The sequence below is a fragment of the Pongo pygmaeus genome, chromosome 14, assembly GCF_028885625.2.
Source record: "Pongo pygmaeus isolate AG05252 chromosome 14, NHGRI_mPonPyg2-v2.0_pri, whole genome shotgun sequence".
NCBI lineage: Eukaryota > Metazoa > Chordata > Mammalia > Primates > Hominidae > Pongo > Pongo pygmaeus.
In genome coordinates this window covers 69,808,398-69,880,486 of record NC_072387.2, presented here as the reverse complement: position 1 = coordinate 69,880,486, position 72,089 = coordinate 69,808,398, and the positions used below count along the sequence as shown (strand labels likewise).

The 72,089-nt window shown below is 36.3% G+C and overlaps 1 long non-coding RNA gene across 1 annotated transcript; it reads right to left on the bottom strand.

The window, feature by feature from the left end:
* Window positions 1–25,356: 25,356 nt before the first annotated feature.
* LOC129011288 (uncharacterized) lies at window positions 25,357–54,601 on the bottom strand. The gene is made up of 3 exons (XR_008493307.1): window positions 54,118–54,601; window positions 30,540–30,883; window positions 25,357–25,919 (listed from the first exon to the last, which is right to left on the bottom strand). It is a non-coding gene; the product is annotated as an uncharacterized LOC129011288 (long non-coding RNA).
* Window positions 54,602–72,089: the final 17,488 nt, after the last annotated feature.

Sequence of the window (72,089 nt, the reverse complement as noted above, 5' to 3'; positions counted from 1 at the left end):
AAGCAAATCTTAAACATCAACAAGAAAAAAAAATGCCTGTAATCTACTACTATCCAACATTCCACTGTCCTTCCTAGCCATGGCAGGAAGATAAGGAAAAAAAGTGAGAAATAAACATTGGAAATAAAGAATCAAATATTTCACTGTTTGCATGTGTTATGATTGTTTTGCTGTGAAATCCAAGACAATCATCTGAAAAACTATTACAACTGTTAGAATATTAGCAAGACACAAAAATGACAGGAAACCTTTAATAGTTTTCTGTACACACACACACAAAATGCATGTAATGAGAAAAAAAATTCACAACAGCAATAAAAACCCACAAATAATGAAAAATAATATTTTCAAGAAAAGAGAAAATAGTAATACAGATTTGAGTCCTTTTTGCCTAGAAGAAAAATATATCATAAAAGTCCGGTAAATAAAGGAGGATTGTGTTAGCTCAGAATGAATAAATAGATAAATGAAATAAAATAGAGATTCTAGAATAAATCATGTATATAGGAGAATATGTTAGCGGCGGCAAATCCAAACAGGTCTGCGGCAACCTCAATTCTTGCCTCCTCAGAGGAAAAAAATCGACTGAGGGGCATAAGGCAGAAGGAAAGACCAAGGGAAGTTTTAGAGCAAGTTTATTAAAAAGCTTTAGAGCAGTAATGAAAGGAAGAAAAATAAAAATACACTTGGAAGAGGGCCAAGCAGGCAACTTCAGAGATCAAGTACACAGTGTGACCTTTTGACTTGGGGTTTCATACAGTGGCATACTTCTGGGGTCTTGCATCACTTCTCCCAACTCCTGAGATCTTATTGGGGAGCTGCTGAACACCAGTTTCAGTTTTTTCCAATGTGTTTATTAGAAGACTGCCTTTTGCTGGCGCTGGCTGTGACCAGTTACTTTAGAGACAGTTAACAACCACCTGACCATCACTTGATGGTTGCTGGACTCTCCTGGTGTGTGGGTGGGGGGAAGGAGCTCTCTCCTGCCCTGCTTATACCTGAGTAGCTACCTACTGTAACAAATATAGTATACAACAAAGGTGAGATTTCAAGTCAATATGAGAAAATGGAGTTTTTAATAAACAGTGTTGGATCATTTGGAAATCCATATGGGAAAAATTAAATTAGAGCTTTACCTCACATCATGCACTCATGTAAATCATAGCTGAATCAAAATTTCCAATGTAAAATTATACAAAATACTGGAAAACTTATGGAAAAATATTTGTATAACATTATAGAAGGAAAGATATGAAGCCTAAGAATAACCAAACAATTGGACAGATTCTACTCCAAATTTTAAACAACTGTATAATAAAATGGACCATTAATAAAGTTAAAAGACAAGTAATATTCTAGATCAGGTTGAAAATGGTGGCCCATAGACTGGCTGCTAGTTTTTGTGAATAAAGTTTTATTGGTGCAGACTCATACCCAATCATTTACATATTGTCTGTGGTTGCTTTTATACCCTGGGGAAGGCTGGACTATTGTGACAGACTCCATATGGCCAGCAAACTCTGAAATATTTGCTAACCCCTGCTCTAGGAGAAAATATTTGCGACTTACATAACAGATAAAAGATTAATCTTCAAAATGGTCTCCAGAATAAGATGTCGATCATGCCCAATTGAGTTTACCACTCACAACACCAAAAGAAAATACTGCTTCAAAAGAGTCTCAGTAATGTCTCAGAAGTTGGTAGTGAAGAGTGGATATTAACAGCGTTTTGAAGACTGGGTTCTAGTGCTTAAAGGCAAGTCTTTCAAAAATGAAATCTGGTTGAAATTTTAAAAATATACTACTAATAAAAATGTTATTAAAGTATAACTGTCACAAGATAAACTACATATATTTAAATGTATAATTTGATGTTTAGACGTATATATAAAACCCATGAAACTGTCCTCACAATCAAATAATGAACATGTCAATCACCCCCAGAAGATTACTGATGGCCCTCCCTGCAACAGTCCTTCCTCAGTCAACTACAATGGATGTTGCTATATTAATTCAGATCTACTGTATTTTCTCATAGCAATGTTTTATAGTTTTCCATGTACATGTCTTGCACATCTTTTGTCAGATTTATCTCAAAGTACTTTGTAACTTTGATGTTGTGGGAAAACATATTATTTATTTAATTATAATTTCCAATTGTTCATTAGTAGTATATGGAAATATAATTAACTTTTCTACATTGATCTTGTACTCTAAAATCTTGCTAAAATTATGTATTAGCTCTAGCAGCTTTTCTTGTAAATTTCCTTAGGTTTTTTGATACATGTGATCATGTCATCAGTAAATAAAGACCATATAATTTCTTCCTTTTCAAGGTGAATGTTTTTCTTTTTCTTGCCTATTCACTGCCTAGAAACTCCAGTGTAATGTCGAATACAAGTGATATAAGTGGATATCCTTATTTTATTCCCGATCTTATGGGAAAAGTATTCAGTCTTTCATCATTAGATATGATGTCAGTTGTAGATCTTTCATAGATGCCCTTTATCACATTAGAAACACCCTTCTATTCTTAATTGGCTTAGAGTTTTTCATCAGGAATAGATGTTGGCTTTTATCAAATTCATTTTCCAGTGTCTATTCAGATGATCAAATGCTATATATAATACTTAAAAGAGCAATCCTGTTTTTCAGAAAGTCACTCTATTGACAATGATTTTTACAGAAGTGATAAAATGTAGATTTTTATATGTCTCAGTAACCAAAGCTCTATATTAAGTTCATACAGCTTAACTATGTCCTATTTTTGTTCAAAGTCTAAAACACAGGAAGCATACACTATAAATTATTTTCACTCTTCATCTTACTTGAATCATTCCTTTCAAGTAACATTTCTAAACATGTTGAAGAGAGAGGGAAAGAGAATGAGAGAGAGGAGAAGAGAGACAGGTAGGTAAAGTGGGAGAGGGAGAGAAAAAGGGAGACGAGTTAGATTAAAAACAATCTAATGAAATATAAGCAATGCACAGAAAAAAATATAATGTCTAATTAACATATGAAAATGGACCTTATATGATTAAAATTTACCTTTCAGAATATTACTTTTCATTAGTATTTACCTGTGGAACCTGTATATAAATTTTGTATTATGTCCTATTAATCTATTTGGTCTCAGGCCAACATTGTAGTACTGTATTTGTTTTATCTTTAAAAAAAGTTTATGTTAATACAAAATAAAATAAATCCTTGGCCAGGCTTGGTGGCTTACGCCTGTAATCCCAGCACTTTGGGAGGCCGAGGTGGGCGGATCACCTGAGGTCAGGAGTTCAAGACCAGCCTGGCCAACATGGTGAAACCCTGTCTCTACAAAAAATACAAAAATTAGCTGGGCATGGTGGCGGGCGCCTGTAATCCCAGCTACTCGGGAGGCTGCAGTGAGAGAATCACTTGAACCCGGAAGACAGAGGTTGCAGTGAGCCAAGATTGCACCATTGCACTCCAGCCTGGGCAACAAGAATGAAACTCCATCTCAAAACAATAATAAAATAAAATAAATCCCCTTTCATTATTCCTCCTTTAGGAAAGTCTTGTATTTTTGCTCATTTATTTTTCTAAAAAAGCTTTTAAATGTTTAACTAATTATGCGTTTTGCTATATTTTAATTTTGAAAATTTCACAAAGTTTGTGATGTCCAATCACACGTTTATTATTCCTGCCAGTGTGGGAATTAAGTACCTATTGTTGGTGAATTAGATATCTAATCCCATTAGTCACTGTTTGTTATTCAATAAGTACTTCCCTGGTTTCTAGCTTAATTTTAAAATGTTGAAAATGTTCAATGATTTCTATTGGTACTGATTTTTAGCTTGAGCAGAAGAGATAAAGAAATCCGTTGAGCAAGCAAAACAGCACACCTGCAACCTAAACAAAAATTCATTTTGGCAAGAGAATTCAGGAAAATATTCACTTGTGAGAAATGCATAAAACAAAACCCAAGTTAATTATACAAGTCATTCATAACTTACACATCTAATATATCTTAAATGTTAAATAAATGCAAAATGAAAAAATTAACATGGAAACTTACATGAAGACTCTTTGAACATTTGAACGAGTTTTGGAGATGCATGTAATCACAGGCCTATACATTTTCAATGATTTCACATTCTCTTGCCCTTGGAGGCCTCTATAACCAACTGTGTTTCAGTTTTATATATATTAATTAAATGACTTCTGAATCTACATATCTTTTATCTTATATTTCCTTGTATCTGTGGACCATAGTCTGCATTTGTATATGCATAGTGTGCATTGTCTGAATGCAGGAAATTTAGCATTACCCTGATACCAAAACGAGACAGTTACACAACACCAACAAAAAAGAGATTATAGGCCAATCTTCGTGATAAACATCAATGCAAAATTGCTCAACAAAATACTAACAAATCAAAGTTAACAACAAATTAAAAAGATTGTTTACCATATTCAAGTGGAATTCATACCAGAGATGAAAATATGTTTCAACATTATCAAATCAAGAAATGTGATATATCACCTTAACAGGATCAAGGACCAAAAAAAAAGGATCACGTCAATAGGCACAGAAAAAACATTTGATAAATTTCAACATGCCTTCATGATAACAACTCTCAACAAACTAGGTATAGAAGAAACATACATCAACACAGTAAAGGTCATATATGATAAACCCACAGCTAACATCATATTGAATGGCAAACAGTTGAAAGCTTTTCTCTAAGAACTGGAATGAGACAAGGATTTCCACACTTACAACTTCTATTCAACATGGTACTAGAAGTCTTTGCCAGAGCAATTAAACAAGAGAAAGAAATAAAGGACATCCAAATAGGAAAAGGAGAAGTCAAATTATCCCTCTTTGCAGAAAATATGATCTTATAGCTAGAAAACTCTAAAGACTCTACCAAAAGAATTGTTAGAACTAATAAACAAATTCAATAAAGGTGTAGGGTACAAAATCAACATACAAAAATTAGTAGTGTTTCTTTACACCAATAGTGAACAATCTAAAAAAGAAATTAAGAAATGAACCCCATTTACAATAGCTACAAAAATTAAGAGTCCTAGGAATAAATTTAAGCAAGGAAATAAAAGATATCTGCAATGAAAACTATAAAATGTTAATGAAAGAAATTGAAGACACACACAAAAATGGAAAGATATCCAGTGTTCATGAATTGGAGGAATTAACATTCTTAAAATGTTCCTACTACCCAAAGCAATCTACAGGTTAATTGTAACCCTTATTAAAATACCAGTGACTTTCTTCACAGAAATAGAAAAAATAATTCTAAATGCATAAGAAACAAAAAATATCCCAAAGAGCCAACATATTACCTGACTTCAAAATAAACTACAAAGATAGGGTAACCAAAATAGCACAATACTGTCATAAAAACAGACACATAGACCAATAGAACAGAATAGAGAACCCAGAAAAAAGTCCATGCACTTACATTCAACTGATTTCTGACAAAGGTGATAAGAACACAAATTAAGGAAAAGACAGCCTCTTTAATACATGGTACTGAGACAACTAGATACACACAGGCAGAAAATTCAAGCTATACCCTTATCTCTTACTATACAAAAATCAACCAAAAATGGATTAAAGACTTACATGTAACACTTGAAAGGATAAAACTAGTAGAAGAAAACATAAGGGCAATGTTTCCTGGCATTGGTATGGGCAAGGATTTTTTTGATATGACCTCAAAAGTACAGGCAAAAAAAGCAAAAACAGATAAATGGGGCTACCTCAAACTACAAAGCTCAGCACAACAAAGGACACAATCAATATAGTGAAGAAACAACCTACAGAATGGAAGAAAGGATTTGTAAACTATGCATCTGATACAGGTTTATTATTCAGAACACATAAAGAACTCAAACAACTTAATAGCAAATCATCATCATCATCAACTGATTTAAAATGGGCAAAAGACCTTAATAGACATTTCTCAAAAGGAGACATACCAATGGCCAACAGGTATATGGAAAAATGCTCAACATCACTAACCGTCAGGGAAATGCAAATTGAAACCACAATGAGATATCACCTCACATTTGTTAGGATGCTGATTATCAAAAAGACAGAGATAGTAAGTACTAGTGAGAGTGTGGAGAAAAAGGGAACTTTGTATTTCATTGATGGGAGGACACATTGGTACAGCTGTCATGGAAAACAGTAGGAGATTCCTCAAAAAATTTTAAAAATAAAACTATCATATGATCCAGTAATCCCACTACTGGGTATATATGCAAAGGATATAAAATCAGTATGTCAAAGAGATATCTGTACTCCCACATTTATTGCAGCTGTATTCATAATAACCAAGATATGAATCTACCTAAGTGTCCATCAACAGATGAACAAATACAGAAAATGTAGCCTGTATTGACAATGGAGTACTATTCAGTCTTTAAAAAAGAATGCAATCCTGTCACTTATAACAACATGCATGAGCCTGGAGGACATTATGTTAAGTAAAATGAGCCAGGCACAGAAAGATAATGATCTCACTCAAATGTGGAATCTAAAAGAGTTGATTTCACAGTAGATAGTAGAATAGTAGTTACCAGAGAAGGGGAGGGAAGGAAGGAAAGGTGATAGGGAGAGATTAGTAAATGAGTACAAAGTTACAGTTAGGAAGAAAAAATGCTGGTTTTCTATTGCAGAACAGGGTCACTATGATTAACGATCCTATATTATCTATTTTAAAATAGCTAGAAAATAGATTGTATTAGTTCGTTCTCACACTGCTAATAAAGACATACCCAAGACTAGGTAATTTATTAAGGAAAGAGCTTTAATTGACTCACAGTTTAGCAGGGCTGGGGAGGCCTCAGGAAACTTACAGTCATGGTGGAAGGGGAAGCAAACATGTCCTTCTTCACATAGTGGCAGGAGACAGAATGAGAACTGAACAAAGTGGGGAGCCCCTTATAAAACCATCAGATTTCATGAGAACTTACCATCATGAGAACAACATGGGGAAAACCACCCCCATGATTCAATTACCTCCCACCAGGTCCCTCCCATGATACATGGGGATTATGGGAACAACAATTCAAGATGAGATTTGGGTGGGGACATAGCCAACCCATATCAGAGGTTTTGAATGTTATCACTACAAAGAGATATTAAATGCATAAGGTGATGGATATGCTAAATATCCTGATTTGATCTTTACACAACGTATACATATATGGAAATATCACACTGTACCACATAAACATGTACAATTATTATGTGTCAATTCTAAAAACTCTCACTACTATATGCTTTTCATAGAATATTTATGATGAGCATTTTAAGCCTTGATGTCTTGACGTTTTTCATGAAGACTTGACTTTGACATGTTGATAGTCTCTTCTAGATCTGAAATTGTGAATTTTACTACGGGTGATTTTAGAAGTCATGAACTTCTTGCTAACTGATGTTTCAAATTTTTAATTTGCTTTATATAGGAAAAAGTCTCTAGTTGATTGCAATAGCTTCAGATACATCAAGGAACCCTTGTTAAAAATTATACAAATCATTTAAAACTCAGAGACTTAATGTATTTTAAATATTAAATAAATGCAAAATGGATAAATTAGCACAGTAACTTGAATAGAGACTCTTGGAACACTTGAAAGAGATTTTAAGATGTCCTAACATAATGGAGGACCAATTCATTCCCTATCCCTCAATGATTTCACCATACATATTCTTGCCCTTGGAGCTTCTAGGACCAACTATGTTTCATTTCATATATTAATTAAATGATTTCTGAATCTATATATCTCCCATATCATATGTCCTGGTATCTACAAACCATAGTCTATGAAACTTAAACCATTGTTTTATCATCAAAACCTTTGTTTTCACTTGCCCAATATGCTTACTGTTACAGGGTTACTCCATTTACACAGGATGACACATGTGTCATACATATTTTTTGGCCACTTTCCCTCTTCATTACCTTTTCAAATCTTTATGTTTTCTATCATTTTGGAAGCTACAAAAGTGAATCATAAGCTGACCTGCTTTTTAATCATAAAATAGCTATGATTTGGATAGGATCAAACTGTTTCAAATTCCAACCTCACCCTAAAAAGTACACATTATCTTCTATTTAATGAAGATACTAAAACACATAGAATTTGTCGCCCCTTCTCACGGGCCCCCTTCCCAAATTCTCTAGCTATTAAGTGGCTTAGCTGGGATTTGGACCAAGGTCTGTCCAACTCCACAGTCCCTGACGTATCCAAAAGAACTGCCATCTATACATAAATACAACAATAACAAAAGTCATTTTCTCTAAGTGCTCTTGATATGATCATTCCCTGTCACAGTAATTCATTTTACTTTCAATCATCATTTACCTATGTTTTACTCTCCCCAAGTTACACTACTCTTACTTGTGTTTATATAGTTTTGTAGTCTTTACTAGTATCAAGTAAACCTGTGTCATTAATTTATTTAACAATGAGTATTAATTTATGTGCTGAGTTCATCCATTACTATTCTTGGTTTCTTTTATTCACAACTTAATTAAAGTTTTTATTTACCCTTTTATGAAACTTTTCTTAACATATTCTAACAAGCTTCAAGTTCATCTATTCTAAACACTCAAAAACCATTTGGATTCAGGAACATAATCTCTGTACAGTTGCAATTGTTGTATACATGTTTGTTCACTTCTATTAATTCTTCCTCCCTTGTTCTCCAGTATTGCTATGGGCATGGAATTTTCCAGAGAACTTGGTGGAGTGGCCCATCAATGAATGCATATGCTTGACTCTTGCTATATGCTCTGAACATGGTAAAAATCAGGTGTACTAGTCAGGGTTCTCTAGAGGGACAGAACTAATAGGATATATGTATATATGAAGAGGAGTTTATTAAGGAGAATTGCCTCACATAAATACAAGGTAAAGTCCCATGATGGGCTGTCTGCAAATTGAGGAGCAAGGAAGCCAGTAGTGAATCGGTCCAAGTCCCCAAACCTCAAAAGTACAGAAGTCGAGAGTGCAACTTTCAGTCTGTGGCCGAAGGCCTGAGAGTCCCTGGCAAACCACTGGTATAAGTCCAAGAGCCCGAAGACGAAGTACTCAGAGTCTGATGTTCAACAGCAGGAAGCATCCATCACAGGACAAAGTTGAAGGCTGGAAGACTCAGCAAGTCTGCTGATGCCACCTTCTTCTGTCTGCTTTTTCTAGCCCTAGCCCTAGCAGCAGAGTGGATGGTGCCCACCCAGATTAAGGGTGGGTCTGCCTCTTTTAGTCTACTGACTCAAATGTTAATCTCCTTTTGCAACATCCTCACAGACACACCCAGGAACAATGCTTTGCATCCTTCAATCCAATCAGGTTGACACTTACTATTAACCATAACATCAGGGAAGCCATAAATGCAGAGGATGGTTAAGCAAAGAAAAAAAATGGTTTATCTTCAAACCTTAATTACCTGTCTGAAGTGAGAAGGTAATATATCAGAATACAAAAAGATAGGGTCTCAAACAATTACAGTCTACCTTCCAGTAAGTCGCAGATTGCACTGCACCCTTGAGGTGGGGTTGAAGGATTACAATACTAAAATTTAATTTCCTGTAGTAATATCCTATAGTACACATGAGACAAACAAGATTGGCACAGAATTAAAATATGACAAAGTTGGCTAACTCTTGGGAGGCTTTCAAAAAATGTTTATTTATTGAAAAAATGCCTAAAACATTGTTACTTTTTTAGTTTTAATGCTGTTATTCTATTTATACAGAAGTGAGATGGAGTAAAGGTGAAGGGAATTTTGTTCTCTGTAAACCATCCATCCATTTTATCACAAAGTTGTACTATGTAAATAAGTCAGAAATCCAAACTTAACAATTTGGTCATAAAAAACACCAAAAAAATTTTTAATGTCATTGTTTTAGTTCATTTGGGCTGCTATAACCAAATACCTTAGACTGGGTAGCTTATAAGCAACATAAATTTATTTCTCACTCTTCTGGAAGTTGGGAAGTCCAAAATTCAGGCACTGGCAGGTTCAGTACCTTGTGAGGTCCTAATTCTAGCTGTGTCTTGACAAGGTGAAAGGAAAAAGGCAGCTCTCTGGGGCCTCTTTTACAGAGCATGGATCCCACTAATGAGGGTTCCACTCTCATGATCTAATTGCCTCCCAATATTCCACCACTAACACTATCACGTCGGCGATCAGGTTTCAACATACCAATTTTGGAAGGACACATTCAGACCATGGCAGTCATGTAATAAAATAGCATATTCTATATATCTTCTTTATTAACATTGTATTTATTTACAAGGCAAATATAATATTCTGGTTTTATTAAATACTAGTGAATTCACCAAAATATCAATAAATTATATAATTGAAAGTAATAACCGATTTCCTCAATTTTATTGATAAGCATTGAAAATAAATATATTAATGCAATTTAAATATTAAAACTTCAGTAACTGTGTGGTGTTTTGCCCAACCTGCAACAAATCTTTTCGTTATGTTACTTTTAAGCAAAGATTACAATTTCCAAAGACAAAAATCTTGTTACATATTGTTAAACCTGTTTCCTCCCCAAATTACCAAAAAATAAAAATAAATTAAAACAATTTTAATGTGCAAAACTGAAAAGTAGCTACTTGTGCCGTTATTACAAAACTTTATGTCAAATGAAAGTTTTATCCTTTTCTATTGCTAAAACTGATTATGTGCTTCTTAATTTATTTTCCTTAGTGCACTCTTTAAAACTCAGCATAATATCTTTAACACAGTAATCATTTTTCTTTACAGTGACAAAGCTAAAAGCTGCTCAAATGTAGGGCTAATTCTTTTATTTTTCTCTTTGGTGAATAATTAGTGAGCACCAGGCCCTGAGCTAGGCAAAATGGTTACAAAATTCACAGTCACCAAAGGATTCCATTTCTTAAATAAATGTTCTTGATTACAAACTGTCCTCTGATTGCAAACACTGACTTTTCTGAAATTTTATTACATTTAGTCAAAATAGTTTCAGATCAGAATCTATAAAGTTCAAACAAGAATCATTCAAAATTATCTTTAATGGGCATATCAGCTTGGATGGTTATAGATTCATCTATTCTTATTCTGTTGGCAAGTTGTATTAATAATTCTCTTAAAAATTGGTAATGATGACTGAGACCCTAAAATATGACCCATCCAGTAGCCCTAATAATGCATTTCTTTAGACAGGACCTGCCTGTACCATGAGTGTATGGTCGAAAACAGGGATGCACCAGTAACCACAGTGGGAAAACTGGTAAAGGAATAATTAAAGGACCTCGTTAATCACAACTGGAGTAATTTATCATACCAGTAGACAGTTTAGGAAGTACAGTCCAGGACAACAACCTTGCACACAGCAATTGGAAGTAGAATAGCATAAAGGAACTCAGAATATTTTGGTGAAGAAAAATGTGTAAAAGAAAATGTCTTAAGTGTTGACTTAAGTCATAATGACTGTGAATATATATATATGAGATACCGAGGTCTAAACAAGGATGAGCCTGCATTGACTTTGCCTTAGATGATCAAGTGTTCTTAACCACTGTTTTTAGACTTAGGAAAAATTAGAAATTCTAGTATTATAAAAAAGTCCACCTCTTTAACTATGACACTTTTTTTGCTTGCTTATTGACTGATTAAAATGTAGTGCATTCACATGCCTCAAAATTCCAAAAGTGCAGAGAATAGAATAATAAGTTTTCTTTAACTCCTATCTTGCCTCCTAGTTCTCCTCCTCAGAGGCAACTAATAACAATATCATATACAATGCTCAATGCATATATGAGCAAATATATTCATATAGTTGTTCCTTCCTTTTACACAAATAATATTCTACTTACCTGGGAGCTTATTTTTTTTCCACTAAACTATACCTTGGAACTTATCCCCTAACAGCAATAAATTTACTTTCTCTTTTCAGTAGATGGTATTCTATTGAATGGATTTATCATAATTTATTTGACCAGCTCTATGTTGATAGACATTTAGTTCGTTTTCAGTGTTTTGCTATTTCAAATAATGCTGCAATGACTTGTATTATACATGTCATTTTGTACATAGGTAAGTAATCTCTAAGATAAATTCCCAGAGGTAGAGTTATTAATTTTAAGAGTATGTGTGTTTGTAACTTTGATAAATGTTGCTAAATTACCCTACATAGATTTTTTTTAAATGCCTCTTTCACACACACTCACTAATGCTCAGTGTTACCAAGCTTTGTGATCTTTTCCAATTTAATGGGTCAATCATGATATTTCTATGTAACTTTCATTTGTATTTCTCATTATGAATGAGATTTATACCTTTCCATATACATTTTAGAGCCATTTATATTTCCTTTCATGTAAACTGGTCACAATCTTTGCTCATTTATCTGGTCTATCTAGAGTTTTTTATATAAGATTCTTCATATTTAAAAATCTTATATATCTGTTCTTTATAGATACATAAAAGTTGGCACATTGTGATATGAATTGCAAGTATTTTCCTAGTATTTTCAGAGTTAATGAACATTAAAAATTATTTACTGCTTTTATATTTGAATAAAAATTTGGATAAGATACTTGGGTCATACTTTCTTTTCTTGAAAATTTTAGAGACATTTCTCCACTGTCCTCTAGAATTAAATACTACTGTCGAGAAGTCTGATGTCAGCCTGTTTTGTTTTTACTCTCTAGAGATGAATCATTGCTTTTGCCTGATTGTCCAAAGGATTCTTTCTTTATCTTCAAATCTCAGCAGTTGTATTAGGATATCTTCAAATTTCAGCAGTTGTATTAGGATATGTCTCCGTGTTGATCATAACATGTTAATTTTTCCTAAGACCTGACATGCCATTTCAAAGTTAATATTTTCTTCAATCATATTTCAAGTATTTATTCTCATCTATTATATAGGAATTTCCAATAAGTGTATGTTAGATCTCCTTTGTCTGTCTCCTTAGATATCATTTTATCTCTAATCATTTTAAGTTATATTTATTTTCATTCATTTTGATTGCTTTTCTCATATTTAATCTCCATATTCCTTTTTGCATTCTCATCATGATGAATCTTTTTAAATTGCCATAAGCACTCTCTTATCTATCTCTACACTCTGAATTATTTTTCAAATATAGGACAAATCCAGGAAAATTTCAGCAAAAAGAGAGAGAATGATGTAATGGTTTTTAATTCATGGAATAAAATAAGAATCTGCAAGTCCATAGAGATTTAAATAGACAGAAAGATACTTATTTACAGTAAAATGCTAACTAATAAACATAGAAGGATTGCAGAAATAAGAAAATCGCCTATGGCTTTCAAAGTTAATAGGTAAAAGTTTGGTGAGGAAGTGTATATTTACATGATCTCAAAATAATTTTGGCTTAAAATCTCCTGGCAAAGAGTTCTGGCTAAATGAAATGATGTACCCATTTTTTCTAAGGAAATTAGACCTAAGTGCCTTGACACCAAAGTAGAATGAGGTTTTCTTTGTTATTTCACATTTTTTCCTTCCTATCTCTTTCCCTACCATCATCCTTTCCCTGCTTAAACCAATAGTCTTGATGGGATGAGAAAGTCAACTTGCTCCTTTTGCATTGTAGTAGAATAAAAAACTAATTCTTAAATACATTAACAAAGAAGACATAGAGCTTTGAGAGTGTCCAAAGCAATGAATATGGAATGGGGGTTCTTTGTCTATAGCTGGAAACTTTTGAAGGGGTGTGTAATACAAAAAAGTTACGAGTATCAATTTCCAGAGTATCAAGCGTCTTTTGTATTTTTTTTTCGAACACTTGATAAACCAAAGAACTTATGATGCTGGTTCTCCTGTCCCAGTTGCCCTTCTCCCACTTGACAAAAAAAAAAAAAAAAAAAAAAAAGACACACATTTCCTACATCCAGAAACTTGTTGTGGTGAATTGCCCCAAGCTCTGAAAACCACCAAAGCAGCAAAGGGTAATTTCAATAGAGGATGCTGAAAAGGCAAAAGGCATTAGTAACTGGGAAACAAATCTATTTCCAAGACAGGTAATTACCAATTATTTGCTTAAGACAAAATTGAAAAACAAAAATGGCCTAAAGCTATTCACCGGTAGAGATCAAACATAATTTTTGATGACAGTTCAGTCTGTGATTTTTAACAAATAAGGTAGGAGTTCAAAGTAACTTATTTATTTGTATCTATTTCTATGTGTTTTTCAGCACTTAATAAAAAAGAAAAATAGCATAAAACTAGTGCTGAATTATCTCATTCTCACATCAATACATCAATTAATTTTTAAAATCATATAAATAAAAATTTTGATTATTTAATTATCAAAAATTTTAGGTTTCTGTTCTTATGGTCATTTTGAACTGATAATAATTATAATGACAACTCAATGAAGATGTTAACCACTTAGAACATTATTGATCACAAGAAATAACATTTTAATTTATATACATAGTTTTGTTGAATAAAATATATTACTCTGATCTATCAAGCAAAAATATATTTTACATTAATGTAAAATTCTGTTGAGTAAGAGGAATAAATATAAGATCACAGGGAAAAATGAAGTAAAAATTTTTAACTGTTGAAGAATATTCATGTGTTTTTTGCAACAGCTGATGATGAGTATCAAATTGCTCTGGCATTTATTTCCATTGAAAACTTTTTAAAAGGTAATTTGATGGTTTTGTTTTAAAACATAAATGTATGCAACATGATAAAAGTTACATCTTAAATGAAAGTTTAATATTGTATGTGCGAATATACAGTTTGTCAACATCTTACAAGAGTTGCACAAAGAAAGTTTGAGAATAATTGACTCAAAAAGTATTAAGTTGAAATTTGGAGAAACAGATTTTCCATTTAAAAATATGTGATAACTGTTGCCTAGAGCTCATCTAAAGAAACACTTGTGGAATTAACTATGAGAGTTTGCAAGTATTTGTGCTCACTTCTCACGTCAATATTAAGACTGCATAGCATTTTGAAGTCTGGCATGACTTTTCAAGAGTTTAATAAAGACAGCATTACAGCATTACAAAAAGTAGGATGGAAAAATCTTAATATGTACAAAATTTAGGAAAATTGTTAAAGACTTACAAAGATGAGGAAGCAACTTGCCAGTAATCAATATAGACCAATTTGATATCTGTTGTACTATCTGCACAGTAGAAACAATGTCTTTACATCTTTATTCATCATTGTGATCACTGATTCTACAACCTTTCAATGGATTTATTAGAATTCCTGCTTTAAAAAAAAAAAAAGGAGGAGGGTGGAGGAGTGTCTAAATAATTTCACAGTACTTTACTTTTCTGATCATCTTTACAAAAACAAGAGATAGGATATCTAGCTTTCCAGTCCCTTTAAGTGGAGAAGAGGTAAAAGCAAATCTCTTAATACTCTACTAGAACATTTTACAAAATATGTGAATAAAATGTACACATCATGAAGTCACAGAACTGAAGAGATATTTGCTCCAATTTTAAACTTTATATTCATGTAATTTCATTTTCTCAACTGCATGTATGATCAAACTCTAGCAAATTAACACTGAGTTGCAAATTAAATTGAAGAGTGAAATGGACTCTTTCCACCTGGTCTAAAATATTTATCTTATGATGTTCCAGTAGGCTATTTAAGAGTATTTTCCCTTGGCTTAACTTGTATCTTTTATTTCACACTAGTAGGTTGAGAGTATACATTTTTTTCTTTTAGTTTAGTGATCCAGAGAAATAATCCATATGGAAATAATGTTTTGAGCTCAAAGTTACTAATGTACTTTGTAAAAAGTACATTACGAAAATTCAACTTCCTTAAATTATTGTTAGCTATTAAGTTCGCTACTAGAACAAGAACTGATGAATGCTGTGAAACCACCTTCACAGGTGCCATAGGGTTTAAGGACCAAAATTAACCCTTTTTTTTTTTTTTTTTTTTTGAGACGGAGTTTTGCTCTTGTTGCCCAGGCTGGAGTGCAATGGCACGACCTCGGCTCACTGCAACCTACGCCTCCTGAGTTCAAGCGATTCTCCTGCCTCAGGCTGCTGAGTAGCTGGAATTACAGGCGCCCACCGCCATGCCTGGCTAATTTTTATATTTTTAGTAGAGACGGGGTTTCACCACGTTGGTCAGGCTGGTCTCGAACTCCTGACCTTAGGTAATCCACCCACCTGGGCCTCCCAAAGTGCTGGAATTACAGGCTTAAGCCACCGCACCCAGCCCAAAATTAACCTTTCTGAGAGAGAGAGAGAGAGGGAGGAAGAAAGAGAGATGTAGTTTACATTGACAACAAGATAAGTATTAACAGAAAAAAAATTATCATGCATTTCAGGGAGATCAGAAGTTCAGCTTCTGATATTAATGTATTAATGAGGTTATTCTATCTTTGCCTTTATCAAAATTGTTTTGCTGGAAAACTAAATGGGGAAAATGTATAAACCCTTGGAAAATGAAGCATTTAGTTCTTAAAACTCAATTCTTTTTTAATAATACGTCAGTAACCTCAGCCAGTAAGTTGAGGAATTTTTGTATTTACTTTTCCATACAATCCCTTTTTAATCCTTCTCTTGGAGAAATTTAATACTGTCAGAGGTGATGTGCTTCAAAGGCTAAAAGGATCTCTTCAGGCGGCAGAAGGTATTTTAAAAGGCAAGCTCTTAACTGGACTGTCTTTCCTAAACTAGGGATTCTTTTTCTCCTTTTAAAAACAAAAAAGTTAATAAATTATTGACCAATATTATTAAGATATAAAAATATATATAATAGAAATATTTTTAAAGAGAGAGAAACACTCTCTTAGAAATATACTTTATTGCAATAAAAGGTTAAAAGCTGTTAACAATTCATCAGGCAATGTAGAAATAGAGCTATAATGCCCTTAATTTGAACCATGTTTTGATTTCTTGCCCAAATTCAAGTGGATCTTTTCAAGCTTCGCAAGGACTCTTCCTTCCTCAGGAAGGAGCCTATTGGCTAATCTACTATATTTTTAGTAACTTTTTTTTTTCACTGCTCTTTCTATCAGTACTAACTTTCATTTATTTCTACTAAATAAGATTGAGAAGAGTTCTTTCCACTATAGACCCAAATAAATATTTTGACAAAAGTTATGTGAAAATGAATGGAAACCTGCAAAGTTCTAATTTTAGTCAACAGATTTAAGCAGTTATCATTATGCCTTTATCTATTTCTTGAGAACTATAGTTAGAAGAGTTACACACCAATAATTTGTTCCTGGGTTATAGACCAGCAATGAAAGCTTCCATGAACATTGATTTGCTCTAACCTAAAGGTAATGACATTTATTTTGCTTATCAGCAGAACCTTGAACTCTACTTCATGATTCTTCACTTGAAAATAGTAACCCACTTGTTCTACTTTGTGGATTCTCATCTTAACTCTATCTGAAATAGTTCTTTTCTGTATTGAATCTCAGACTCACCATTAAAATCACGTTTGGAGACATTTTGGTCATTCAGTGTCCTAGCTCATTTTCTATTGCTGTAAGTGAATACCACAGACTGGATAATTTATTAATATAAGGAATAGAGGTTTATTTAGCTCACTGTTCTAGAGGCTGAGAAGTCCAAGAGCATGGGACCAGCATCTGGTGAGAGCCTTACCTGATCTTAATTATCTCTTAAAGGCCTCATCTCCAATCAACATATGAATTTTAGGATTCGATTTCTAACACATGAAATTTGGAGGACACATTCAAACCATAGCACTCAGTATTCCAGAAAAGGCAAAAAGGTTTCAGCCATATTCTTATATAAACTGGTATTCAGATTGAGGTCACCTTTATGGGAGATTATTCCTTGTAAGTGAGCAAGCAATATGCAATGAATTTAAGAGGTATATTTAAAAAAACAGCTCTGGAAATGATTAACTTTACTGCTTTCAATCAGGTGTGTCAATCAGTATGACAGAAAATTGAATTGGTAGCCAATTCTTAAGAATTGGATGAAAGGCGCAGACAAAACCTGGAGAATCTGAGAACAGCAAGTTGGTATAGGAAAACCTCCCCAAAAATGAGAACCAATTAGTAACTCAGAACAGTTTCCGGAAAAAAAAAGGAAATAATCAGAGTACTTGGTTATATTTAAGAGTGAAAACCCAATGCAGAAACCTAAACTTTTGAGTATGCCAATATAAGTTGTATTAGCAAAATGTTTGGCTGCAAAGCACATATATTCCAACTAATAGAGGCTTAAACAAATAAGAGTTTCTTTTCCTCATACAAAAAGTCTAGAGACAGGCAGTTGCTGGAAATACTTTATCTGTTCATGGAAACTACTCTGCTCACTGCAGCCTCCGCCTCCTGAGTTCAAGCAATTCTCCTGCCTCAGCCTCTCAAGTAGCTGGAATTATAGGTGCATGTAACCACACCCAGCTTATAGCATATGCATATATATATATAATTTTTTTTTTCTAGTAGAGATCCCCATCTCTACTAAACATCTTCACCATGTTGGCCAGGCTGGTCTTGAACTCCTGATGATTCATTTCCCTCCCAATGAAACTACTCCTAACCTATTGTGTTATCATTCTGTTCTGCCATCTTATATTGGCTCCCATTCACACGGGTGTTACCCAATGGTTGCAAGATGGCACTACATCTCCAGACAACATGTCTGTGTTCAAAGTCAGATTAGTGGTATGGGTGGTTGTATCAGCTCATATGTCCCTTTGGAATGTAAAAACTTAGCCAAGAAATCCAGGAGAAATCAATTTACATATCAATGGACAGAACTGTCATATAGCCACTTCTTAGCTATAAGATAATCTAGAAATTCAGTACATTCTGATTTGCTATGTGTGTTTCTTTTTTTCTTTTTGATTTAGTTTTTAAGAAGTGACTATATGGGTCTCTGTTACATAAATTAGCTAATACATGATTGATAAATAAGACTCCCACACATTAATAATGGGAGACTTTAACACCCCACTGTCAACATTAGACAGATCAATGAAACAGAAAATCAACAAGGATACCCAGGAATTGAACTCAGCTCTGCACCAAGCAGACCTAATAGACATCTACAGAACTCTCCACCCCAAATCAACAGAATATACATTTTTTTCAGCACCACACCACACCTATTCCAAAATTGACCATATCCTTGGAAGTAAAGCTCTCCTCAATAAATGTAAAAGAACAGAAATTGTAACAAACTGTCTCTCAGATCACAGTGCAATCAAGCTAGAACTCAGGATTAAGAATCTCACTCAAAACCGCTCAACTACATGGAAACTGAACAACCTGCTCCTGAATGACTACTGGGTACATAATGAAATGAAGGCAGAAATAAAGATGTTCTTTGAAACCAACGAGAACCAAGACACAACATACCAGAATCTCTGGGATGCATTCAAAGCAGTGTGTAGAGGGAAATTTATAGCACTAAATGCCCACAAGAGAAAGCAGGAAAGATCCAAAATTGACACCCTAACATCACAATTAAAAGAACTAGAAAAGCAAGAGCAAACACATTCAAAAGCTAGCAGAAGGCAAGAAATAACTAAAATCAGAGCAGAACTGAAGGAAATAGAGACACAAAAAACCCTTCAAAAAATAAATGAATCCAGGAGCTGGTTTTTTGAAAGGATCAACAAAATTGATAGACCGCTAGCAAGATTAATAAAGAAAAAAAGAGAGAAGAATCAAATAGATGCAATAAAAAATGATAAAGGAGATATCACCACCGATCCCACAGAAATACAAACTACCATCAGAGAATATTACAAACACCTCTATGCAAATAAACTAGAAAATCTAGAAGAAATGGATAAATTCCTCAACACATACACCCTCCCAAGACTAAACCAAGAAGAAGTTCAATCTCTGAATAGACCAATAACAGGAGCTGAAATTATGGCAATAATCAATAGCTTACCAACCAAAAAAAGTCCAGGACCAGATGGGTTCACAGCCGAATTCTACCAGAGGTACAAGGAGGAGCTGGTACCATTCCTTCTGAAACTATTCCAATCAATAGAAAAAGAGGGAATCCTCCCTAACTCATTTTATGAGGCCAGCATCATCCTGATACCAAAGCCTGGCAGAGACACAACCAAAAAAGAGAATTTTAGACCAATATCCTTGATGAACATTGATGCAAAAATCCTCAATAAAATACTGGCAAACAGAATCCAGCAGCACATCAAAAAGCTTATCCACCATGATCAAGTGGGCTTCATCCCTGGGATGCAAGGCTGGTTCAATATACGCAAATCAATAAATGTAATCCAGCATATAAACAGAACCAAAGACAAAAACCACATGATTATCTCAATAGATGCAGAAAAGGCCTTTGACAAAATTCAACAACCCTTCATGCTAAAAACTCTCAATAAATTAGGAATTGATGGGACGTATCTCAAAATAATAAGAGCTATTTATGACAAACCCACAGCCAATATCATACTGAGTGGGCAAAAACTGAAAGCATTCCCTTTGAAAACTGGCACAAGACAGGGATGCCCTCTCTCGCCACTTCTATTCAACATAGTGTTGGAAGTTCTGGCCAGGGCAATTAGGCAGGAGAAGGAAATCAAGGGTATTCAATTAGGAAAAGAGGAAGTCAAATTGTCCCTGTTTGCAGATGACATGATAGTATATCTAGAAAACCCCATTGTCTCAGCCCAAAATCTCCTTAAGCTGATAAGCAACTTCAGCAAAGTCTCAGGATACAAAATCAATGTGCAAAAATCACAAGCATTCTTATACATCAATAACAGACAAACAGAGAGCCAAATCATGAGTGAACTCCCATTCACAATTGCTTCAAAGAGAATAAAATACCTAGGAATCCAACTTACAAGGATGTGAAAGACCTCTTCAAGGAGAACTACAAACCACTGCTCAAGGAAATAAAAGAGGATACAAACAAATGGAAGAACATTCCATGCTCATGGGTAGGAAGAATCAATATCATGAAAATGGCCATACTGCCCAAGGTAATTTACAGATTCAATGCCATCCCCATCAAGCTACCAATGACTTTCTTCACAGAATTGGAAAAAACTACTTTAAAGTTCATATGGAACCAAAAAAGAGCCCGCATCGCCAAGTCAATCCTAAGCCAAAAGAACAAAGCTGGAGGCATCACGCTACCTGACTTCAAACTATACTACAAGGCTACAGTAACCAAAACAGCATGGTACTGGTACCAAAACAGAGATATAGATCAATGGAACAGAACAGAGCCATCAGAAATAATGCCACATATCTACAACCATCTGATCTTTGACAAACCTGACAAAAACAAGAAATGGGGAAAGGATTCCCTATTTAATAAATGGTGCTGGGAAAACTGGCTAGCCATATGTAGAAAGCTGAAACTGGATCCCTTCCTTACACCTTATACAAAAATTAATTCAAGATGGATTAAAGACTTAAATGTTAGACCTAAAACCATAAAAACCCTAGAAGAAAACCTAGGCAATACCATTCAGGACATAGGCATGGGCAAGGACTTCATGTCTAAAACACCAAAAGCAATGGCAACAAAAGCCAAAATTGACAAATGGGATCTAATTAAACTAAAGAGCTTCTGCACAGCAAAGGAAACTACCATCAGAGTGAACAGGCAACCTACAAAATGGGAGAAAATTTTCGCAACCTACTCATCTGACAAAGGGCTAATATCCAGAATCTACAATGAACTCCAACAAATTTACAAGAAAAAAACAAACAACCCCATCAAAAAGTGGGCGAAGGACATGAACAGACACTTCTCAAAAGAAGACATTTATGCAGCCAAAAGACACATGAAAAAATGCTCACCATCACTGGCCATCAGAGAAATGCAAATCAAAACCACAATGAGATACCATCTCACACCAGTTAGAATGGCGATCATTAAAAAGTCAGGAAACAACAGGTGCTGGAGAGGATGTGGAGAAATAGGAACACTTTTACACTGTTGGTGGGACTGTAAACTAGTTCAACCCTTGTGGAAGTCAGTGTGGCGATTCCTCAGGGATCTAGAACTAGAAATTCCATTCGACCCAGCCATCCCATTACTGGGTATATACCCAAAGGACTATAAATCATGCTGCTATAAAGACACATGCACACGTATGTTTATTGCCGCATTATTCACAATAGCAAAGACTTGGAACCAACCCAAATGTCCAACAATGATAGACTGGATTAAGAAAATGTGGCACATCTACACCATGGAATACTATGCAGCCATAAGAAATGATGAGTTCATGTCCTTTGTAGGGACATGGATGAAATTGGAAATCATCATTCTCAGTAAACTATCGCAAGAACAAAAAACCAAACACCGCATATTCTCACTCATAGGTGGGAATTGAACAATGAGAACACATGGACACAGGAAGGGGAACATCACACTTCAGGGACTGTTGTGGGTTGGGGGGAGGGGGGAGGGATAACATTGGGAGATATACCTAATGCTAGATGACGAGTTGGTGGGTGCAGTGCACCAGCATGGCACATGTATACATATGTAACTTACTGCACATTGGGCACATGTACCATAAAACCTAAAGTATAATAATAATAATAATAATAATAATTACAATAAAAGAAAAAAAAAAAAAAAAGAAGTGACTATATGGGTCTCTGTTACATAAATTAGCTAATACATGATTGATAAATAAGGCAAAAATGCCATTATAAAACAATTAATATGTTATTTCCTGTGTAACTCTCATATGCAAAAGGACCCAGAATATAAGAAGTAAATTCATGTTATATTAATTTTAAAATGTACATTTTTTCACATTTTAACGTTTTTGAAACCAATGGAGTTTATAATTGTTGTGGGCCAGATGTAAGTCATTATAAATTGCCATTGCCTGTGCATGCATATGCAAACTTGGTCATAGCAGTATTCATCGTCATGAATTCAAATGAATTATGCACTGTTTGGTACTGCATGCCAAGCAATGCACCTGAAGGCAAGAGAAAGTGAAAAATTCCTCAAAGTCAATGAAAGAAATTTCACGACAAGAGGCTGACTGATATATCTATTAATCATGTAAAACTATCATTAAGACAGAAAATATCAGTTTGTCAGAAATTTAATGCTGATTTTGAACAGAAGCTGTTTAATATTCAGTGATGCATGATTCCGTAAGGTTAAATGAAGCTATAAATTAGTCAAATATAAAAACAGCAGCTTCAAAATTCATAAGTTAGTAACTTGGAAGAAAAGTTCAAAATGCTTTTAAGAAATGCTATAATGCTCTTAATGGCATAGGTTATAATATCATGTGCAAAAGTATGGATGACTTTGCTGAGTTGAAAAGTAATATGAAAGAGTTAGACTCCAAATGTAAAGAAGTTTTAAAAATATTTAACCAATTCTCTTTATATGTAATTGTTAGTTTTAGGTATACACAAGAGTGATTTTTTTTTAATACCATGAGCAAATTGGTCTAAAAAAACACTTTCAATGAGTATACGACATAATTATAGCTTTGAAAATAAAACACTGTGTCATTGTTTAATTAGCATGTATCACTCTTTCTTATTAGCTGATAAATTGAGTGTTTTGTCCTACAATCAAGGCATCTTAATGAATTTGATATAATCAGCAAGAAAGGCAGGGGGAAGTCTTCACATTAGCTACTGTACTGGAATCAAGAACCCTCTCTGAATATTTTTTAAAAAGATAAAAGTGAGGTCTTCATGAGTTGATCCCTCTCCAGAGACACTCACCAAGCCTTGAATGACTCATGTTTGGCTCCACTACCCTCCCTCCTTGGTTTTGAAAATGGCAGCCCCACTAACCCAGAACTCTATTTTCATCTCCATTGACTCAGTACCTACTATTTTTGTTTTAGTTGATGTTTTGCCATTATTTCCTGTTTTGTCTTTTGTTTTTGGGGGTGTTTTGGGGGTAAATTTTAATATACCCAGTGGTAGCCTCTGTTTGCATCTCACATTCAAATATGCAATTGATCACTAATCATCAGGGAAATACAAATCAAAACCACAATAAGATATCATCTCACCCCAATTAGAATAGCTCTAATCAGAAGAACAAAAATAACAAATGATGGTGAGGATGTGGAGAATGGGAAACATTCAGGCACAGCTGATAGGAATGTAAAGTAGTATAGCCATTATGGAAAACAGCATGGAGTTTCCTCAGAACACTAAAAATAGAACTACCAGATGATCCGGCAATGGACTGTATAGTATATAGCCAATACTAGCTTTTCTTTGTAGTTTCTTGACCTTTATGGATTTGGATATATTTGACTTCCTTTTATGGTATATATATATATATTTTTTGGATTGTGTAAGGCTGGTCTCTCCTGGCTTTCTGCTAACATCACTGACTACACCTTTTCTGTCTCCTTGGCTGAGTCTCAATTCACTTCTAATTGACTTCTAAATGTCAGTGCCCTATTCACAATCACAAAGATATGGAATCAAGCTAAGTGTTCAAGTGTCCATCAATGGATGATTGAATAAACAAAATGTGGCATGTTTATATACCATGAAATACTACTTGGCAATAAAAAAGAATGAACTCGTGTCTTTTGCAGCTACTTGGATGGAACTAGGAGCTATTACCCTAGGTGAAATAACTCAGAAAGTTAAATATGCATATTTTCACTAATAAGTGGGAGCTAAATAGTGTAAACACACAGACATCAAGTATGGAATAACAGACATCAGAGACTTAGGAGGGTGGGTGGATGGGAGGGGGATGAGTAATGAGAAATTACCTAAAGAGTGCAATGTACATACACATTTGAGTGACAAATACACTGAAAGCCCAGGCTTCACCACCATGCAATAGATACATGTAACACAACTGCACTTGTCCTCAAATTTGTACAAATGAGGAAAAAAGAAATCTATATATTTATATATAAATAAAGACCAGTCAGGCAACCTGATTGGAAACCTTTGGTTTCAAGAAAATAAATGAATGAATGAATGAATGAATGTTGGTTCCCGATACTCTTTCCTAGACCCATTATTTCTGTTTTCTTTTTTAGTCTCATGGTTTGGAACTCCATCTTGATCCTAATGAGTCTCACATTTTTCTCTCCTATAATTCCATACTTATTTTATTCTAAATTAGATATGTAATAGGCATGTCTCAGAAGCAAAATCTTGATTTCTTACCATCTGTGTCCACCAAGCTTATTTCCCCCTCAACTTTTCCATTTGAGTAATTAATGCCAAAAGTCTCCCAAGTGTTCAAGCAAGATGTCCAGAAATTATCTTTGTTCATCTCTTGACTCTATCCTTCCCAAAGTGTATGTATTCTCACATATGCACGGACATACACACACACAAACACACACACACACACACACGCCATGTAATACATGGACAAATGTTATCAATTCAGCCTCAAACGCATATCCACAGCCTATATATATACTCCACATTTCCCATAAACATCATTGTTCAGGCTGTTATTACCTATAGGGCGAACCATTAAAAGACCTCCCAGCTGGTTTCTATGTTTCCCTGCTTACTTTCCTATAATCCACCCACCAAAGAAGCAGAGTTATTTTTAAAATAAAATAACATAATTCAAATTAATATCATTATTCTATTTAAAACACTCTAAGACATTCCCATTGCACCTGAATAAAATCCCAATTTCTTAATCTGGTTGGTAAGCCCTATACAACCCTGCTCCCTGCCTACCAGTCTGTCTCATCTTGCTCATGCTTCTCTCTCACCCACTGTGCTCCATCTTCTTGCTGTTTCTTGGACACGGCCAGTTTATTCCTGTTTTAGTGCCTTGCACTAGCTGCTCCCTGTGCCTGGAATGACTTGATTCAAGGTCTTTGTGTGGCTGGTTCCAACTCTTCTTTTAGATCTTGATTTATGTCACCTATTCTGAGAAGGGTGATAACCTAATTCAGCCATGAGGTCACTTTATCAGATTGATTAATCATAATTCTGTGAAAAAACATTTAACACCTACTTTTTTATTATATGCTTGTTTGCCTCTTCTAGAATGTAAGCATTTGAGAACAAAGATATCGCCCATCTTTGTTCACTGTTTTATCCCCAGAATCTAGAAAAGTGCCTCTCACAAGATACGAACTTAATAAATGAATTTTTAAACATGTATCCCCAAAACAAAATATAGAAAACATTAAGATTATTCCCTAAAGTAGCTCAGAGAAACAAAACACAGTGACATTGGAGGTGGCCTTCCTTAATAAAATACCCTGCTTACTTCCTTTTCCATCTGGCAGTAGTTGTTTTGGGGACGGGACTCAACAGGCCCAGTGAGAAGGCACAGCAGCTTTTGCTTAGTCCATTCTGTTAATTCCAGAATGATTTGAAGGCTTAGAGAAGAAATCACAAAACCAAAACATATGACCTCTGACACAATCATCTTGTAGTAACCATATTTCTGAACAAAAACTGCCACAGGCAATTTAAGAGAAGACCCTGAACTAAGAGGTGGGCTCACTCCTCATCAGGAAATATCAAGAAGTGCCCCTTGCCTTCTCCTTCAATTCTTTTAAATCAGATAAGTAAGAACATTTAAGCTATCTTTGTGCAATCAGTTGAAAATGGCTTAGCCAGGGAAATTATTTTTTTTTCCCCTTTCTGAAATCCTTTTGGTTTTGCTCTGATTTCACTTTTTCTCTCATTCTCTGATGACACTGTTCGATGACTGATTTTATTTCTCTAAAAGGTTAAAGCTAGTGCTTGGACAGGGCAATTTGGGGGCATGAGGAGCATCTAGACCAGATACCAGGTGACTTCCGCCCTGAGTTGGCTAGGCAGTGAAAGTGCCATGACACCAGGTTTGACCCTAATGCACAGAGCAGCAGGTGGGGCTTAGAGGACCTCTCTAAACTGCCTTTGCCCAAAATGCCCAGGGTGAACTGGCCACTTGCAGTGCGGGGCGGTGGGAAGAGGAGAGGCCTGACCACTGTGACCATTAAAGGTTTGCATTTCCCTTCCTTTGAAATGGAAGTTTCAAGAAAACGTAGAAGTGAATAAAGGTTAAGAGTCAACTTAAAATATTGATTGTACAAACTTTTATTCTACATTTTAGATCCAATCAAGTAAATTAGGACTAAGCAAAAGCTGCTGTGCATTCTCACTGGGCCTGTTGAGTCCCGTCCCCAAAACAACTACTGCCAGATGGAAAAGGAAGTAAGCAGAGTATTTTATTAAGGAAGGCCACTGTGTTTGGGTGAGGAAGAATGCCTTAAGGTTTTTCAACAGAAGGAATAATAGAGCTATTATGACAATTACAATTATGCTCCGATGATTTTGAGTCCAGAAAATCTTTGATTAAACTGAATCTTCTCCGCTGGCAGCAGGAATCTAAAGAATCGTTCATACATGAAGGTATAACCAATTCTTTACTCACAGAACTTAAGAACTAAAATTATTGACTGCTCTGGGAAGTCCATTATGCATCTTGTTAAAATTCTGCCCTTGTTAAAATTCTCCCCTCTGTTAGCCTGTTTTTGCATTGCTATAATGAAATACCTTATAACATAAGTTATAAAGAAAAGTGGTTTATTTGGCTCGTGGTTCTATAGGCCGTACAGGAAGCATGGCCCTGGCATCTGCTCCTGGTGGGGGCCTCAGGAAGCTTCCAATCATGGAAGAATGTGAAGGGGGAGCAGGCCTGTCACTCAGTGAGAGTGGGAGCAAGACAGAGGGAGCAAGGGCCGGGGAGGGGCCACAGTGTTTTGAACAACCAGATCTCACATGAACTCAGAGCAAGAACCCACTCATTATTTCGAAGACAGTACTGAGCCATGAGGGATCTGCCCCCATGACCCAAGCATCTCTCACCAGGCCCCATTTCCAACATTGGGGATCACATTTCAACATGAGATTTGGAAGAGAAACACATCCAAACCATATCACCCTCTTCACAAGGTGAGGGCCCAGAGTGTGAATTACCTGCTACAATCTTCAAAGTGCTATAAATTGTGGAAGCTGCTTAATTTCCTGCTCTGTGGTCTTTGGGTAAGAAGTACTAGAGGTCCATTCAAAATAGTTTACGCTTAAATGTAGAAATTTGGTGTAATGGTATGGGATTTGATTACACAAGCTAAGGAGAGAACACATCTGATCCCTAGAAACAAATAGAAGCAGGGACTTAGGCTGGCTTTCATATCTGGACTCTTTTTTTTTTTTTTTTTTTTTTTTTGGTGGGGGGCGTGGCTAATTCTTCCCTCTCTTTCTTTAGAGTCGCCTCCTCTGCTTCTCCAGTCACCCAGGTACAGAAAGTGATCCCAATAGTTCTAAGTTTAGATATTATATTTTCTGCTACTATGTCAGAGAATGATCTCTCTTGGTTCTGATTACAAATTCCTAAGAAATAAATAAGTGTGCTTTGACCATTGGTGTTTGGGTATAATTCACAACCTCATCCCACCTCCCCTGCCCTTGTAATTCTCCTCCAACCTTAGTGTAGCTCCTTGCTACATACCAGCTGATCCTTCTAAAGTTTCTCCCATCTTCGAAAGAAAGCCTACCATTTCTCTCACATCAAGAAATCAGTCAGCTATGATCACTTTAATCATAGCTTCAGACTATTTCATGTCTGAAGAAGGAAACCAATGGTTACCAAATATCTACTATGTGTTTGTTAATTTTATGTGAAGTATCTCATTTAATCTCCACAATAGATATGAGGATAAGTCTTAGACCTTTGTAATAAATGAAAAAAAGCATTTATACATAGAGACCTTAATGTAGCATGCTCAGTAACATGGCCAGCATGTGTCAAGGCTAAGCCTCTCTGTGAAATTCAGAAATTTTTTCTTACATTCTCCTCCCCCCAATTTTTAAATTTTTTTTTAAATATAAGGACACGTTATAATCTTTTCTTGAGATTATTGGTCTAAGAGATCTGGGTTTCCCATATCTCACCAGACTGTGAGTACTTGTGATATTGTAAAATAATTATTTGGTCTTCTTCCCCATTTTCTCACATACAACTCCTAAAATCCTTAGAATACCCAAAGTGATATCTTTTTGTATGCTACTGAATTGACTGATGGCTGGCAGCTCCTAAGTAGCTTCAGTATGAGGCCTGGTCACTGGAAAGACTAAGGCAGGATTAGAGGGTTGGGACTTTTCCTCCCCTCAACCTCCAAGGAATGGAGAAGGGCTAAAGGTTGAGTTGATCACCAGCGGCCAATGGTTTGATTAATCATTCTTGTGTAATGAAACCTCCATAACAACCCAAAGGGACAGGGTTCACAGAGCTTCTGGACAGCTGAACACATGGAGGTTCCTGAAAGGTGGCATGCCCAGAGAGGGCATGGAAGCTCCATGCACCTTCCCCTATACCTTGCCCGCCCCATGTCTTTATCTACATCCTTTGTTATGTTCTTTGCAATAAACCTGTAAACCTAAGTGTTTCCCTGAGTTTGTTACCCGTGGAAGGTATCCGAGTTGCCAGCAGTGACTCCATGCAGGTCTATAACAACCTCAATTCTTGCCTCCTCAGAAAAAAGAATTCAACTGAGGGGCAAAGGCAGAAAAAGAGACCTAGGCAAGTTTCAGAGCAGGAGTGGAAGCTTATTTTAAAAAGCTTTAGAACAGAAAAGAAAGGAAAGTATGCTTGGAAGAGACCCAAGCATGTGACTTGAAGAACAAGTGTGGTCTTTAACCTGGATCCTAGGACTTTATAGGCTGGCCCCTTTCCCATGATTCTACCTTAGGGTGGCGGCCTGCATGCACAGTGCCCTCCTTATGCTTGGGAAGTGAGCACATGCAGTGTGTTTAGGAAGTTGTACACATGCCCATCTGAGGCTTTTCTTCCCTCTCCTAGTGGAGTGTGCCTGGAAGATCATACTCAGCCGTTTTGTCTCTTAATGTGCATGCCCAGAAATTTGCTCCCCACTGGCATCTGCATTCAATTAACACTTTAGTGCAACAGGTGTAGACCATGAGGAAATGGCCTTTCCCTGGCACCGGCTGGCAATTTATCACTTTTAGAGAGGCAATGTGATAATTGTCAAACCATCACCCAACATTCCTAGTAGGTGGGGGAGGACCCTCTCCTGCCCCACTCATGCCTGTCTAACTACCTGTAACAAGTTCTGTGAGCCACTCTAGCAAACTAATCGAACAGGGGAAGGGAATTTTGGGAACTTCTATTTGCAGCCAGTCAGTCAGAAGCACAGATAAAACAACCTGGGGCTTGTGATTGGCATCCGAAGTCGAGGGCAGTCTCGACTTCGAGATAACCTGCGGTATCTGATGCTATCTCCAGGTAGATGGTGTCAGGATTGAAGTGGAGGATACCGAATGCTGGTGTCCACTGCAGAACTGATCGCTTGCTTGGTGTGTGGGGTGCAGGGGAGGACCCACATTTGGTCACAGAAGTCTTCTGTGTTCATTGTTGTGGGATGAGAGCAGAGGAAAATCTATTTTCTCCACAGTTTGTTTTTCCTCACACAGTACTTATGTGCTTATATTAAGTTGAGCAATCCAGATTTCATTGGCTTATTAACCCCTTCACTATTCAAATCCCATCAATGACTCTGGCCCGCCTTCTCCCTAGTGGCCTCAAGGGCATCTCACCTGAGCTCACAGGCAGGCCCTCCTAGACTTGCCTCCTCCCATCCCCTGAGCAGTGATCCATGGCCCAAGGAGCCCTTTGAGAGGGCAGTCTCCAGATTTTCCTAATGCAGACGCTCATGGCAAAAATGCTTCTCACTATGCCATGAGTCCCACAGCTTGCTTTCTCTAAAGCTGCAAAATCTTGAGATGATCTACAAGCTCTGTTTCAGTTTCAAAGTTAAGGGCACTGAGATATCATTTTGTTCTATTTAGAAGTGGATAGAAGACTCCTCTCTCTCACTTTCTCCTGTTCTTTTTTTAATGTTTATGCAGGAAAGATGCTATGCTTCACTCATCTTTGAATCCTGTGAGATAGAGATAAACAAACCAAGAGAGCACTAAGTAAATGCTTGATGAATAAATAAAATCTGTGGGTGTTAAGTGCCTGATCTCAACTCAGTTGTTGTATTGTTTTGTTTTAATATACCTTCTAACTGCTGCATAAAACTGAAATACCAAAACTGGGAATAGTTCTGTTAGACCCTCATCCTCAGGAGGCTTGTACTGGAAATGTGATCCTTATGGACCAGCATTTCTCAAAGTATGTTTCATGGAACATTATTCTGGTAAGATCTAAGCAGATAGCAACTCTGAAACCCAGTAAAAGCTGACTAGCTGACTTTGTAAGATAAATGCATGCACGTTCCTCGATCAGAGAGCAATGTGTAGAGTAGCCTATGAAGGACTGTTAACTGACTAACAAGTTCTTTTCCAAATGCATGTGGCCATAGAAATACTTGCTCACTTAACACCTATTAATATTACTTGTAACTAAAGGCATATTAATAAGGAAATATTCCTCTTAATGTAGTGTTCTTAAAGAGGAAAATATTTCATCAAAATCATATCTGGAGAGCCATGATGCAAGACTGCAGAGCTCAAGAAAAACTTCATTCCCATTCCCCAGTGCATGATCTCCTTTGGTAGTTACGTAGCAGCTGGGCCTTTCCCAGATATCTTCTCCAGTGAAACTGACAACCCAGTCAGACTGAAAAGAAATCATGTGTCCATAAATTCCCACTTTCAGGTCTACTGCACCCTTGGCTCTCTGTCTCTGTGGCTGACTATTCATGTAAAACATGGTGCAACTAGAAGGTAAAGAAAGTAAAGATAAAGTAAAATCTAGTTTGCCTTCAGCACTTTTTAATGGTCCAAGATGGTTTCAAGTCTTTTGCTCAATTTTGGAAACATCTATTATCAATGCATCACAGTAATCCTGATCATGGGAATAAAGTCAAAGCCAACAATTTTGGCAAAATTAACAATAATTGTACCCCAGGAAGAGACAGTTACTTATTTTCTTTTTACATGTAAGTAGTCACATTTAAGTTTCTGTAACAGTCATCTTCTAGGAACAAAAGGAATGATTACACACCTGAGCTTAGCTATACAGTGATATCAAATACAAGTTTTGGTATCTCTCCAGATTATCTAAACTACTAAACCAAGCTAGTAGATTTAAAGCAGTGGCCTCTAAAATAGGATATATTTATGTAAGGCGTTTTCAAGATGATGTACTGGGATACTGAGAAGAATTATAACACTGGAGAAAAATAATAGAACTTTAACTTTTATCCTTTTCCTATTAATGCTTCTACTTTCTTTGTATTTTCTAAGGTACATAGCACCATTTCAATAAGTTCTTTTTTTTTTTTTTTTTTCAGGCTAAGGAGTTCTTTTTTTATGGCATCTACAGCTTTAATGAGAAAGAACTAGACATTGAACTAACATCTGGCCTGTCCCAAACTACACTGAATAAAGAATCAGGTTCTAAAAATAAAGTGCCACCAGTTAATTTTAAAGCAGGTATTCTATGGAACACTGACTGCTAGTCCTATTATGGATTATTATGCAGAATGCTCAGTGTTCCAAATATCTTTAGAAACTTTGTTTTGTAATTTTTCAATCCGTTAATGATCTTCAGTTCCACATTGTTGAACAGGAGATGTTCAGTTCTATTGACTTTGAATATTGCCTGTTGTTCCTCTGACATTAAATGCAGGCCTGGGACCCCCAAGACATTTCCACAGAAGAGCCACTGATGGCAGTTAGCTATAACTTATCTATAAAGAGAAAGACCTTTAAGAAGACAATAACTGCTGTTTATAAATCACTCTGTAATTTGTCCTCAGATTAAAAGTTGTTATGATTCAACATTAAGATGATAAATTCTGAATGGGAAAATTGAGACTATTATTAATTTTTTGTAATGAAGAAGGTTCATTTTCAAAAACGACTTGGAGTGGCTTTGTTGATTAGCATAATAATAAGATGGTATAGTCTCAAATATCATTATTAACCTTCTAAAAAAAATTGGAAACCAAAGCATTGTCAGTCTCTATAATTTCACCAGTGCAAGGAAAAAGGTAAGCCATAGGTTTCATGAAATCAATGAATGAGTTATTGTTTCTACAAAACATTCATAATTTGTTTTGAGTCTGTGTTTGTTTTCCTTTTTCCCTCGTTATTTGACCATGCTGCATGTGAAACAGATCTGTGAGTACATCTGTAACAACATTGCTGGGACTTTAATAAATATAAATAAGACAAATTAAATCAGGTAAAAACTTAATCAAAAAAATGGGATTTGTTCAGTATCTTGAAGGCTTAGCACCTTGTGGAAGCTCAATAAATATTAAATCAAGGTAACAACATTTAAGACCTGCTGAATCACAAGGAAAAACTAATTTCAAAGTCCTCAGCTATCTATAAAGGACCCCCTGCTTCCAGGCACTGAATTCCAGTTTTAGGTTTCTACCAGGTATGCTTTAACAGATAACGCTTATAACAGTCTGCATAGGGAAAGATCTTATTTGTGATGCAAAGAAGAGTGAAAGCTTTTTGAATATAATAAATAAAACTCCTAGAAGAGAAGACTGAAAACCCCGGGAAGAAAATGATTCATCAGGTCAATCATTGAATAATTTTCTCTACTCTCCAATTGTAAAAATGCTTTGAGAATCTCAAAGCCAAGTTTCAAATCTCAAGCCAAGTTTCAATAACTTCATAGGTGAATTGAGAGCTGTGTGTGGGCTAGAATAACTTGAAGTAAAGCCAGTGAACACAGATTAGCTCTGGATAGTCTTACTCTGCAACTTTCTGGAGCCTCCTCTAGAAAAGTTAGGTTTACCAAATAAACCTAGATTTCATAATATTACTTTATATATAAAGGTGCTCAACAACATCCTGTATACTTTGGAGTTGCTTCTAGAAAAGTCCCATAAAAATTTTTAATAAGACCAGGTTCCTATTGTAGATCAGGTGCCCAATGTTCAAGTCAGGGTCCTGGCCTTGGCATTTAGTAGGTAGTTGTGTGACCTGAACATTTCTTTTAACCTCTCTGGTCCTCAGATCTATTGTAAGTAAAATGGGGATGGTAACACTATGTCAGAAGGTTTCTGTGCAGATTAAGAGAGAAAATATACAGAAAATAAACTGCATATAAGAAGCTTGGAATAAATAATTGTTAAATCTAAAAGGGATCTAAAAGAATCTAAAATCTAAGATTCTCCAGGTGAAGCAGATGAAAGCCTTTGGCTGCTATATTGGTTAACTACAGAATGCTGGAGAGTATCAGCAAGTGGCGTCAGGTCATAGGGTATCTACCACCAGTCCCCTTCCACGGATGGGAAGAAGATTTTAGAAAGACTCTGGGATGGTTTCAGAAAGTCCAGAGGGTACTGGACTGAGTCAACACACTCAGGTACACTTTAATGCCCCCTTTGGAAGTCAATACCATATTCAGTTTCCCAACATAGAAAGGCTTCTGAAAGATGAGCCAATTCTGCACCACCTACAAAGCTTCAGATTACTTGAAGTATTCATTAATTCCCATGACATTTTCTGCCTGTTGCAGTTGTTCAATGCTTACCTCAAACTTGGCTTTTCCCAAATATTTCCCCATATCAAATGTATGCTTTCCCACCACTGAAAATCATATTGCATTTTGCATCCATAAACACATCTCAATTTATCTTAACTTACATTTATTTGTATGATTATCTTACTGCCTATGTTAATCTGCTATTACCATCATAATGCTGCATGAAAAAAAACCCCAAATATTAATGGCTTACAACCACAACCACTGATTTTTTTCCTTTTACTGTGTTTGTCATTTATGACCGGTGACTATCAGGTGCATGTTCTTTCCATGGTGGGTCACAGTAGTACTAGAAGATAAGCCAAACCACACAAACACATTTTGAACCTCTTCTACATCATGCACACTGACATTCCAGGGGCCAAGAGAAGTCATGTGATCAAGCCTAACATCCATTGGGCAGGGGCGTATATTTCATATACACTAGTGGAAGGCTTGTCAATGGTACAAAGGTGTAAAAAATTCAGAACAATTATCCAGTATCATACTATGTATAGCATATGGCAGGCTGTATTATGCCAAATATGTATTGCTCATTTCTGGAGTCTAAACAGCTCTGTGCTTTAAAAGCATTTGCTCCCACCCAGATTCATAAAGCAAGTCCTTAGAGACCTACAAAGAGACTTAGACTCCCATACAATAATAATGGGAGACTTTAACACCCCACTGTCAACATTAGACAGATCAATGAGACAGAAAGTTAACAAGGATATCCAGGAATTGAACTCAGCTCTGCACCAAGCAGACCTAATAGACATCTACAGAACTCTCCACCCCAAATCAACAGAATATACATTCTTGTCAGCACCACACCACACCTATTCCAAAATTGACGACACAGTTGGAAGTAAAGCACTCCTCAGCAAATGTAAAACAACAGAAATTATAACAAATTGTCTCTCAGACCACAGTGCAATCAAACTAGAACTCAGGATTAAGAAACTCACTCAAAACGGATCAACTACATGGAAACTGAACAACCTGCTCCTGAATGACTACTGGGTACAGAACGAAATAAAGGCAGAAATAAAGATGTTCTTTGAAACCAATGAGAACAAAGGCACAACATACCAGAATCTCTAGGACACATTCAAGGCAGTGTGTAGAGGGAAATTTATAGCACTAAATGCCCACAAGAGAAAGCAGGAAAGATCTAAAATTGACACCCTAACATCACAATTAAAAGAACTAGAAAAACAAGAGCAAACACATTCAAAAGCTAGCAGAAGGCAAGAAATAACTAAGATCAGAGCAGAACTGAAGGAAATAGAGACACAAAAAACCCTTCAAAAAATCAATGAATCAGAAATAATGCCACATATCTACACCTATCTGATCTTTGACAAACCTGACAAAAACAAGAAATGGGGAAAGGATTCCCTATTTAATAAATGGTGCTGGGAAAACTGGCTAGCCATATGTAGAAAGCTGAAACTGGATCCCTTCCTTACACCTTATACTAAAATTAATTCAAGATGGATTAAAGACTTAAATGTTAGACCTAAAACCATAAAAACCCTAAAAGAAAATCTAGGCATTACCATTCAGGACACAGGCACGGGCAAGGACTTCATGTCTAAAACACCAAAAGCAATGGCAACAAAAGCCAAAATTGACAAATGGGATCTAATTAAACTAAAGAGCTTCTGCACAGCAAAAGAAACTACCATCAGAGTGAACAGGCAACCTACAGAATTGGAGAAAATTTTGGCAATCTACTCATCTGACAAAGGGCTAATATCCAGAATCTACAATGAACTCAAACAAATTTACAAGAAAAAAACAACCCCATCAAAAAGTGGGCAAAGGATATGAACAGACACTTCTCAAAAGAAGACATTTATGCAGCCAAAAGACACAGGAAAAAATGCTCATCATCACTGGCCATCAGAGAAATACAAATCAAAACCACAATGAGATACCATCTCACACCAGTTAGAATGGCAATCATTAAAAAGTCAGGAAACAACAGGTGCTGCAGAGGATGTGGAGAAATAGGAACACTTTTACACTGTTGGTGGGACTGTAAACTAGTTCAACCATTGTGGAAGTTGGTGTGGCGATTCCTCAGGGATCTAGAACTAGAAATACCATTTGACCCAGCAATCCCATTACTGGGTATATACCCAAAGGATTATAAATCACGCTGCTATAAAGACATATGCACATGTATGTTCATTGCGGCACTATTCACCATAGCAGACTTGGAACCAACCCAAATGTCCAACAACGATAGACTGGATTAAGAAAATGTGGCACATATACACCATGGAATACTATGCAGTCATAAAAAATGATGAGTTCATATCCTTTGTGGGGACATGGATGAAGCTGGAAACCATCATTCTCAGCAAACTATCGCAAGGACAAAAAACCAAACACCGCATGTTCTCACTCACAGGTGGGAATTGAACAATGAGAACACATGGACACAGGAAGGGGAACATCACACACCGGTGCCTGTTGTGGGGTGGGGGGAGGGGGGAGGGATAGCATTAGGAGATATACCTAATGTTAAATGACGAGTTAATGGGTGCAGCACACCAACGTGGCACATGTATACATATGTAACAAACCTGCACGTTGTGCACATGCACATGACCCTAAAACTTAAAGTATAATAAAAAAAAAAAAGAAAAAAAAGAAAAAGCATTTGCTCCTTCCATCAATTAATTCCCAGTTAAGTACTGAAAACCCAAAGCAATCCCATTCCCAGCACAGTGTCTGGCACTTAGGAAACACACAGCAAATATTTGCTGAATTAATTTCTTGAATGAAGAAAAGTTCCCTTAATCCATATCAGGCACTTAGGTGGAACTTCTTTACACCGTTTTTGTGCTTCTTGAAGCCACAAAAGATTTAACCTGAAAACCTAATCAATAGCACTTCAATAGCACTCCCAAAACTGCGGGCTCTAAGAATCAGGCAGCGTCTTGAGTGATTAAAAAGAGGATTATCACCCTTAATAGTCTTTATTAAATGCATGGGAGCTGAGTCAGTTCTGTGGTTTAGTACACAAAGCAGGGCACTGCATCAAGGAGGGAGACAAACATTTAGCTTTGCCTTTTTGTGAATGAGCCTTAGAATAAAGCCAGATCTGCTTTTCTGGAGGACACTTCTTTGCCATTCTCATCTTTTATTTTATAACTTCCTTTAGGCATTTAAAGTCTATGAGATCTGAAGAGTTGAATTTGGTAAGTAGAAACAAAATTATTGAGTCTTCATTTGCTGATTGTATCCATGGAAAAAGAAATTTTACTGCCTTTCTCAGAGCATTGAATTTTTCACTCTTAGGCTATAGCAACAAAGTGGAAAACTTATTCCTGTCTCTTCCCTATACGGTGACAGTCAAGTTTCAACTACAAAGATGCCTCAAGGCCCAGTGATTATTTAATTATCTCCTGGAAAATAATTTCCGAATGTGACAAGGGCATCAACAATCTCCTCGAGCCTGCTAAATTTACTTCTTCTGTCACCTTGTCAACTGTCTCCTTATATTACTTCCCCTGCAGGGTCATATCTAAATTTCGTGGAGCCTCAGGTTTATATAATTGGAAAGAAGGCTCTAAAGAAAAGGCTGGAAAATTACAAAGACAACATTAGATTTAAACAAAAGCCTGCCAGTGAAGACCCCTGAAAACTTAAGCTTCATTAGCTTCAGGATTAATCCACTTATATGCTCCCCTTATAACTAATGTTGCCAGATAAAAGACAGGATTCCCAGTTAATTTGAATTTTAGGTAAACGATAAATAACATTTTTATCATAAGAATATAGTCTTGGGGACAGATTTATACTAAAATATTATTCATTGCTTATCTGAAATTCATATTTAACTGGGCATCCTGTATTTATATTTACTAAATCTGACAACCCTACTTAAAACATGGAGAGAAAAGGCAGACACCTAAGTTCCTAAAATAAATCTATAATACCCATGTGGGTCTCTTTAGGCTTTCTCTGACTTCCCTAGATAATTAGGACCTTGGTCTTTATATGAATAAATGTTGCAGAATTGAGTTTCATTCACCCCTGGTTAAATGCTATAAATTTTTAATTAATTTTTATATCTAAAAATTCTATGTGGAAGAGATATGGCACGAATGAATGCTTTTCATTCAAAAATAACTTCAGTAGCAAAGAGACAATGGTAATTAGAAATAAATGCCAATAGATTGTCATATGAAAGAAAAGTAACTTTGTCACACTCAAATTCCCTCAGTAACATATTCTAACCTCTCCTAGGCTTTACAGTGAAGATGCCCTATCATCTTCAAAATTTGCAACCTAAACCATCCTGCTTGAATTTAACCCTCTTGTCCTCTCCTTAATTTAATGGGAAATATCACTAATTAATATATGGCTTTCCAGGCTAGAACACTATTGTCTTTCTCAGGCTACTCTTCTCCAAGTAAAACAAACAAACAAAAAGCCTCCATTGCATTAGTGTTTGCTCCAGGGAGTGTCTCCCAGCACTCTCACAGAGTGGACTCCTCAGTACAGAGATACTCCCCACACCTCAAGATACTTTAGTTTTAAGGTCTGGCCACAGGTAAGAATGTTAAGGAAAATTTTAACTGAATGTTGAATATAATTTGAAAATAATCTCATAGATACAAGTCTCTGTACTATTTTTAAGATGTTTTGGGAAACTTCATGTGTATTTCGAATTTGTCCTCATACTGACAATAAAATGGAAGTCCTTGTCAGATAAAAGAGAGCGGAAATGTGTTTCTATGAACCATATAGGAACCAAAGGATGAAATTCTCTATCAATGAGTCACATGCCTAATAGTTTGGTTAGATACGTATTCAGGTGCACAGAGCAAATATTGAACTGAAAAAATGACCCTGAATGCAATCCAAAAATGTTCACAAGACTGATATTATTGAAATATTAAAAGAAATATAAAATTCAGTATATTCCTTCTGAAGGTACAATTCTGAAAGCAATACACAGTTTATTTATAAGTTCTATTAGTTTCTTTTGAAATGCTTATCTCTTTGTAATTGCAAATTTTTTTCTTCATAATGTAAATGGAGAAAATAAAAGCACTTATTTCATTGAGGTGTTGTAGGGATTAAATGAGGCTATATTTAAAGCACAACACAATGACTACAATACAATAAGCACTTGATAAATATTTTCCATCAGTATCATTTTCACTACTCATTTTTAATAAGTTACCAAATATATATATATAGGAGATATTCTTTTCTGTCCTTTCTCTTTTTAGTTTATTTCTTTCTTATGCCTCTGAGTACTTGCCATATTGTCAATTATTTAATAGTTGCATGAGTATAAATATAGATTTTTAAGTAGGGAAAATCAATAATTTTGTATTTGATCAATATTTTTATATCCTACAAATGTATGTAATATACCTCAGAATTCTGATAGTATTGTACAATTGATTCTTGAACAACTTGATTTTGAACTATGTGGGTCCACTTGCACATGAGTTTTTTTCAATAAATATATATATAAATTTAATATATATAAATATAAATATATTTCATATGATATATAATACATTTTATATAATATAAAAATATATAAATTTTTTGGAGATTTACAACAATTTGAAAAATGTTGCACACAAAACACCTAGCCTAGGAATATCAAAAAAGAAAAAGGTAAGTATGCATTAATGCACAAAATCTATGTAGATATTACTCTGTTTTATCATCTACTATCATAAAATACCCACAAATCCACTATACAAAGTTAAAATTTACTGAAACATGCACCCAAACACAAACTGTACATGGCACCATTCACAGTGGAGAGAAATGTAAACAAATGTAAAGATGCAGTATTAAATCATGACTGCATAAAATTAACTGTAGTACATACTGTACAACAGTAATCAATTCATAGCCACTTCCTGTTGTTCTTGCAGTGAGCTCAAGTGTTGCAAGTATCCATTTAAAATACTTTGTGACACTAATCATTTCTGCACGAGCAGTTCATTCCTCTAATAAATTGCAGTAAAAAGTGATTGCTTGTGTTTCTCATGTATTTTTCATTTTGTTTAGTGCAATACTTTCAACCTTGCATAACAACATGGAACATGTACGAAGTGCCACTAGTGATGCTGGAAGTGCTTCCGAGAAGCAGAGAAGTCATGGCATTGCCAAAAAAGCTGAATTGCTTGATATGCACCATAGACTGAGGTTTGCAGCTGCAGTTACCCGCCATTTCAGAGATTCATCTTGTAAACAAATGACTAAACTTGTGGTATCAATAAATACAACACAGTACTACAATATATTTCCTCTTATGATTTTCTCCATAACATTTTCTTTTCTCTAGCTTTCTTTATGGTAAGAATATACTATATAATACATATAAATTGCAAAATATGTGTTAATTGATTTTTTTGTGTAATTGGTAAGGCTTTTGGGCAACATGGTCTATTAGTAAAGTTTGTGGGGAGTCAAAAGTTCTATGTGGATTTTCGACAGTGTAGAGGATCAGTACCCCTAATCCCCATTTTGTTAAAGAGACTATTTTATTTACAATTCTATTATAAAATACACTCATTTCAATGCTAATCAAGTTGATTTCAAGAATTATTGGTGCTAAATAAGTATAAATATCATATTAAAATTTGACCTTAAAATAAGGTGAAATCTATGCCTCCATAATTTTATTCATTACTATTAGCTCTGCCCTCTGAAGAAGCATTCTTTCTTTCATTGAGTAATCCAATACAATCTTCCTTTGGCAGCTCTTCAAGTACAATCAGAAAATGTCTGCTTAGTAGCTGCCCACATCAGGTCGTTTTTTTCTTCAGTTTAGTTTACTTTATCTTATAAAAACATTGAGAGTCTACAGTACACTAGGAGTTATTCTGCACACTAAAAACAAAAAGAATGAAACACAATCCCTGACTGCAAAAAGATTAATTTAATGGGAAGGCAGATGAAGACAGAGAAACTTAATACAAAATAAAATTATTGAGTTGGGACAGTTCTAGGAATGAGACACACCTACCCTTATTATTCTTCATGATTATCCTTCCCAGCCTTTTACTTTCCTTTGTATACCCTGCAGCACAGGGGTTCTCAACCAGAGCAATTTTGCCTTCCAGGAGATGTGTGGCAATGTCTGGACATTTTTGTTGGCTTTCTGGGTGGGAAAATGGAAGTTCTAGTGGCATCTAATGGATAAAGGCCAGCAATGTGCCAAAAATGCACAGGAGACTGCCCATGCCACCCTCAACACAGAATTATCTGATCAAAATGTTCCATAGCTTGAGAAACCCTACCTAGCTTTTTTTTTTTTTTTTTTTTGAGACAGGGTGTTGCTCTGTCACCCAGACTAGACTTCACAATCATGGCTCACTGCAGTTCAGCCTCCTGTGCTCAAGCAATCCTTTCTCCTGGGCATCCCAAAGTGCTGGAATTGTAGGCATGAGCCACCGCACCTGACCCCTACCTAGCTTTTCAATGTCCTTTGTAAAGTGTGGAATTTAGCTTAAAAAAAGGACACATCATTCTAGCTGTCATCTTGACCAATTTGAATACAGAACAACCTTTATATTGCTGAATCTACGCTTTGCACCTGAATTAATTAGCCTAAAATGGAACTTAAAAAATTGAATAGCCATTCACAGTATTGGCACACAAGGAACTTATAAAACTACTACATTGTTCAATTTTTTTTCCATATAAATTGTTTGGTTCATTTTTACCTGTAGTTCTAGCCTACTGAGAACTTCTGAACCTAATTTAGCTATCGCCAAGTTTGATATGTTCGACCTTTACATCTTCATTCAAATACTGGCAAAAACATCAAGAAGACTAAACCCTATATTATTAAACTGCAAAAGTAACTTGAAAGCTCGAAATTGGTCAAGAAAACAAGACTCCTAGAAACAGATTTTCAATAATGAGTCTACTACATGACACGAACGTTATTACTTGCCCCCCAAAACAATGCTGTGGGAGTATGGGTTAGTCAGGGTTCTCCAGAGAAACAGAACCAATAAGTATATATATATACATATATGTGTGTGTGTGTATGTGTGTATACATATACACATACATATATATATATATACACACATACATACATATATACACATACATAAATATATACACGGGAATTGGCTTACATGTTGGAGGGAATGGTATAAGTCCCAGAGTCCAACGACCCCATAACAAGAACCTCTTATCCAAGGGCGGGAGAATCTGGATGTCTCAGCTCAAGAAGATAGACTTCGCTCTCCTTCTGCACTTTTGTTCTATTTAAGCAGATTGACTAACATTGAACCACATTAATGAGAGCAATCTTCTTTACTTAGCCTATTGATTCAATGTTAATCCTTTTCAGAAATGCTCTCAAAGATACACCTAGGAGGAATGTATACCAGTTACGTGAGCATCCCTTAGTCAGATTGACACATTAAACTAACCATCATGGAATAAATAGTATTAGACTCATTTCCCAGCTAAAGACACTGAGGTTCTGTGAGACTACGGGACATGCCCAGGGACACACAGCAAGTAGGTGAGCAGGAAGGATTGTTATACCACCTACATATAATTTCAAACACCATGAACAGTCTTTCTAGTACATTGTTTCAAAAAACAACAACCAGATGCCAATATTGAGTACGTACAACAAAGCTTTACCTATGTAGCTAATCTTCACAACACGTTTGCAATGCAGGCATTATTGCATTCATGTTACAGATGTGGAAACACTGAAGGTTTAGAACAGCTGTGATTTGACCATAGGCATGTGACTACTAAAAATCAGACCTACAATTCATGCCTCATTCATGTGGCCCTAACACTGCCACATTGCCTCCCACCAGAGGCCATATATCCACTTACTACACGGCTAGCCAGTCCTCATTTCCCTTTTGTACAAAGAGTTGTCCTGGAGTCTCTTTGCCAAATGCTTTCTAGAATAGCAGTACATTTTGCTTTTGCTTATTGAGACTCATCACATTCATGTGTTTAGAAAGAACGTCAGTTTATGGGTAGGTGATTTTTAAAAATTCCAGGGAAAACCATAGAAGCAGTCTAGTTCTTCACTCATCATTAAAACATACAGAAAGAAGCTATCAATTTTCCCACATGCTAGAAAAAAAAAATGTAAAATCTCTTCTACTTTTAAATGTTCCACACTTATAGCATTATACTTGGAAAAGTTAAGATTTATTTTATATCTAGTTAAAATGATGCCTCGGCCGGGCACAGAAGCTCACCCCTGTAATCCCAGCACTTTGGGAGTCCGAGGCAGATGAATTACCTGAAGTCAGGATTTTGAGACAGCCTAACTTGGTGAAACCCCGTCTCCACTAAAAATACAAAAATTAGCTGGACCTGGTGGCAAGCACCTGTAATCCCAGCTAGTCAGGAGCCTGAGGCAGGAGAATCACTTGTACCCAGGAGGCAGAGGTTGCAGTGAGCCGAGATCGTGCCACTGCACTGGCAGGTGCCAGTCTGGGCGACAGAGTGAGAGTGAGACTCTGTCTCAAAAAAAAAAAAAAATTAAAATAATACTTTAAAAATACTGACGGAGGGTGAGTTTAAAATTGAAGTTCAAAAGAGATGAGGCAAATATTATAAAATAATAATACATTTTAATATAAGTGATGGATATATGGGTATAATGTTATTTTTTCTACCCTTAGTGTGGTTGAAATTTTTTATAATAAAAAGTAAAACAAAATATAATGTTCATGATTTGATATTTGTCTTCTCTTTAGAAAGTAATTTTCTTTAAACTATTTTTATCATTCATTAATTCAGTTCAATATAATTTACTCCAAAATATTTTTCTCAAATGTAATTTTTAAAAATCATTAGATCTCAACCTTTAAAAGATAATCAGAATCCCAATAAAACCCTCACTACAGTCAAATCATAAAATCTGCCATTTTTACTTTCAAGACTTACTAAATATGTTGTCTTTGAGTACATCAAATTAGTATTTGATTTACTATCAAATGCAGGGTGCTTCAATTTCATTTTAGATCCCTCACATTTAAACCACATTTAACAGGGCTGAAAGCTGTTGCTGAGGTTGACAAGTGTTGGCATAACAAGTAAATGAGACAACGGTCATTTCTACACGTATGAATTATTTGACAGTATTATGAGTCAGGCATACCCTGAAATGATAGTTACTTATTGAGCTCACTGTAAGTAAAGTGAACTACTCCTGCAGTGAGTTCAAAGGAGAGGTATAAAAAAAATCTGCCTTTCAGTTTTTCTAAAACCTTTCCAGTTTTTGTAATGTTTTCTTTAAAAAGGAAACACTGCCAAAAAATAATAAAAGACCCTTCACAAGTATTTCATCAGTAGAGGCTGCTCCAGATGGTAGCATGGTGTCTTGTAGGTAATTCCTCTGTCTCATACATGTGAGGCAGAGAGCATATTTTCACAGAGCCTTGAAATAGGCATTAGCAGAGAAATAACTTAGCTGATCATGCACTATGTAAGTACGACTGCTTCCCAAGACAAAATATCAGACAGAGTGTCACACCAGGAAAGGGCCAAAACTACTGTGTCAGTATTGGAGAGCTCTGATTCTATTCCTAATACTGAAGAGGGGTTTGAAAAATACTTTATGCAAATAATAGCTATCTTTTCTTAAGAGCTCACTATGCTAAGCCCTTTATGTACAGTAACTCCTAACATCCTCATTACTATTTGTGATGGTTAATTTTATGTATCAAAGTTGAATGAGCTGACTGCATAAAGCAGATGGCCCTCCATAAGGGGAGTGAATCCCATCTATCCCTTGAAGATCTGAATAGAACGAAAAGACTTACCCTCCCCCAGAGTAATAGAGAATTCTTCCTGCTTGACCACCTTCAAATGTGAACATCGGTTTTTTCCTGACTTAGGACTCAAACAGCATTGGCTCTTGCTGCGTCTTGAGCTTGCTATTTTCCAGGCTAGAATTACTTCATTGGCTCTCCTGGGTCTCTGGCTTGCCAACCTACCCTGCAGATCTTGGGACTTAGCCTTTATAATGATATGAGTTCATTCCTTATAAAAAATATATTTATTATAACATATGCATTCTCTTTGTTCTCTGGAGAACCCTGATAAACAAACTATATATTATAAAGTAATACATTTATTCCTATTTTTCCAGTTAAGAAAATTATGGATTGTAGAGCATATATTTCTTTTCAAAGGTTTCTTTTCCTGCTAGAGTATAAGCTCCTCCAGGATAAGTATTTTTGTCTGTCTCATTCACTGATGAGTCCTAAGTGCCTAGGATAATGTGTTTCATAGTAGGAGTTCAGTTTGTCAACCAAATGAATAAGTTCACCTGGAAAGTGACAGAGCTAGGGCTGGAAATGAGGTGTGGCTGCTGCCCAGATCTGTTCTTTTAACCTGTATTATGAAACGTCTCTTAGATTTCCTTGATATTTTCAGAAGGCAATCTTCAAAAGAATAGTCCTTTTTAGAAAATTACTGGCCTATCTGAGTTCAGTCTTAAAGCTATTAATTCCTGATAGAGGATAAAATCAGGATCCCAAAATATCCCAATGAGTGGAACACTGGACTTGCAAGACGAAATTTAATTAGGAAAAAAAAAAGTAGTCTTTTTATTCCAAACAGCAACTAAACTTATATAGATGTCAAAGGCGTAGCCTAGCAAGAGAATAAATAAAAAAGTCCCTGGAGGATTAATTGACAGGGAGCTTGATATAAATCAGCACTGAACAGTGGTTGCCAAAAAAGCTAATGCAATTCTTGGCTACATTAATATAATATTTTGTCCAGATCAAGGGAAATAATAATTCCATTCAATTATGCCTCTATATCAAACCACATCTAAGCCACACACTTCAAGAAGAGAGGTAAACTGGAGTACATTCAAAGGAGAGTCACCAAAAAGATGAAGAGAATCAAAGTCATGTTATACAAAGATTAGCTAAAGGAGCAGAAGATGATTGCCAGAAAAGTCAGCAAACATCTGAGATGTCTTCAACATTTGTAAGGCTGTTATGTCTAAAAGATATTATTATTTTTTCCTAACTGGCCCCAGAATGGACTTTGGCCTAAGTAATGAAAAGTTAATGCTATAGTATACTGTCTCAGTTTTCCAAAAGTGATATTGACAACATCATGACAATAGTTAAGATCTCACTCTCTGGTTGTTCAAATCTGACAAAGCTACAATTTGTACTTAGCTGGTAGGTAAGCTTCAGATGAACTGCTAGAGTAGAAGACCTTTATGGTTCCTTCTAGACATAAATATTATGATGCTCTAACAGAATATTAAAGCTAAAGGTAAAGTGGTCGGAATGAGAAAAAATACACTGAAATCTACTGTATGGTTAATAGCATCAGCACTGTGTAGAAAGCATCCACTTACATTATGTTACTGAAACTGCATTGTCACAGAATCAGTGAGTAAGAAAACTAGAGACTCCTATGATTCCAAATATCTTTCCTCCAAAAGGGAAAACTTCTTGTTTGGTGACTGCTGACACTTTTCAGTTGTGCTTATCAAATCATGAGTGATCCTTTCTACAGGGGGCTGTTGGTGCCACTATGCATGTAGCCACCCAGGAAAGAAAATGTGCCTCTACCTGAGACTGTAAGGATCACTTGCATCAGAGATACAGCCTGTCTCATTCCATTAGGATCCTCTATATTTTGATCTACACCATGACTGTTAAAAGAAACATCAATATTATAAAATTATCTGAATATGATAATCTTTTAAAATTTTATTGCACCTAAGGTTTGCATAAAATATGAGATTTTATGTAATCTATTTCTGACAGTAATGCCAAGAAGTTTATTATAAAGCATCACTTCAAAGAATTTAGAATATTAGTCTAAACATACATTCTTTCTTTACTAACCATGATTTATTTAATAAGCCACTGTTTTTAGTTATTCTAAATTCTTTGTAAGCAACAGTGTTTAGTTAGTCTAAGTTCATTCAGCCTATATAACCAATGTTCAAAATCCTTCTGGGGCTTTCCACCTCATTTGGAGAAAAAAAATCAAAAAGTTCTTGAAATGGCCAGGACAGCTTTATACAATGGGCCTCCTTTATACAATGGGCCTCCTCTTTAACCTCTCCTTGGTCTGCTCTCCCCTGTCTTGCTCAGCTCCAGCTACACTGGCCTCTTGGCTGGTTGTTGACTAATTCCTACCTCTGATTACTTGCTGTTTTACTGCATGGGATGCTCATCCCCGCCAGAGGACTGAATCCTAAGCTCTTCAGGTCTTGAATAAAATGTCACCTTCTCAGTAAAGCCTTCTTTGCTCACCCTGTTTAAAATTACAGCCCCTCTATATGAAGCTTCCTATATCCCTTACCTGGCTTTATATTTCTCCCCAGAAATTAACAAAATTTACATTGTATGTATTTTATTTTGCAGAAGTACTTTTATTCACTGCTACATTCCAGAGTCTAAAATGAATGCTTGCTGAATAAATGAGCAAACAAACAAATGGCGGTCTTTACTTTTGGAAAAAACCTCATGTAGCTTCACTCTTAAAGATGGTGTGATACATTGTGTTTACTGCCCCTGTATAAAACTTCTCACCTAACATTATGTAGACCCCCCTAAAAAATGTCTTGGAGACCATAAAGAAAAAATGATTAATATGTAATAATATCTCTAAGATTTAAAAGAAATAATATAATTTGGGTCTTTTCTACATACTCTAACAACATAATTACAGAGATATATGGTGGCTTTCTGTTAAAAAACATTGCTAAGAGATAGACATATTAGATTAGGTAATGCATATTTTAGCCTTATGATCATAGTCTTTCCAAAGAGTGAGAGCAAAAAAAAGTCTTATTCGTTCCCTCACTTAGAAAATGTGTCCTCAGAAATATTTCCACCCTTATTATTAAATGCATTTTCCAATTCGTCTATACAGAGCGCATTGCCAGCTGGTAGTAATGTAGGTTGAACAAGTGAACGAGAAAGTCCTGACCTGAAAGGGCTTCTGATTCTAGTTGGGGAAAGGAAAAAAAGAAGAGACTCATATTAACCAGCTGTCCCCTTGGAATATATAGAAATACCGCCAACATTCTTACAGATGAATGATACACAAGAGGATCTGAAAGATTTTAGTGGAAACAGAACTTTGAATAATTGAGAAGGGATTATGAGTGGATGAAACACATCCGTATTCGTTATAACTTGTTCTTAGTTGTTAGCTGTTTCCTCTAGTGCCTCTGAAGGATTAATAAGGTTATCAAGACAGAGTGTCACAACTGATAAGTGTTTTAACCCTTACTGTGACCCGGCTGACGGCAACTGTGAAATCTTAATAGTATCAAATTGTAGTGCTGTAGCATGCTACACTATTTCACTCTTTTATTCCCCATGACTAAAGAACTTGAGGATATTTTTTATTGGTGTCACTACGGTGATAATATGTGATGCTGTGACATTATGAAGGTTTATTTTACATAATTTTCAGCTCTCTACTTTTAAATCTCTCACTTAGTCATACTTTTAGATCTTCATCTAAAATTCTCACCTTCTCAAGTTCATTTCCTAGTCAATCCAGTTATAGAAAGCAAATGCCTAAAGCACCATTCAGTAAAGCCAAGATAGGCATATTGGTTTTAAGTTACATCCGCTTCTCCAAGGAAATACCAGAATCACAATTTAGAATCAACACATTTTTTTGTTCATGAATTTAGGTATGCATTTTTCTTGATTTGATCATGCAAACAGGTTGACATTATTTTAGCCTGCTTTAAAATGCCAATGATCTGAGAAAAAAACACGATTATTTTACCCTTTCATGACATGGAATAAGAATCAACGGTTTAATTTTGTTTGGCCTATCCTTCTACACATCCTGTATGTAGCAAACCATAGTTCCAGGATTTTATAAGAGTCAACAAAGGCTGTGGAGAGAGTAAAGCCAGCCATTGCTGCTTAACAGCACCTGTCAGGGAACGTTATGTTGCCAGCATATATGCACCTTCCCTGCATTAACAAAGCTTGCAGAGATGAATACAACATGAGCTTCAAAGGTAATAGATGCTGCATTTTGATAAGGTTTTAATGGACATGGACATTTCAACGAAGCTATAATGGGTGACAGCTTAAATTCAGGATCTGAGAAAGCCTTTAATTAAGATTTATAAGGCCAGCTACTGGATGCAAATATAAAATGATGGTTAGACATGGTGAAAAAGGAAGATGACTGATGGTCCCAGTGCTTCATAACTAACCCTCACTCTAAGTTAGATGATTTAATAACATTTCCAAATATGGATAGTTTTGTAGTTCTGTGTCACAGGAGATAGAGAGGAACAACTCTGAAATTGCCCAGCCCAGACCCAGAGTATTAACAAGTGACAGGCTCTTTTTGTGGGTGATGAATACCAATACCACTGGGTCCCACTGGCTTCTGATGACCAGAAACCGTTATTCCCAGCAGCAGCAATGCCCAATAGAGTTTTAGGCTCATCCCCTATAATGTCAAATAGGCCTCCAAGCCTCTTCCCTATCCTCTGTTGTCCAAAAGCAGGTTCAAAACTGCCTGTGCAATCACCAGTGGAAATAACACTTCTACAGATCCAGTTTAGTATCAATGCTGTCACTCTTCTCCAGAGACAGCTCAAAAGAGGTGACCACAGCCTCACTGAAAGAGCATTTAGAGTGTAGTGTTAGCAACATTCTACAGATCCAGTTTAGTATCAATGCTGTCACTCTTCTCCAGAGACAGCTCAAAAGAGGTGACCACAGCCTCACTGAAAGAGCATTTAGAGTGTAGTGTTAGCAACATTCACTATACAGAGTCCACGTTTCTTTCTACAGCTGGGAGATCATAAGGAAAAGGCATAATGTGTATACCTTTGATAGGATCATGTTGAATGAGTGGCCTTTATTTCAACCCAGAAGAAGCCAGTGCCAAGAAGGCAAAATGATTGTAAAAACTGAGAAATATAAGTGGGAGCTAAATGCTGAGTATACATGGTCATAGAAATGGAAACAAAGGCACTGGGGAGGACTAACAGGAAAGGAGGGAGGGGGACATGGGATGAAAAACTACCTCTTGGGTATAATGTTCATCACCTGGACGACAGGATCATCCATACCCCAAACCCTAGCATCACACAATATACCCATGTAACAAATGTGCACATGTACCCTCTGCATCTAAAACAAAAGTTGAAATTATAATTTTTTTTGAAATACTGAAAAAATTCTGTGCACTAATTTCCACTATCCTCAAGCTAGAGTAAAAGTTTCTTTGTGTATCTTAGAATCATAGAATCTCAAATTGGGAAGGACTCTAACATACCTTGTTTAAAGACATTTTGGATTGTAAATAATTCTACAAACTGAAATTAAGTACGTCTTAAACCCATAATATGTTTAATGCAATAGCTTTTTCTGCCAAGATATGGTTTATGTTTTTAAGTAAAATTACGGCTGTGGAGAGGACAGTATAACCACATAAAACAGATGTTAATTGTTAATTTCATTTCAAATAATTAAGGTAAAAGAGTTAGATATCAGAATTGTAGTGCTTAAACTTGAGCAGAAGTTAGAATTAGTAAATCTAAAGATTAGCATGCAATTACTCAATATATTTTCATAGGTACAATGAAGATAATAGAATACATACTTTTATTGTTTATACAGATCAGTTGATAATGAAGACAAAATATTTAGCAAATATGATTTACTTTTTTACTCAACAAGCACAAATTCAACACACTTCCTACATTGCAGTGTCATACACAACCTTTTCTCAGAACATTTTATTGTACTTATATGCCTACAGACTAATTCTTCAATTAGTCTACAGCTTTGCTGCTATGGTCTGAATGTGTCCCCCAAAATTCATGTTAGAAAATTAATCCCACTGCAACAGTGTTGGAAGGTGGGGCCTTTGGGGAGGCATTCAGGTCATGAAAGCTCCACTCTCATTTATGTATTCATGCTGTAATCAAAGGGCTTGATGGAAGGCGTCTGTCTCTCTGTTCCCTTCTGCCTTCTGCCATGTGAGGACACACAGTGTACCTCCCTTCTGGTGGGTATGGCATTCAAGGCATCATCTTGGAAGTCGATTGCAGTCCTCACCAGATGCTGGTACCTTGATCTTGGACTTTCAAGCCTCCAGAATAATGAGAAATAAATTTTTGTTCTTTGTAACTTACTCTATAGTATTCTGTTACAGCAAAGACAAAAATTAGTACCAGAGAAGTGGGGTGTTACAAATACCTAAAAATGTGGAAGTGACTAAATAATGGATAGAGGCTGGAACTCTTTTGAAGTGAATGCTGGAAAAAGCCTATGTTTTCATGAACAGAGCAGTAAGAGTGATTCTGGTAAGAGCTCAGAAGAGGAAAGCTGCAGCCCCTGTCTTCTTAGAGATTACTTACATTGTTGTGAACACAATGCTGGTAGAAATATGACAAGTAAAGGATACTCTAATGAGGTGTTAGACAGAAATAAGGAATATCTTATTGAAAACTGGGAGAAAGGCTAGCCTTGATACAAAATGAAAAAGAAGTTGGCTGAACAATGTCAATGTCCCACAACTTTGTGGAAGGCAGAACTTAAGAGCAATGAGCTAGAATATTTAAAAAGAGAAATCTCTAAGCAGCAGTGTTTACTGCTTATAGTAAAATGTGAGAACAGAGAATGATTCAAAGACAGAATTTATAATTAAAAGAGAAACAGTATGAAAATTGGAAAATTCTCAGCCTGGCTTTGTGGAGAATTAAAAACTATGCTTAGGAGAGAAAACCAAGGGTGTAGCCCAATGACCATTTATTAAGGAGATTAGTGTGGACAGAAGGAAGCCAGTGCTACTCATCAAGACAATGAGAAATTGACCCCAAAAGCATTGCGGATATCTAGGGCCTTGAGGGCAGAACAGTTTCATAGGAGGGGCCTAGGGTACCCATGGGTCCTTTGAGCTCACTGCCCATGGCCACCTCAAGTCTCTGTTCCCTACATTGCAGCACAGCTCTCCTCAGGCACCAAGCTGTGATTCAAGCAGGACCAGTACAGCTCAGGCTGTCACTCCAAAGGGCACAAACTAGAAACCTTGGCAGCATCCAGACAGTTCTAATTCTGCAGGCACACAAAGTGCACAAACTGTGGAGGTATGGCTTTCTGCACAAATATTTCAAAGGATGCTATAGAGAGCCTCAGAGTTCCAAGCAGAGACCTGCCACAGAGGAAGAGACACTGCAGAAAGACTGCACTAAGACAATATTTAGTGGACCTGTGGAGCAGGACTACCCTTGAGATCCCAAAACTGTAGAGTCCCTGGCATGCTGTACCAGCCTGGGAAAGCTGCAGGCATGTGACTTCAAGGTATAAGAGCTGGGCTCTGTCCAACCAAGCCATAGGGATGGAGCTTTCTGGGGCCTGGGAACCTCAACCTCCCCACATCCCAGCATGTCCAGAAGGCAGGACATGAAGATAAGATTATTCTCTAGCCTTAAGATTTAATCTTCTTTTTCCTGTTAGGCTTTGGGCTTACTTGGTACCTGTTACCCCTTTTTTCTTTACTATTGCTCCCTTTTGGAATAAAATTGTCTATCCCTTTCCTGTCTCACTATTACATTTTGGAAGTACATAACTAGTTTGATTTCAGACTCACAGCTGGAGAGCAATTTGCCTCAGGGTGGATTGTACCTTGAATCTCACCCTCGTATTTAGATATGAGTTTGGACTTAGACTTTTGGGTTGATGTTGGAACAAGTTAAGACTTTTGGGAATACTGAAATGGAATGAATGGATTTTTCATGTGAGAAGAATATAAATTTGGGGGCCAAGCATGAAACTCTATGATCTAAACGTGTTCCCCCAAATTTTTGTGTTGGAAACTTAATCCCCAAAGCAACGGTATTGGAAAATGGGTTTTTGGGGGAAGTGTTTATGTTACGAGGGTTCCACCCTCGTGAATGGATCGATGCCATTATAAATGGGCCTGATGGAGGGAGGTTAGTCCTTTTTTGCCCTCTGCCTTCTGCCATGTGAAGACACAGTGCTCCTTCCCTCTTCCGTGATGCAAGTTCAAGGTGCCATCTTGGAAGTGGAGACCACACCGTCACCAGACACCAAACCTGATGGTGCCTTGATCTTGAATTTTCCAGCCTCCAGAACTGTGAGAAACACATTTCTAGTTTTTACATATTATTCAGTCTATAATGTTCTGTTATAGCAGCACAAATGGACTAAGATACTTGCCAAAAGCAGAGGTTGTTTTTTAATGATTTTTGAATTTTAGTGCCTAAAGCAGTGCCTGGAGCATAACAAACAGATAATAAATATTTTTTGGATGAAGAAGTGATAAAAGCAGGAATAAATGCCAGAACCTGAGCTAGGCTTCCAGGACAATAAGATGAACTAACCTGTAATTCATGTACTGCCTTTATATGTTAGTTGGGAAAATGGAAATGTAAAAATATATATGCAATTTATATAGTGATAAAAATATTTTAATAAATGTATAAGAAATATAATCAGAACACCAAGATCAGCAAATAGTCAAGTCCAGGGAAAATTTTCTATGTTCTTTTTAAATTTATTCAACATATATTTATCAGGTATACATACACACTAGCATTGTTTAGGATACTGTAAATGTCATACTGAACAAAAAATGTATTTGCTGCCCTTGTGAAAAAGTAGTTGAGATATTGTAGAAAGTTACCTGTGCCTACTTGGGGTGATCTCTCCCCCTCCATGTCCCTTGCCTTCCCAGCAGTAGAGATTGGAGGAAAATATGAGAAAGAGACCTAAGATAGATGGTGAGGAAGAGACCTACATTTAACTTGTTTGTGCCATAGTATAAATTTGGAGGAGATTTTGGAGACATCAATATTTACTCCATATCTACGCCAAGATTTTCAATCAGCTTCAGCTATAGTAAAGGTATTTTGATCTCCATGTGATTCTCTCCTATATCTTCTGTTTCAATTGGTTCTAAGTTCTAGACCCTAAACAATTGGTAGTCATGACAATGGGGAGAAATAGAAATATTTAGATTATTTTCTCAAAGTAGTTCTTATTGGTTAGCTGAACTGAGGAAAGAAGAGAAGGGATGCTGTCATCATTCCTGGCTCTAGCAGCTTGGTGGACGATGATGTCGCAGTGAGACAGGGAAGGCTGGGAAGCGGGCTAAGAGCATGACAGCTCTATTGACAATGATAAGGAACAAGGAGGAGAAGCAGATTTGAGTGAAAGAAGACATTTTACTTTTTTAGCATGTTAAGGTTGAGACATATTAAGTAGCATTTGCATGTGAAATGTTTTGAGTATACAATCAGAAAATAGCTCTCTGGAGCCCATAATACTGACTTGAATTTTTTTTTTTATGTATAGGCTATATTTGAAATCACCAGGGTAGACAAGATTGTCCAGGTAAAATACATAATGTGAGAATTGAAATTTAGAACTTAGGAGTTCAGCACTAAGGAATGAATAGAGAGAAAGAAACAAACAAAAGAAACTGAAGAGGTTTATTCAGAGATAAATGGAAAGCCATTGAAGAAATGTACTGGAAATTAAGGGAAGACAAACATTTAAGAAAATAAGGTTGGTTGGCATAAATGAATATTGGGACCAGTCACTCAATGTGAGATGCCTAAGCATCACTTTGACTTTTTAATGATGGAAATGCCAGAGGCCTTAACAAGCGGAGAGATGAGAGTTGAGTAGTGAATGGTGTTAAAGAAATAGTTGAGGAAATTTGGACTCAATCAGGAGAAAATAAGGACCAGACAGGAGCGTTTAATATGAAAGTGTCGTTTTCAAGAACACCACTAAAATATCAAATGTTTTTAAAAACATACATTTTAAATACAATTGTCAGTTAAAATGAATATTTTCAATTCCTTAAATATTTTTCAAGTTACTTTTATAATTAAATTTATTTTGTAAAATTCTATTTTATATAAAAGGGTTTTCTTATTTTTCCTTTGTCAATTTATCATAACATATATTTTGGAAACCCATCAAACCCACAGAAAAGTTGAGGCAGAATAACTGATGCCAACCATGAAAAAAATTATACATAAGAATAATAAAACTGCAAAATATCAATTGCAGAATAATATATAGTTGTAATTAACATTAATGACATTTATGTGAGCATTTTGGTTCAAAATAGTTGCTACTGAAGTAGGGAAAATTGTTTAGTGTGAAGAATGTCTTTTTTGAAGATAATATTACAAATAGCCTGGAAACAGTTTCAAAATTATTTCCCTCAGTCTCTATGCAAAAATTCCCATCAGAAGATTAGCCAATTTTCTACCATAAGTAACTGGCTCTGTGCTGCAAATTAATTTGAATTACCTTTTCATTTGCAAAAGTGTTTCATTTTGTTCTAATTAAAAACCTTCTTTATCAATTCACTGTCTATTTTGTCTAAGTATATACACTTCTACCTTCACCCTACTGGGCTTTTAGTTACTACACAGTTTTTGTTAGAGATTACTTACTGTTCAATTTCAAAGGAAAATTAGAATGAAAGTCAGCAATAATAACAACGAATTCACGAACCATGAAATTGGTGCGTTGAAATAAATTGCACTAATTTGGTTTAAGAGTTGAACACTGCCAAATAAATCCTCTTAACACGAACTATAAGATAACAAAAGCCCTCATTTTTGACACTGCTCAAAAACATAAGGATTCAGTCTTTGGAAATAGAGTGACATAATAAAATAGAATACAAATTGTAGATAGGGAAGTGAGATTTGGTGTTTGGGCAAGTCTCTAGTAGAACCAGGGCTCTCTATGGCAGCTCAGGACCTTACAGTTTGTGATCAAAGTGACCCCATGAGAAGAGATTCATACATTTCCAAGTAAATCTTCAAAAGACACTCTCATCACATCTACAAGAAAGAGAGAAAGAGAGCACTTCCTAACCCTGGTTCTTGCTGACCACTCTAAAAGTGAAGTTTGATTTCAATTGTCACAAAAGTGAAATGCCCTTCGCGTACTTTGAGTTTGTTTTGAAGAACATCAACGTGGCCCCGGGGAAAGTTTGACTTGTTGCTGGGGGACCTGAATTTCTCCCACAGATAAATAACTAATTTCATTTCTAAAGAACTAATATGACTCTGCTGTTCTGGAATATGCATCATTATTGTAAGAAGTAGCTCTGCATTTTGAAAAGAGAATAAAAATGTCTTGTGAAGATATAGAACATTTTTTCCCTTTAAAAACACATAAAATGTGAGGCTGAAACCATCTGTCCCTGCTCTCTTTACCGATTTTAAATCAGCTCTAACCCATTCACTCTCCTCACATGCTAAATTACCAGCAACTCCTCTATTTCTCCATCCTTAAACCTGGAGTCATAACTGATTCTTTTCTCAAGCCTGAACTGATATTTAAACAAATTGAGGCAAATGAAGAATATATTTTCCTTTTTTAAAATGTTATAATGTGCATACTTGAGGGTCTGCGATAAAGTTAAACTGATTTCACATAACTCTCCAGATCATTCTCTATAGGCCTATCGGTGAAGAGAGGCTACTCTGACATCATTCAGGTCTGAAAAATACATAGCAGCACACAATCTGTAACAATTCAGGTTCTTCCCAAATATGGCTATGTCTCACACTCATATGTAGAACTATTCTGAAATGTTGACTTTGAGGCCTCACTCCACATCCACTGGTTAAAAATTTTCAGAATTCTGTTTTTTAAAAAAGATTTGCTAAAGATCCTAATGCCACGAACCCAGCAACAAGTCTCTAACTACTCTGGGCTAAGGGGAGGCAATTCTGGGAAATTCTCAAGAAGGAAGAGTATCCATATAATGTGAGATCTTGAGCATTTTAAAGAACTTTTGAACTACAATAAGAGAATATCATTATACAGAAAAGGAAACCAAAGCCAAGAGAAGCTGAATGACTTTCTCACTGCAATCAACCTAGTAAACGGCCAAATGGATGATCAGAATTCAACTCTGGCTGGCTAACCCAACCATCAAATGACAATAAGTTGAGATAGCAGAGATAACCAGAAAGCACTTATGAGTTTTGTTGTTGTTGTTGCTGTTGTTGTTATCTTCCAGTTCATGTAATTCATTGCTTAATATCCAACTGTCAAGATAATTTTAATGTGAACTGTACATTAAATGCCTTGGTAGGTGCTATTCAAGTTAAAGGGCAAGATTTTTAAAGGATAAAATGATATTGACAAAGTAGTCTTCTTTTCAAAGCAAGTAAAACTAGGTGCTGTGGGAACATATTGCTGTCTGAGTCCTATGGACAAATCAAGAAATAATGCCAGATGCGCCCTACTCCTCACCGCTACGTGGCATAGAGAAGCTCTGGCTGGTACCTGTTTTACCTTCTAACTCATTACTCGATATGCTCATTTCCCAGCTCTACCTTATGTCATTCAACTAATGGGTAAGACAGAGATAAGAGAACTGCCCACCCTTGAAAGGTATGTAAGTACAGTGATGACCAGAACGAAGCTTTTTTTCCAGAGAGAAGTGAAAATATATGAGAATAATGACTATACTACTCCCGGCACGTCCTTAAAAATTTATTTTGACCCAAACAAAAATATATTAGCCCTAGCTCATACCATAGTCTTAGAATAAAGGGGCTTTGTATGGTCTGTAATGATGCCAAGATTTAGGGTGGGATGAGGTGAGTGTCAGGTTCTGCATGTCTCCCCTATTTCATATTGTGAAAAATATGAAATTTACTCACATATATTTTTAAGTAGGCCACCATTAAAGTGCTATACAACTATTAATAGCAAGATCAGTGACTATAACGTGAACATCTTTAACTAAAGAGCAATTTTGATGATTTTGCTGTTAGAATCAAGGACAATTATATACAGCCAGGTGTGCTTTATTTTCTTCCTTTTAATATTTGAATGTGTAACAAGGGACTTTAATAATGACACATTTTAATGAGGTAAGAAGTTCTAAAATAAGTAAGTGATTTTCATTTGTGATAGCATGGTGTGCTGAACCTACACCCAAAAACATTCATTGCAAATTCTATTTCTACAGAAATCTTATACTTTAAATCACAATAATGCAGCTTTTTATTTTAAAAAATTGCCTTAAGCATTAAATGAGTTAATTTTCAAATGACTCCCTTCACTTGCCTACTTAGACTTTACCCAGTAAACATAATCTGGATTGCAGATAAGACATAATATTGTAGTTTAGACATGTCAAATTGTGTATGATCAAATATGAAAGCATTCAATATGGTTTTAATCTATTTAATCAGTATTTTATGTCATTTAAAATCTTCATTACTAGTTTCTACATTCTAATTTTTCATTCTTTACCTCAAATACATTTGCTGGCCCCAAATCACAGTGTTTCTTTAACTAATGTTTTTATAGTCAACTAACCAAATGTGGATTTAAAAGTAAAAAACAAAAAAGTACAAAAGCTATAGTAACTGTAGAGAGATTGTGTCTTACTCATAATTTGAATGCTCTATTTGCAATTATTGTTTCAATGTCTTGCAAATAGTAGGTGCTCAGTATAGATTTGTTGAGTCAATTCCCAAACCTTCCAAGAAAGCTCAGCAAGCATTTCAGGAGGAAATTATCTCACCAGGTTGCAAAGTGGATTACAGCATTCAAAGACTAAAATTCTAATTCTCACAGTGTAGAGCCAGGGTCTATCCATCTCCAAAGCCCATGCGCTTTATGGCTATTCTGTTTTGCCTTTAGGAGACATTCCTAGTGAATCTAAAATGTAAAACATAAAATCTTATTCTCTTTTTGACTCTCCTATGCTTTGTTGTGACACCGCCCTCTGTAGTGTAATGTTGTATAATAGATCAAACTGAGAGTCAGCTAAGCTGAAGTTGGCCATGAAATGGCTGTGCATCTTTGAATAAGTCACTTTATCTGAGCCAGGTTTGTCCTATGCTATCATCTGTAAAATGGGATGCTTAAAGTAAATGATCCAGTTTTAAAATTCTATAAATTAAGTAGATAGGCCAATGATGTAACTAGATTAAAAATAATTTACACCAGAACAAACAAGTTAGTGAAGCTATTTCCATAACATGTTCATAACTTGGGTGTTTGTTATGAGATAGTTTTAATCACTAAACAGTTCAATTAATATTGTTTCTCCCAGTACAGTAAGTAATTTCTCTCTCTTCCAGATTTCAACAGGAAGGAGTTGTCTTTAGCTAGTTAACACAAGGTTTAGAAGGTTGCATACTACATGGACTTGTTAATATCTTGGTATATATAAAATCAAATTTTTTCAAAGAAATTTAAAAAAGGAAAAATAGAAATGAGGAAGTGAAAATAACCTGTCATTGGATACAAACATAAATGTAATTCCACTGAATCAGTGCCCCTCCATGAATAACTTTGTAACACACATAGATTAATTTTGTTTTCATTGTCAAAATCCAAAAATTTAACAAAATCTCATATTTCCAACTCCGGTGCTGATGAATAATCACTGGTGTGCATTTTGTCTCTGAGCATGATTAATCCAACTGTGTAAAATTTTTCAACACAATAAGAAAAAGAAAGGTGATAACGGTATTTTCCCTCAGAATCCTCCAAAAAGAAGGACTTCCTGAAAACCTCATCTTTCTAAAATTGCTTCCTATCACCTCTGGTTATTTACTTCAAACTCTGTTAACTAACAGAGAATTTATCTTTTCAAGGAATATAGCTGTCCAACTCATGACTAAAATGACAGAAAACGTTACAGCCTTGTTCAGAGAGATGTTTGCCTAAAGGGGATAAATGCCTGATTGTTTTTGTTGCTCTTTATATTTTTTTCTAATGCAAACTGAACACATGATGAAAGTCAACATAGAAAAAGATGTAACCTTAACTGGAGATCTTCTGACAGATAAAGGCTAACAGACAAGGTGAGGCCCTACAACTTGATGGGTCAAACTAAAACTATGAACACTGTCAGACACCAAAGTATATCTAGGATAGATGGCAAGAAACCAGGATCTTGATTCAGCTGGTTAACCTGATTTCTTAACTTGTAGCATTTGGTAAGAGATACTATGCTGCAACCTCATTCACCTATTTTTTTTCAACAAATATTAACTGAGCATGTTCTACATGTCAGCAAATGTGCCAAAATGTTTACTTTGGGGGGACCACTAGCCTATAAGTTCCCTTTTAGGTATGGGCAATTTCATGTTTTCAGAAATATTATATTTAAAGCATCTCTGAAAAGGTGCATGAAAGTCCAACTATCAGTTTCTATGCAAAAAGAAAGATTCCAGCCCAAATAGCTAAAACATTTTCTGAAATCCTTAATTGAATATTTTTTCTTCACAGTATTTGACAATATGTTTCTAGCATTTTGTTCATGTTTTTACATCAGTCTCTTCTTTCTCAACTTAATTCCAATGAGCTTTTAGTGAGGCTAAAGATTCGTTGCTCTCAACATGGCTGATGACTTCTAGCATCTTTCATTTACACTACATATATGGGGCCCCTTCTTTTTTTTTTTTTTTTTTTTTTTTTTTTTTGATACAGAGTCTCGCTCTGTCGCCCAGGCTAGAGTGCAGCAGCGCAATCTCGGCTCACTGCAAGCTCCGCCTCCCAGGTTCACGCCATTCTTCTGCCTCAGCCTCCCGAGTAGCTGGGACTACAGGCGCCCACCACCACGCCCGGCTAATTTTTTTGTATTTTTAGTAGAGACGAGGTTTCACCATGTTAGCCAGGATGGTCTCGATCTCCTGACCTCGTGATCCACCCGCTTCAGCCTCCCAAAGTGCTGGGATTACAGGTGTGAGCCACCGTGGCTGGCCACCCCCTTAGAACTATTTTTATCAATTTTATTTTTCCCCTTTTTCTCTCTAAAGTAAGGTAAATGCAATTTAAAAATTCAAGCATATGTGCAAACACTGACATTTGGACAAAGGTAACAATGGCCTTAAATACTACACTCTTGACAAGCAAGCAGTGCCATCATTCCCAGTCATTTCAGCTACATATTCATTGGAACTCTGTGATTCAGCTTTGAGGCCCATATAGCCATATTGCTGCTATTTTGTTCTTTCTGAAATTGTCAACCGAATCTTTCTTTTTTCCAACTCCTCTCCATTTATTTAGCCCCTTAGAAATCCATTATCTGCAATTAGGACTTCTCTATTTCATCTCCTTAGCATCTTTGGATAGGCACTAGACACAGATGTTTCTCCACACCCTCCATACTCCATCATCTATTTCCATCCCGCATTCTTCACCAGGAAAAAAAACTAATCAGAAAGAGAAGAGGGGTAAATGTGTGAGCATTAATGATTTATCAGACTTCAAAGTAAAAAATGTCTCCTTCCTAAATTGTAGGAAATTCTGAATTCTCTGTATTTAAGATCCCTACTTTGCTAGCTTTATTGTATGGGATAGTATCAGTGGAGTATCAGCTACTAATACAGCATGATCTTGGAGATTAAAGGGTTGCTATTCCTTCCTATACATTAAGATTCCAGTGACACTGAAATCATTATCAAAGGTTGAATAACCTTGATATTTAACTCATGAGGTCTGTGTAAAACACTATTGCTGAAATTCCTAATTTCATTATTCCTCCTTCACTGTATGGCAGATGGCCATAATAAAATGCAACTTCCTTCCCCAGGAGGAAAAGAATCAATATAGCAGAAAGTTTAAGTGGACATGCTATGAAAACAGTAGGGTATGGTAACAAGTTAAATTGAAAAGATCAAAGAAACCCATACCATAGAGATACTTTTTAAAGCTCTGTCACTAAAAGTGGTTCTATAGCTGGTAGCAGCAACATTACTTTTTGTTCTCACTCTCACGTGTACTCTTATTTGGTGGATTTGATCTCAAGTAGTACTCTCCACAAAAAGAAACCAGAATTCAAAGGAGGATAACTGCTTCCATGACAAGTTTAGAATATCCTAGTGATGCTAGAAAATAAGTGTGAGTCATGGCCAAAAGGGAAATGGAGTCAAATTAAAAGTGATTCTTCTGGCCAAGTAACAGTCATTTATACATCAAAATATATCCTGGAACCAGATGAATCTGCAAAAGTGCATTAGCACATGGCAACGTTCACACAAGAAAGGTTAATATAAATGGCCCAGATAAATGGTTGTGGGGAAAAAAAGACATGTGAATAAGTTAGAATAAATTTCATTATTTATTTTTAAATAGAAGAGGGTCATGTGTGTGTGTGTTTATTTCTTCCATTAATTATACATTACTATAATATAGACTTAGACTCACTCCTCTTTGCAGAAACAGGAAAAAAGCAGTAAGGATAAACAAACCAAATAGTCTTGGAAAGAGTGGAAATTTACCAAGAACAGAAAACATTGATCAGTTCCATTGATCACAGATAACAGGTGAGAAAAAGGAAGCATTCAACACAGTCAGTTCAGTGACAAAGTAGAGCTTTGACAGTGTGTTCCAAGGTGATTAATAAAATAAATGTACTAATGTATTAGCAAGGACTAAGTCAATCAGCTCAATCCTTAATCTCTATGAAATATAACAAAAACTGTACAAAACAATTAAGACACACATGTTTTTAAAAATAAAGTCAGAAGATCATTTTGATGAAACAGGACTAAAACCTATATCAAAGTGATGAACTTTGAAACAACAACAAAAAATACCTTATTGACCTAACAGTGAAAATTTAACAATAAAAAAAGCTCAGTTTGAAAATCAATGGCTCAATTTTAGGGTTTTTTAATTCTATTTTTTAATTTTAGTGTAAATTGACAAATTATATATATTTATGGGGTATGAAATGATATTATGATTTATACACACAATGTTGAATGATTAAATCTATCTGATTAACATATCCATCACCTTAAATACTTTTTGTGGTAACAACATTTGAAATTTTTCTCTTGGCAATTTTGATATATGCAATACATCATTATTAACTATAGTCATCATGCTATGCAATTGATCTCAAAAGACTTATTCCTCCTACCTAACTGAAACTCTGTACCCTTTGACCAACATTTCCCCACTTCTTTGGATTCCACATATTAGTGAGAGCATGCAGTATTGGTTTATCAGTGCTTGGTTTATTTTACTTAGCATAATGTTTTCCAAGTTCATCCATGTTGTAACAAATTACAAAATTTCCTTCTTTTTAAAGGCTGAGTAGAATCCCATTGTGTAGATATTTAATGGCTCAATTTTGAATCACCTTGGAAGAAGCAAGGAAAATCCACATTCCAACCAACAACCCACTGGCTAATAAATCAGGCCCTTAAAACTATTTGGCATGCCCTTTATTCTTCTGGGTTAAGTAAGACAACTATATTTCTGAAAATATATCAAAGTAATATATCTGAAAATATATCAAAGTAATATATCTGAAATCTTTGAAAACTATCAAAAATAACTGAAGCTATGACACTTGAAAGATATTCAAACAGAGAACTTATGCAGAAGTGATTAAATCCTAGAAATGGTTTGACTCTAAATGAAGTAATTAGTTAAGTGATAACTGTGTGTGTCCTTTGCCTTCTGCTTAAGTTACATGAATCAGTCATAATAATTTCATTAGCTTAATTTTTTAATGAAATTGAAAATATGTAATCCATTTTTAAAAGCTAAACATAGTTTTAAATGTTTTATTACATTTGTGTGGTTAATGTACTGAGCATTAAACAAATAACAAATAATTATGGATATTCCTTTCCATGTACAAAAGCCTCTCAGACATAAAAATAAAACCTTTTGTCAGGATGTGAGGTGTGCACATTAGCATCTATTTTCACATTAGCAGAGACAATATTCTTGATAAGAGCAGAGAGGAAAATTCTCAGAAATGCAATTCTTAGAAAGGTTTAAATGAGAAGCGATAGTTATGAGCCAGAAGTATTATCCAAAGAGGGCAGAAATGAGTAGAACAAAGCCACATAAATACTGTTTTTGTCATTGTTTTGATAGACAACCATGTTTGTGATTTTTCTTTTTTTATTATACTTAAGTTCTGGGATACATGTGCATAACGCGCAGGTTTGTTACATAGGTATACACATGCCATGGTGGTTTGCTGCACCCATCAACCTGTCATCTACATTAGATACTTCTTCTATTGTTATCCCTCCCCTTACCCCTTACCCCCCAACAGGCCCCAGTGTGTGAAGTTACCCATATGTTCTCATTGTTCAGTTCTCACTTATGAGTGAGAACATGCAGTGTTTTGTTTTCTGATCCTGTTAGTTTGCTGAGAATGATGGTTTCCAGCTTCATCCATGTCCCTGCAAAGGACATGAACTCATTATTTTTATGGCTGCATACTATTCCATGGTATATATATGCCACGTTTTCTTTAACCAGTCTATCCTTGATGGGCATTTGGGTTGGTTCCAAGTCTTTGCTATTGTGAATAGTGCTGCAATAAACATACATGTGCATGTGTCTTTATAGTAGAATGATTTATAATCCTTTGGGTATATGCCCAGTAATGGGATGGCTGGGTCAAATGGTATTTCTAGTTCTAGATCCTTGAGGAATCGCCACACTGTCTTCCACAATGGTTGAACTAATTTACACTCCCACCAACAATGTGAAAGCATTCCTATTTCTCCACATCCCCGCCAGCATCTGTTGTTTCCTGACTTTTTAATGATTGCCATTCTAATTGGTGTGAGATGGTATGTCATTGTGGTTTTGATTTGCATTTCTCTAACGACCAGTGATGATGAGGTTTTTTTTTAATATGTTTTTTGGCTGCATGCCTTCTTTGGAAAAGTGTCTGTTCATATTCTTCATCCACTTTTTGATGAGATTGTTTATTTCTTGTAATTTGTTTAAGTTCTTTGTAGATTCTGGATATTAGCCCTTTGTCAAATGGATGGATTGCAAAAACTTTCTCCTATTCTGTAGGTTGCCTGTTCACTCTGATGATAGTTTCTATTGCTGTGCAGAAGCCTTTAGTTTAATTAGGTCCTATTTGTCAATTTTGGCTTTTGTTGCCATTGCTTTTTGTGTTTTAGTCATGAAGTCTTTGCCCATGCCTATGTCCTGAATGGTATTGCCTAGGTTTTCTTCTAGGGTTTTTATGGTTTTATGTCTTACATTTAAATCTTTAATCCCTCTTAATTTTTGTATAAGCTGTATAAGTTGTATAAGCAGAAAGTTGTAAGGCATCCAGTTGCAACTTTCTGCATATGGCTAGCCAGTTTTCCCATCACCATTTATTAAATAGGGAATCCTCTCCCCTTTGCTTGTTTTTGTCTGGTTTATCAAAGATCAGATGTTTGTAGATGTGTGGTGATATTCCTGAGGCCTCTGTTCTGTTCCATTGGTCTATATATCTGTTTTGGTACCACTATCAAGCTGTTTGGGTTACTGTAGCCTTGTAGTATAGTTTGAATTCAGGTAGTGTGATGCCTCCAGCTTTGTTCTTTTTGCTTAGGATTGTCCTGGCTATACGTTCTTTTTTGGTTCCATATGTAATTTAAAGTGGTTTTTTCCTAATTCTATGAAGAAAATCAATGGTGGCTTAATGGGAATAGCATTGAGTCTATAAATTACTTTGGGCAGTATGGCCATTTTCAAGATATTAATTCTTCCTACCCATGAGGATGGAAAGTGTTTCCATTTGTTTGTATCCTCTCTTATTTTCTTGAGCAGTGGTTTGTAGTTGTCCTTGAAGAGGTCCTTCACATTCCTAGGTATTATATTCTCCTTGTAGCAGTTGTGAATGGGTGTTTACTCATTATGTGACTGTTTGTCTATTATTGGTGTATAGGAATGCTTGTGATTTTTGCACATTGATTTTGTATCGTGAGACTTCGCTAAAATAGCTTATCAGATTAAGGTGATTTGGGGCTGAGACAATGGTGTTTTTTAAATACACAATTATGTCATCTGCAAACATAGACAATTTGACTTCCTCTCTTCCTATTTGAATACACTTTATTTCTTTCTTTTGTTTGATCGCCCTGGCCAGAACTTCCAATACTATGTTGAATAGGAGTGGTGAGAGAGGGCATCCTTGTCTTGTGCTGGTTTTCAAAGGGAATGCTTCCAGCTTTTGCCCACTCAATATGATATTGGCTGTGGGTTAGTCACAAATTGCTCTTATTATTTTGAGATACGTTCCATCAACACCTAGTTCATTGAGAGTTTTTAGCAGGAAGGGGTGTTGAATTTTATTGAAGGCCTTTTCTGCATCTATCAAGATAATCATGTGGTTTTTGTCATTGGTTCTGTTTATGTTATGGATTACATTTATTGATCTGCATATGATGAACCAGCCTTGCACCTCAGAGATGAGGCCAACTTGATTGTGGTGGATAAGCTTTTTGATGTGCTGCTGGATTTGGTTTGCCACTATTTTATTGAGGATTTTTACATTGATGTTCATCAAGGATATCGGCCTGCAATTTTCTCTTTTTGTTGTGTCTCTGCCAGGCTTAGGTATCAGGATGATGCTGGCCTCATAAAATGAGTTAGGGAGGAGTCCCTCTTTTTCTATTGTTTGGAATAGTTTCAGAAAGAATGGTACCAACTCCTCTTTGTACCTCTGATAGAAATCGGCTGTGAATCCATCTGGTCCTGGGCTTTTTTTGGTTGGTAGGCTATTGATTACTGCCTCAACATCAGAACTTGTTATTGGTCTATTCAGGGATTCGACTTCTTCCTGGTTTAGTCTTGGGAGGGTGTATGTGTCCAGGAATTTATCCATTTCTTCTAGATTTTCTAGCTTATTTGCATAGAGGTGTTTATAGTATTCTCTGATGGTAGTTTGTATTTCTGTGGATGGAAATTCTTCCATCAGGAAGAATTTCATGGTACTGAATGTTTCCAAGAAAATTTGAGACAGATTTCTGGATATTTTGCCCACCTGCTTGAGGATCTACCTTAGTGTTTGTCTTTCTTCCATTGTTACTGAGTTTCTTGTAAAATAAAAAACCACTCTTACTAGAGGTGATTAATTGATATAGACATATGCATATTCCTTGCTCCTTAACGTGTCATGGGTCTGTCATATGGTAAAGCAGAAGCTGTGTGTACTAGAAACTTTACATATTACTGTTTTGTGAAGTTAAATGAAAAAAACCCTGATTACATCTATTTTCTAACTGTTAAAAAAATTTTTTTTTCTTGGTTTACTTGGCTAATTTGGGGTACAGACCTCCACTGTTATTCCACACTCTCTCTTTGCTTTCACTATGCCAGGATGGGAGGCAGAGGGAGCAAAAGTAGTCAGTACAAAGTCTTAGACACCGGCTTGAGGATCTTCCTTTTAGCATTTATCTTTACAGACATTACAAAGAAATCACTCTTCAGGCAATTCCTGCAGACGGCTGGTGAATCCACATAATGGGTTTCCAAATCTCTTCACTGAGGAGGACATGAAAGCAGAAACACTGGGAATAAGTGGTGATACCCCTTTATCATTTTTTATTTTGTCTATTTGATTCTTCTCTCTTTTCTTCTTTATTATTCTGGCTAGCAGTCTACCTATTTTGTTAATCTTTTCAAAAAAATCGTCTCCTGGATTCATTGATTTTTTGAAGGGTTTTTGTGTCTCTGTCTCCTTCAGTTCTGCTCTGATCTTAGTTATTTCTTGCCTTCTGCTAGCTTTTGAATTTCTTTGCTCTTCTCTAGTTCTTTTAATTTTGATGTTAGGGTGTTGATTTTAGATTTTTCTTGCGTTCTCCTGTGGGCATTTAGTGCTATAAATTTCCCTCTAAACACTGTTTTAGCTTTGTCCCACAGATTCTGGTATGTTGTGTCTTTGTTCTCATTGGTTTCAAAGAACTTATTTATTTCTGCCTTAATATCATTATTTAGCCAGTAGTCATTCAGGAGCAGGTTGTTCAGTTTCCATGGAGTTGTGCAACTTTGAGTGAGTTTCTTAATCCTGAGTTCTAATTTGATTACACTGTGGTCTGAGAGACTGTTTATTATGATTTCTGTTCTTTCACATTTGCTGAGGAGTGTTTTACTTCCAATTATGTGGTCAATTTTAGAATAAGTGCAATGTGGTGCTGAAAAGAATGTATATTCTGTTGATTTGGGATGGAGAGTTCTGTAGATGTCTATTAGATCCACTTGGTCCAGAGCTGAGTTCAAGTCCTGAATATCCTTGTTAATTTTCTGTCTCATTGATCTAATATTGACAGTGGGGTGTTGAAGTCTCCCACTATTATTGTGTGAGAGTCTAAGTCTCTTTGTAGGTCTCTAAGAACTTGCTTTACGAATCAGAGTGCTCCTGTAGTGGGTACATATGTATTTAGGATAGTTAGCTCTTCTTGTTGCATTGATCCTTTTACCATTTTTGGTAAAAGTCTGTTGGTTTAAAGTCTGTTTTATCAGAGACTAGGATTGCAACCCCTACTTTTTTTGTTTTCCATTTGCTTGGTAGATCTTCCTCCATCCCTTTATTTTGAGCCTGTGTGTGTCTTTGCACATGAGATGGATCTCCTGAATACAGAACACTGACAGGTCTTGACTCTTTATCCAATTTGCCAGTCTGTGTCTTTTAATTGGGGCATTTAGCCTGTTTACATTTAAGGTTAATATTGTTATGTGTGAATTTGGTCCTGCCATTATGATGCCAGCTGGTTATTTTACCCATTAGTTGATGCAGCTTCTTCATAGTGTCAATGTTCTTTACAATTTGGTATGTTATTGTAGTGGCTGGTACTGGTTTTTCATTTCCATATTCAGTGCTTTCTTCAGGAGCTCTTGTAAGGCAGGCCTGTTGGTGACAGCATCCCTCAGCATTTGCTTGTCTGTAGAGGATTTTATTTATCCTTCACTTATGAAGCTTAGTTTGGCTGGATATGAAATTCTGGGTTGAAAATTCTTTTGTTTAAGAATGCTGAATATTGGCCCCCACTTGTTTCAGGCTTGTAGGGTTTCTACAGAGAGATCTGCTGTTAGTCGGATGGGCTTCCCTTTGTGGATAACCCAGCCTTTCTCTGAGGCTGCCTTTAACATTTTTCCTTCATTTCAACCTTGGTGAATCTGATGATTATGTGTCTTGGGGTTGTTCTTCTCAAGCAATATCTTTGTGGCATTCTCTGTATTTCCTGAATTTGAATGTTGGCCTGTCTTGCTAGGTTGGGGAAGTTCTCCTGGATAGTATCCTGAAGTGTGTTTTCAAACTTGGTTCCATCCTCCCCATCACTTTCAGGTACACCAATCAAACGTAGCTTTGGTCTCTTCACATAGTCTCATATTTCTTGGAGGCCTTGTGCATTCCTTTTCATTCTTTTTTCTCTAATCTTATCTTCAAGCTTTATTTCATTAAGTTGATATTCAACCTCTAATATCCTTTTACTTGATCAGTTCAGCTGTTGATACTTGTGTATGCTTCATGAAGTTCTTGTGCTGTGTTTTTCAGCTCCATCAGGTCATTTATGTTCTTCTCTAAACTGGTTATTCTAGTTAGCAGTTCCTGTAACCTTTTATTAAGGTTCTCAACTTCCTTGCATTGGGTTAGAACATGCTCCTTTAGCTTGGAGGAGTTTGTTATTCTGAAGTCTACTTCTGTCAATTTGTCAAACTCATTCTCCATCCAGTTTTGTTTTCATGCTGGTGAGGAGTTGTGATCCTTTGGAGGCGAAGAGGCATTCTGTTTTTTTTCCCAGCAGTTTTGCTCTATTTTTTCCTCATCTTTGTGGATTTGTCTACCTTTGATCTTTGATGTTGGTGACCTTCAGATAGGGTTTTTTCGTATGCGTCCTTTCTGTTGATGTTGATGTTATTGCCTTCTGTTTGTTAGTTTTCCTTCTAACAGTCAGGCCCCTCTTCTGCAGGTCTGCTGGAATTTGCTGGAGGTCCACTCCAGACCCTGTTTGCCTGGGTATCACCAGCGGAGGCTAAAGAGCAGCAAATATTGCTGCCTGCTCCTTCCACTTGAAGCTTTGTCGCAGAGAGTCACCCGCCTGATGCCACCAGGAGCTCTCCTGTATGAGGTATCTGTCGACCCCTGCTGGGAAGTGTCTCCCAGTCAGGAGGCATGGGGGGTCAGGGACCCACGTGAGGAGGCAGTCTGTCCCTTATCAGAGCTTGAGCGCTGTGCTAGGAGATTCACTGCTCTCTTCAGAGCTGGCAGGCATGAACATTTAAGTCTGCTGAAGCTGTGCCCACAGCTGCCCCTTATGCCAGGTGCTCTGTCCCAGGGAGATGGGAGTTTTATCTATAAGTCCCTGACTGGAGCTGCTGCCTTTCTTTCAGGGATGCCCTGCCCAGAGAGGAGGAATCTAGAGAGGCAGTCTGGCTACAGTGGCTTTGTGGCTCTATGGTGGGCTCTGCCCAGTCCGAACTTCTCAGCAGCTTTGTTTACACTGTGAGGGGAAAATTGCCTACTGAAACCTCAGTAATGGCAGACGCCCCTCACCTTACCAGGCTCAAGCGTCCCAGATTGACTTCAGACTGCTGTGCTGGCAGCAAGAATTTTAAGCCAGTGAATGTTAGTTTGTTGGGCTCCATGGGGGTGGGATCTGCTGAGCTAGACCACTGGGCTCCCTGGATTCAGCGCCCTTTCCAAGGGAGTGAACGGTTCTGTCTCGCTGGTGTTCCAGATGCCGCTGGTGTTTTAGATTCCACTGGGGTATGAAAAAAAAAAAATCCTGCAGCTAGCTGGGTGTCTGCCCAAATGGCCACCCAGCTTCGTGCTTGAAACTCAGGGCCCTGGTGGCATAGGCACACGAGGTAATCCTGGTCTGCAGGTTGCAAAGACGGTGGGAAAAGTGTAGTATCTGGGTCGGAATGCTCCATGCCTCACAGCACCGTCCCTTATTGCTTCCCTTGGCTAGGGGAGGGAGTTCTCCCACCCCTTCTGCTTCCCAGGTGAGGCAAAGCCCCACCCTTCCTCTGCTCGCCCTCCGTGGGCTGTACCCACTGTCTAACCAATCCCAGTGAGATGAGCCAGGTACCTCAGTTGGAAATGCAGAAATCATCCACCTTCTGCATTGGTCTCTCTGGGAGCTGCAGACCAGAGCTGTTCCTCTTCGGCCATCTTTCCCGGGAATCCCCGTGTCTGTGATTTCTGACCTTCCATTTGACTTTCCTATATCCCAGCACCCCTTCAAATGTTATCTGGGCAGGATAACTTTATAGCAAAAGTTGTTCATTTGGGATCCAAAAATATTTAGATTTTAATCCCCCTCCCATTATTAACTATGTGTTCTGGCCACATTAGTTAATAACCCTAAGTCTCTATATTTTTATCATTAGTATAGGCATATTAAAAGTGAATAAGGGTTAAATAAGGATTAAATATATAAAGGTATATGCTACAGTAATTGATTAGTAAATATTACCTATTTCTATTACATAAGAATGAGGTGAAAATAGACATAAATAATAAATCTAATCCTCAATGGCAATAGATTTTTTACTTTCGGGGATGGTGGTGGCCATGAAAAGATGCCTTTCAGATCTCCCATGATGAGGAGTATAATTAACTCACAGCCTCAGCTGCTGTGCTCTGAAATCCATCACCACTTTTGCACTGGGGTCCCATTTCCCAGCAATGCTCCCAGCCAGTGATGGGGCAAGGAAAGGATACTAAAGTTGGGGACTCCTCTAATAGAAGCTTTGGCTTGTAGACTCCCCATCAGGGAGTCCTGCACCCAACCTTCCTTCTTCACTTCTCTCATTCACGAGGGTCAAATCTGCATCATAATCTAATGGTTCTCCCAGCATCTCCCAGCTTGTTTCCCA